We start from the raw sequence: 72,089 nt of genomic DNA on the forward strand, positions 1-72,089 counted from the left end.
GAACTCTACTTTCTCTCGTACTTTCACCCAAGAAAACTTGGTACCCCAGGGCTCCGTGCTGAGTGTTATACTGTTTGCAATTGCCATAAATCCCATTATGGACTGTCTCCTTCCCGATGTCTCAGGCTCCCTCTTTGTGGACGATTTTGCGACCTACTACAGCTCTCAACGGACCAGTCTTCTTGAACGACGTCTTCAAGGATGTCTCGATCGCCTCCACTCTTGAAGCATCGAAACCGGCTTCTCCCAGTAAGACAGTTTGTGTTAATTTTTGGCGTCGTACAGAGTTTCTTCCACCTTCCTTACATATTGGACCTGTCAACCTTCCGTTTTCGGGCTTCGCTAAATTCTTGGGTCTTATTTTTGACAGAAAACTGTGCTGGTCCTCCCACATTTCCTATCTTTCGGCTCGCTGTCTGCGATCCCTCAACACCCTCCATGTCCTGAATGGTACCTCCTGGGGAGCGGACCGAGTGGTCCTTCTCCGCCTATATCGCGCCTTAGTGCGCTCAAAATTGGACTATGCAAGCATAGTTTACTCCTCTGCTCGGCCGTCTATTCTTCGGCGTCTCGACTCTATCCACCACCGTGGATTACATTTAGTGTCTGGAGCTTTTTACACCAGCCCTGTGGAAAGCCTTTATGCTGAGACCGCTGAACCTCCGCTGTCCAATCGGCGAGCAGTCTTTCTGAGTCGTTATGCTAGCCATCTGTCTTCCATGCCTGCTAATCCGGCCCATGACATTTTCTTCGACGCCTCCTTGGATGTAGGGTATGCTGGCCGCCCTTCCTCCCTACTACCACCGGGAGTCCGCTTCCGTCAACTGCTCCATTCTCTCTCCTTCCGCTTTCGTAAAACCTTCTTCACAACTTGGGGTACAGCACCACCTTGGCTCCGTCCCCGGACCTGCCTGCTCCTTGACCTTTGTCAATTTCCCAAGGATGGTAACCCTTCACTTGTTTGTCGTCGGGCGTTTGCTGCTCTATGTGCACAAATGAAGGAAGCCACATTTATTTACACTGATGGCTCGAAAACATCGTTAGGTGTAGGGAGTGCCTATATTGTTGGCGACACCCCAAATCGATTTCGGCTTCCCGACAAGTGTTCGGTTTATACTGCGGAACTTTACGCTGTTCTCCAGACTGTCCAATACATCCGTCGCCATCAGCGGATACAATATGTTATCTGTTCAGATTCTCTCAGCTCTCTCCTCAGTCTCCAATTTCTGTACCCTGTCCACCCTCTGGTCCACCGGATTCAGGACTGCCTCCACTTGCTCCACATGGTTGGCTTCTCTGTGGCGTTCCTCTGGATCCCAGGACACGTTGGTATCTGTGGAAATGAGGCGGCCGATATAGCGGCCAAGGCTGCAGCTCTCTTCATCAGCCAGCTATTCGCACGATTCCCTTCGCCGATCTACGGAGTGTTTTATGTCGTCGTGTTACTCTTTTATGGCACGCACATTGGTCGACACTTCCCAGTAATAAATTGCGGGACGTGAAAGCTCTTCCCTGTGCTTGGTCCTCTTCCTCCCGAACGCGTCGTCGTGAGGAGGTAATTTTAACTAGACCCCGGATAGGGCACTGTCTTTTTAGTCATCGACATCTTTTAAGCGGCGGTCCTCCCCCACTCTGTCCCCACTGCTCTCAGCTGTGGACGGTAAGACACCTTTTACTTGAGTGCTCCTATTTTATCCGTTACGCGGCCGTCTACAGCTGTCGCCTGATATATCTTCCATTTTAGCAGATGACACGCGCTCAGCCGATCGCGTTCTCGAATTTATTAGTGCCAGTGAGATGACGTCAGTCATTTGACGCTCTTTTTGTGGACAATCCCCCCCCCCCTCCTCTTATTTAGTGGTTATTTAAGTTTTCCTTCTATTTTTAGTTTGTCCAATTTTTTGAGTTTCGTTCCCATTTCTGCCTATTCCTAAGTCACAGACTGGGCGCTAATGACCGTACCAGTTTTGCGCCCTAAAACCATAACAAAAAAAAAAACTCTTTACTTGCTTGCCTCAATTAGGTTTTCAGTACTGTGACCCATATCGGTTCGCGATGAGACGGCTATCGATCGGTACTGTTTGGCCTTCCGAGCCCTGGTGGAGGTTTTCACTGTGGCAGTCTGTTGTTTGAAACTATCGTGAATAAATGTGTTTAACCACACCGCTTTTTATTTTGTTTTTAATTGTGATACCTACTGAAAGATTAAAAAAGAAAAAAAAATCGTTCAATGTATATATTCTGGAAAGTCATTGTTTATAAGACTGCTATAATCACGGATCTTATTGCTACTGACAGTAATCCTGTTTAATGTTCTGTAGAAGGAGGTTAGGCGCAGGTGGGCTGAATCAATGCTGAGAGTTCAGTGAGTGTACGCGATCGCTGGCGGGCCGCATTCTGCTTTGAGACAATGCGTCGACGACTGATGGGGTAACTCATTGTTCTCGGGTATTACCGTACAGGCGTCTGAATGCCGCAAGCGCGCTGAGCCGTAATGAAGGGCGAGCCGTTACTCGAGATGAGGGACTGAGACCATAGCCGACCGTGAAAGTTCGTTTAGAGATGGCCTACAAATTTTGTATGATTCTCCTCGAGATTATGAGGCGCTTGAGAAGGAGCACTCTCTGTCTGTTGTAAATTATGTTTTGTTCACAAGGCTCTTAGTGGCTCAATCCATTCTTCTTCTCATTTGAGCATGCATCGTTTCCATAATCCTTGAAGGATATTTGTAATGAAAATGTGACACGTTTTAACGAAAAGTTATTAATCTTCTATACAACCACATATCCGCTACCATTAAGCGCAGATAAAAGTACAGAAGTAATTTACACATAGACATAATTTCTTTTCAGTTTAAGTATCACCCACTCGAACAGCTTGACGCTCAACGCACTTGGTTACGAGAGTGGGAGGTGGACTAGACCCAGATAGAATCCACACGGCCGGCCGGTGTGGCCGACGGTTCTAGGCGCTAGAGTCTGGAACCGCGCGGCCGCTACGGTAGCAGGTTCGAATCCTGCCTCGGGCATGGATGTGTGTGATGTCCTTAGGTTAGTTTGGTTTAAGTAGTTCTAAGTTCTAGGGGACTGATGACCTCAGATGTTAAGTCCCATAGTGCTCAGAGCCACTTGAACCACTTGAAATCCACACGGCGAATTAACGATCATGGGTGGATTCCCGAGGTCAGCTTGAATCTAGTACACGGGTGGGTTCCCACGCTCTAGGCTGGCTCTTAATCTCCCCTAGGGAGACGCGATACACAAATAGTGGAACTCATACATCAGAAATGAAAGGAAAAACCCTCACTGATTGTATAGAAGAAAGTGTTGTACACTCATGTTCAGAAAGAAACAGAACATCCTGAACAACTAGAGATAGGGCGTTCATATTCACAGAACATGTACATTAGTGTGTTCTGTGGAAGTGATTATCTTTTCGGTCACATCGGTTCAGCATGTGTTCTGTTGCCTAGTGGGCACTGCTTCCGTCATGGGCCCTGATAACTCGTTCCATGCGAGATGGCATCGTCGTGAATAAGGCGCGAACGGTATCCTGTGGTAAAGCCATTCATGCTGCAATCACTTGGATCCAAAGTTCATCTGTGGTCGTTGGCACTGGATCACAGCGCTGAATCTGTCGTTTCACCAGATCCCACATATTTTCGATTGGTGACAAGTCTGGCCATCTGGCGGGACAGAGCAAAAGGCTGACATCTTGTGACATCAAGAAGGCACACATTCGTGCAGCAACATGCGTTCGTGCATTGTCCTGCTGAAAAATGGCGTCTAGGATGCTGTGGAGAAAAGGTATGGCTACGGATCGCAGGATGTCATTCACGTAGGCCACTCTGGTCGCACTGCCCTGAACACTCACCAACTGTGATTTGTGGTTGTACCCAACAGCACGCCACAACATAAGGCCTTGAGTTGGCGCTGTACATCTCGTGTGAATGCAGTCACTGTGATGCCGCTCCCCCTGTCTGCGGAAAGCCAAAATGCGGCCATCGTTTTAACACAAATAGAACCTGGATTCGTCCTAAAATCTATCTGATGCCATTCCTGTCCCCAGTGACATCGTTGCACATGCCAGGCAGTCTAGCATGTTTCTGCAGGTTTGTCAAAGATAGGCGAAGAAGTGGACAAGCGGAGGTAACCCATGCCGTAATAAACGGCGAAGGCCTACCACCCCTGATAGTGTACGATGTGTTCCACTGTTGCGCCAGAGATGAGGAGGACGCAGATCTGATGAGGTGTCGATCTTCTAGAGGTGGTATGGGTAGTGCGATCCGACCCATCTCTTCGTGTTCTACGGCCTTCCATAAACTATTCTGCACACTCCCGTTCCAACAAACCAACAGTTCGACCTATTTCAAACTCAGTGATTTGACAGTACGGTTCGCGCATGCGTCTGCGAGGCATTGTGCTCATCTGCTCAAGGCACAATGATCCATCAACTTCGGTTTATAGCAACAAATAGAGCCGCAAGCATATTTTACTGGTAGGAGGTGTTGCGCCACGATATCGATGTTGACTTTGAACCCGCGGGCCGACATGGTTAAAATGCTATGACAATGGTGTGCTCTTGGGAAAAATATTCCGGAAGTAAAACAGTCCCCCTTTCGGATCTCCGGGCAGGGACTGCTCTGGTAGATGTCATCAGGAGAAACAATACTGGCATGCTACGGATCTGATCTTCGGGCTGGGACTCCTCTGAAAGATGTCATCAGGAGAAACAATACTGGCATTTAACGGATCGGAGCACTGAAAATTAAATCCCTTACTCGGGCAGGTAGGTTAGAAAGTTTGAAAGAGAAATGGATAGATTCAAGTTTGATAGAGTGGGAATTAGTGAATTCGGTGGCAATAGGAACAGGAATTCTGGTCAGGTAAATACATGGTTATAAATACAAAGTCAAACAGGTGTAACCCTGGAGTAGATTTAATAATGAATAAGGAAACAGGAATGCAATAAAGCTACTATCGTGAATGCATTTTCATAGCCAAGACAGATACGAGGCCCACGCCTATCACAACAGTACAAGTTTACATGCCAACTAGTTCCGAAGATGATGAGGAGACTAAAGAAACGCATGGTGAAATAAAAGAAATTGTTCAGATAGTTAAAGGAGTCGAAAATTTAATCGCGATGGGGAACTGGAATTCGATAGCAGGAAAAGGAAGAGAATGAAAAATCGTAGGTGAATACAGACCGGCGGGAGGGGGAGGGGGGGGGAGGAATGAAAGAGGAAGCCGCCTGATAGAATTTTGCACATTACGTAATTTAATCATCGCTAACACTTGGTTTAAGAGCCGTAAAAGAAGGTTGTACTCGTGGAAGAGACTTGGTGATACCAGAAGTTTCAGACTGATTACATAATGAACATCTTACTCAGGCAAAGGTCAACATTTTACAAAATGCCTAATATGGTGCTCTATCATAGACAGCAAAGTGTTATGCATTTTGTAAAATTGACTATATATTGGTTAAACAGATGTTTAGGAACCAGATTATAAATTGTAAGATATTTCCAGGGTCAGATGTGGACTATGACCACAATTTCTTAGTTGAGAACTACAGATTAAAACTGAAGAAAGTGAAAAAAGGTACGAAATTGAAGAGATGATACCTGGATAAGTTGAAACAACGAGAGGTTTTGCTGTGCTTAGGGGTAGTATTAGGCAACAACTTAATAGAACAGGGGAAAGGAATACAGTAGAGGACGAATGGGCAGCTTTTAGAGATGTAATGGTGAAGACAGCAGAGGATCAAATAGATAAAAAGGTGAGGCCTCTTAGGAATCCTTGGATAACAAAAGAGATATCGAATTTAATTGAAGAAAGGAGAAAATTAAAAAATGTGGCAGCCGAAAGGGAACACAAACTTTTACAAAATGAGGTTGTTAGAAAGTGCAAAATGGCTGAGAAGGAATGATTAGAGGACATGTGTAAGGAAGTAGAAGCATATTTCACTAGCGGAAAGGTAGCTACTGCCTACAGAAAAATTAAGAAGGCCTTCTGGGAAGAGAGAAGAAGCTGTATGAATATCAAGAGCTCAGATACAGAATCAGTCATAACCAAAGAAGGAAAAGGTGAAATGTGGAAGGAGTATATAGAGGGTCTACACAAGGGACACAAATTTGAATGCAGTATTATAGAAAGGGAAGAGGAGGTAGATGAAGATGAGGTGGAGGATATGATACTGTGAGAATAATTTGACAGAAATCTGAAAGATCTACGTCGAAACAAGGCTCCGGGAGTATATTCCGTCAAAACTACTGGTAGCCCTGGGAGATCCATCCATGACAAAACTCTTCCACCTGGTGTGCAACTTGTATGAGACAGGTGAAATATCCTCAGACTTCAAGAAGAATGTAGTAATGCCATTCCAAAAAAAGCAATTGCCGACAGGTGTAAATATTACTGAACTCTCAGTTCGATGAGTCACGGTTGCGAAATACTGACACGAATTCATTACAGAAGAATGGGAAAACTGGGAAAAGCAGACTTCGGGTAACATCAGTTTGGATTCCGGAGAAGTGTAGGAGCACTCCGGGCAATACTGACCTGGCGACTTATCTAATATTTTTGTGAACGTAGAGAAAGTTTTGACATTGTCTACTGGAATACTCTCTCTCAAATACTGAACGTAGCAGTTGTAAAACACAGGTAGCGTAAGGCTACTTTCAACTTGTGCAGAAACCGGAAAACAGTTACACGAGTCGAGGGGCATGAGAGGAAAACGGTGCTTGAGAAGGGAATGACACAGTATTGTAGCATACCACCTATGTTATTCAATATGTACACTGAACAAGCAATGAAGAAAACCAAAGAGAAATTTGGAGTAGAAATTGAAGTTCAAGGAGAAGAAATAAAAACTTTAAGGTTTGCCGATAACTTTGTAATTCTGTGTGGACAGCAAAGGACTTGGAAGGGCAGATGAACTGAATGGGCAGTGTCTTGAAAGGAGAATATAAGATGAGCATCAACGCAAGCAAAACAAGGACAATGAATGTAGTCGAATTAAATTAGTTGATTCTAAGGTATTTAGATAAGGAAACGAGACAAATTAATAGATGAGTTTTACTGTTTGGCAGCAAGTTAACTATTGATGGCCGAAGTAGAGAGGATATAAATTGTAGACTGGCAGTGGCAAGAAAAGCATTTCAGAGGAAGAGGAATTTGTTAACGCTGAATATACAGTAGATTTAAGTGTTAGGAAGTCTCGTCTGAAGGTATTTGCCTGAGTGTAGCGACGTACAGAAGTGAAACGTGGACGATAAACAGTTTAGATAAAAAGAGAACAGAAGCTTTCGGAATGTGATGCTACAGAAAATGCTAAAGATAAGATGAATCCATCACGTAACTAACGTGGAGCTTCTGAATAGAATTGTGAAGACACGGAATTTGCACCCAAACATGAATAAAAGAAGGGATCGGATAATAGGGAATATTCTGAGACATCAAGTTATATCAGTTTTGTATTTGAGGGAAGTGTGTGTGGTAAAAATCGTAGAGGGAGACCAAGGGATGAACACAACAAGCAGATTCAGGAAGATGTAGGTTGCAGTAGTTATTCGAAGATGAAGAAGCTCGCACAGGACAGAGTAGCTGGAGAGCTGCATGAAACCAGTCTTCGGACTGAACACCATAACAACAACAACAACAGCGACAGCAGGACCGAACAATGCGTCTTAATTATATTTATGATTGGATGCAATTCACACAAATAATACAAACCACAAATGTTCACCGGGATAGCCGTGAGTGCTAAAGCACCATTGCAGTGACGATGAGATGCACCGGCCCCGGACTGAGTCCCCCGTTTTGGATTAATGACGACGGTATAAGTGCAGGAAAATTGGGACCCGAGCTGAGGGAATTCTACAGCTCCTAGCAGCTGAAAAGATAGGTGCAGAAATGGTTTCAGAAGCGAGTAAGTGAAAAACACGCAGGTTGAAACAGTTCAAAGAAGAAACACAGGAAGAAACTACGAAATACATGCAAGAACAAGAGGAGCAATTAACAGAATACGAGGCAAAGAAGATGGGTTCGAAAAAGGACAGAACTGCACAAACTGAAGCCGAAACAAAAGTAAAGTCTTCAAAAATCTAAAAAATCTGTAAAATCAACGAAAGCAAAAATTAGTAGACAGGATTTTGGAATTGGTGTACGATATGACGCCGCAACTCAATAAGAACTTCAGAGCGGCATAGTAGGCTCTGTATTTGATGGAAGTAGGTTTCAAAATTTGTCTTTAAAATGATGAGAGGTGTGTGGGAGTGATAGATGTGGGATAAAGCAGTGAAACTCTTGACCTCTACTATGTAAATAAACTTATAGCTATTGTGTTCATCATCATTCTAAGTTGTATGAAATTATATTGTATATTAGTTGACACTGAAAGTGAACTTGTGTGTGTGTGTGTGTGTGTGTGTGTGTGTTTGTGTGTGTGTTTGACGAGGTGTGATGCTGTAAAACTGCATAACATATGAAGGAAAATCATTGTAAGGCTTCATAGTTTACAGCAAGGTATCACGTTGGAATAAACAAGATATATATATATAAACTGAAAAAAAAGAAATAGTCGGTATGCCCATCGGCCTTGATGTGGTTCAATGCGCTTTCTTACACCCAAAGTTACGCCTCAGTTATACGATTCGCTAACGTATAGAAATTTTTCTTTCACTTTCACATGGCTAACACTACAGGTAATGCTACAGATCAGATAGTGATTGAGCGCTTTTTCCTGGCTCGAACGTCGCCGGTGAGGTTACAAGATCAAACACTCGGCAATGGCCTCACTCAAGTAAATGCAAAGTACTGTGAAATGTTCTCCTGTTTTAGGCGGGTAGTGTCATCCAAAAGGTGCGGCATTTGGGTAAACTGACTTGTTGGCACTTCAAGATGTCATGTTGGCTGTCTTCCTGTGGTCGCAGCCGTCTTTCATCTACTGTCGTCCTCAGACCTATTTTGCACGGACGCAGCTCCGCTACCGACGTAGTTGTGGGAAAGTGTGCTGCCAGGACCCCGTGGCTGCTGTAGTAGAGATGCTCTTATGACATGTGGTCCAATTCTTCAGTAAGCGTGGCGTCAATAGGTCTTGCCAGAGAGCGCCGATGAGATTTGAGGACGCTCGAGGCTGTGTCCGAGGCCTCAGTTTGAAACCAGTGTATTTACTTATTCATCACTAGCTGCTATGCCGGCTTTGCTCTGGACGTTTAATATCTGCCTTGTTGATTGTTACTATAAAAATAACTGTGAAAACGAACTAAAGTATCTTCTGGGGTATATGTCACATGTAACAACGGCAACTAACCATTAAATAAGAGTATGCAATCATGATCCTTCCAACTTCATGAACTTTCGCTGACGTCTAATGGTGTTATATCCAAGACAGTTTTTTCCGCTGTAATTTATTCTCGCGATATGAATTACAGTCAATTTTCCATGATATATTTAGTGTTTCAGACGTTTAATTTTTCATTAATTTTCTTCATTGTTTCGTATGAATGTACAAATTTCACATAAAGAGGCCAAGAACGTTGAAATAAATTGATCAAGTATGTTTTAGAGATGTTTAGTAAGAATGTCCCTCCTTTACATATTTATATATTATGTATATAAATATGTAGCCTATTTCCACCCAAATGCTCATTATGGTACCCTGAGTAAAGCTGAAGTAAATCGGCCAAGAACTTTTAGGGATTTTTCCAGAATGAGATTTTCACTCTGCAGCGGAGCATGTGCTGATATGAAACTTCCTGGCAAATTAAAACTGTGTGCCGGACCGAGACTCGAACTCGGGACCTTTGCCTTTCGCGGGCAAGTGCTCTACCAACTTTTTTTTTTATCTGATTTTGTTCTATACTGTTCGTTGAATTTGTTCGTGGCGGACGTTCGATGACACTCGTTCAGGTTGTTCGTTGACCGGTTTACTCAGTTTTTTTATTACAGAGGGTAGCTAAACCCTCTGACCGAACGTAACGGACGCTTTTTCACAGGTCAGACCAACAGCTACCCAAGCACGACTCACACCCCGTCCTCACAGCTTTGTTTCTGCCAGTACCTCTTCTCCTACTTTCCAAACTTTACAGAAGCTCTACTGCTGACTTGCAGAACTAGAGTACCCTGAGTACAATCAAGAAAAAAAACTTCGACTGTTTTGATACGAAAACTACCGATCGCCGCAGAATATCCTCATTGTTTCGAAATTAAATTGATCATGAAAGTCATCTTGCTCGGCAATTAAGTTTTGTTTTTGTTTTTTCTGTAGTTGGATTAAACTTACCAGGTAGGTGAAATGGGATTCGATGGAGGGAACTTGATGTTTTTTTTCTGGAAACACTATTGAGAAATGGCATCTGAAGCTGACCACAGAGGGACTCTATTGCCCGCAACATACATTTCGCGTAATGACCATGCTATTAAAAACGCGATCGTCACCATGCATGAAAAACGGTCTTGAGTCTAAAGGTATACACAGGAGCCGCTGATATTGTTTTGCTTTCTGGTAGAAATGCTGTCCCCGATTTGGAATCAAGTCTTTTCATTCAACCACTTACTTGTGACGGATCCTGTAGAGACATGGTTCAAATGGCTCTAAGCACTATGGGACTTAACATCTGAGGTCATCTGTCCCCTAGATCTCAGAACTACTTAAACTTAGCCAGTTCCTTCTAAAGCCATCCATTATTGTGGAAATGTTCCCTGTGCAGGGTTTTGTGCACGACCTAGCCTCCCATAAATGTTCGATGGGATTCATGGGGGCGATCTTGATAATCAAATCATTCCCTCGAAGTGTGCAAACTTCAGATCAATTGCGAACAGTTGTGAGATGGCACATTGTCAACGATAAATATTCTGTCATTGTTTGGGAACATGAAATTCACGAATCCAATGGTCTCCAAGAAGCCAGTCAATGATCGCCTCAGCTGGACCAGACGACCCATTACATTTCATGTAAACACAGCCCACACAATATGGATACTCTATTAGCTCTCATAGTGCCATGTTGACTACTTGAGTCTATGGCGTCGGAGGGTCCTGCGCCACGTTCGAACTCTACCATCAGCTCTTATCAACTGAAATCGATACTCAACAGGCCACGGTTTCTCAGTCGTCGAGGGTCCAGCCGATATAGTCAAGAGCCTAGGAGAGGTGCAGCAATCCATGTCGTGCTATTAGCAAAGACACACACGTCGGTCGTCTGCTGTGATACCCCATTAACGTGAAATTTCGCCGCGCTGTCCTGACATGTTCGTCGTCCTCCCACAATGATTTCCACGGTCATTTCGCGCAGTGTTACCTGTCTGTTAGCACTGACAACTCTACGCAATTATCGCTGCTCTCGGTTGTTAAGTGAAGGCCGTCGACCCTTGCGTTGTCCCTGGTGAGGGGTGATGCCTGAAATGCGGTATTCTCGGCACGCTCTTGACGCTGTGACCCTCGGAATATTGAATTCCCAAACGATTTCCTATATGGAATACCCTATGTGTGTAGTTCCAACTACCATTCCGAGTTCAAAATCTGTTGATTCCCGTCGCGCTGCCGTAATCACGCCGGTAAACTTTTCAGATGTATCACCTGAGTGCAAGTGACAGGTCAGCTAATGCACTTATAACTTGTGTACGAAATGCAAACGCCATCTGTGTATGTGCATATTGCTGTCCAATGACTTTTGTCATCTCAGTGTATTTACATGTAATTTAGTATCTTACAATTAAGATGGGTCGCAAGGGACATTCTAACAACGAAAAGCGCGATTTCCCCCCCCCCCCCTCCCGCCACCTCACCCCTTGCAGGTTCGAGTCCTCCCTCGGGCATGGATGTGTGTGTCGTCATTAGCTTAAGTTAGTTTAAGTTAGATTAAGTAGTGTGTAACCTTAGGGACCGATGACCTCAGCAAAAAAAAAAAAAGATGGTTCAAATGGCTCTAAGCAGTATGGGACTTAACATCAGAGGTCATTAGTCGCCTAGACTTAGAATTATTAAACCTAACAATCTAAGGGCATCACACACATCCATGCCCGAGGCAGGATTCGAACCTGCGACCGTAGCAGCAGGGCGGTTCCGGACTGAAGCGCCTACAAGCGCTCGGCCACAGCGGCCGGATGACCTCAGCAGTTTGGTCCCATAAGACCTTACCACAAATTTCCAAATTTCCAAACAAAGACTCAAAATTTATAAAATAAAATATCCAGATCACCAAAGGCCCGACAGAGCTGTCACTGTCAGTGACTCGCCAACTCCATCGGAGCAGCGTCAAGCATTGATATGGACAGACAGAAGCTAGCAACAAGTGAGAGACTCTTTCAGAATAATCAGACGTCAGGAAACCCAAAAAATCAAACGACTGGAAAGAACCCTTTTTAAATGTAGAATGTAATTTCTAGAATTTCTTGCCCTTCTCGAGGAACTTAATGGTCATGCTACTTTGTACATCGAAAGTAGCCTGAGGTAGAAAATTGATATATTTAAAGAGAAAACACTTCAACTAAAGCTGTTTTTAGGTGTGGGGAGTGGAGCGGTGGGGAAGGGGCCCTTGTGGAACTTGGTCCAATGTAATTGGAGCAAAGTTAGAATTTCAAGTAATTTTCTGATAAGCACTTTTGACCAGTTTCGTTACACATCCGGTCATATCATATGGAGTCATACAAACTTTTTGTCATTATTTTAGTGGAAGACGCCTTCCTCCAAGAGACTTCACTGGGCGAAAACTTGCAAGATGGTAGTGAAACACTGGGTCGCATTTGATAAGGGATATCAACCACAAGATTTGTCTCACAACCTGTGAATGTGGTGATAAAACATTGGTAGCCATTGTCGGTAAAATAAGTGGGAAATGTCATGATTTGCGCATATTCATGTATAAGAAGAATTGGGAGACCAACGAAATCACTAACATATTTCGTGATATATTCACGAAAAGTACGTTATTGGTGATCTGCAGGCTTATGATACTGATTAGAATTTATATTTCGTGGGAAGTTGCAATTTTTTTCCTATCTAGATGATTCAACTATGTTTTTATGATACTTGGTTTTACCCCTTCAAAAAAACGGCTACATCCCGCTCTCCATCGATTCCGAAAAGCGTCAGCATACTAGCCGGGGGCGCACTTGTAAGTAATTCCTGTGAAAGAAGTTAGACTATTGCGCTACCGTATAGGAAAAAAACGATATCAAAGATTACGATGGATCAGATTTTGACTCAGATGAATCGCTAGAACCCTAAAAAATTATACTTATCAAGTCTGCAGCCAAATTCTTTTCCAAAAATCGAATAGCTGATGACTCCGACCTGTCGCAGACGTACTAGAGGAGGACTTCTGCTGCCACTGTTCGACGACCAAATGGAATAAGGCCTACGTTCAGATCACAGTAAGAATCAGTGAGCGTTGGGCGAACTGGCACGCCTTGCATTATCTTTTACTTTTTATCAAGAAAATGGCTCCATTCAAAATAAAATGCCTGTTAACAAGGGGGAGTGTGTGTTGCCAAGAACTTGATACTACATGCAGATTATTAGTCTCTCTCTGTTTTCAACATGTGAGTGCCGCTCCAGTTAGCAGCAATATGCTCCGCGCTTTCTTATCCTCATTGTGAAAGATTACGTAACTGTAAGTTGCTGCAACAACAGATAACATACGCTGCTACACTGAGGATGATGATCGTCGTACGTGTCATTTACCGGTTATGGCTAAACCATTGCAGAATACGATATTTGCCTTTTCCCGTGTGCATAATAAGACTCAGTTTCAGTGTTGACGTTGACTTCACCCCTCGCAGTCATTAATCTTATGCTGATGTCAATGAAGTGTCAATACGACGCATGGATTAACTAACGAAGGACGCAGTTTCTAAATGCTGCGTCGAACTACAGAATCACAGCGAGAGGATTGCACTAGCGAGCTAAAGCATTATAAAATGTCAACGGGAGTTCACTACCCCGCTCCTCAAACCACTGCACTACTGTCGTGGCTTTGTGGCTCGGACAGTTGAGGATGTCATTGCGGTGGGAGTAAATATCAATAGTGTAGTTATACAGTCCTGGAAATGGAAAAAAGAACACATTGACACCGGTGTGTCAGACCCACCATACTTGCTCCGGACACTGCGAGAGGGCTGTACAAGCAATGATCACACGCACGGCACAGCGGACACACCAGGAACCGCGGTGTTGGCCGTCGAATGGCGCTAGCTGCGCAGCGTTTGTGCACCGCCGCCGTCAGTGTCAGCCAGTTTGCCGTGGCATACGGAGCTCCATGGCAGTCTTTAACACTGGTAGCATGCCGCGACAGCCTGGACGTGAACCGTATGTGCAGTTGACGGACTTTGAGCGAGGGCGTATAGTGGGCATGCGGGAGGCCGGGTGGACGTACCGCCGAATTGCTCAACACGTGGGGCGTGAGGTCTCCACAGTACATCGATGTTGTCGCCAGTAGTCGGCGGAAGGTGCACGTGCCCGTCGACCTGGGACCGGACCGCAGCGACGCACGGATGCACGCCAAGACCGTAGGATCCTACGCAGTGCCGTAGGGGACCGCACCGCCACTTCCCAGCAAATTAGGGACACTGTTGCTCCTGGGGTATCGGCGAGGACCATTCGCAACCGTCTCCATGAAGCTGGGCTACGGTCCCGCACACCGTTAGGCCGTCTTCCGCTCACGCCCCAACATCGTGCAGCCCGCCTCCGGTGGTGTCGCGACAGGCGTGAATGGAGGGACGAATGGAGACGTGTCGTCTTCAGCGATGAGAGTCGCTTCTGCCTTGGTGCCAATGATGGTCGTATGCGTGTTTGGCGCCGTGCAGGTGAGCGCCACAATCAGGACTGCATACGACCGAGGCACACAGGGCCAACACCCGGCATCATGGTGTGGGGAGTGATCTCCTACACTGGCCGTACACCACTGGTGATCGTCGAGGGGACACTGAATAGTGCACGGTACATCCAAACCGTCATCGAACCCATCGTTCTACCATTCCTAGACCGGCAAGGGAACTTGCTGTTCCAACAGGACAATGCACGTCCGCATGTATCCCGTGCCACCCAACGTGCTCTAGAAGGTGTAAGTCAACTACACTGACCAGCAAGATCTCCGGATATTTCCCCCATTGAGCATGTTTGGGACTGGATGAAGCCTCGTCTCACGCGGTCTGCACGTCCAACACGAACGCTGGTCCAACTGAGGCGCCAGGTGGAAATGGCATGGCAAGCCGTTCCACAGGACTACATCCAGCATCTCTACGATCGTCTCCATGGGAGAATAGCAGCCTGCATTGCTGCGAAAGGTGGATATACACTGTACTAGTGCCGACATTGTGCATGCTCTGTTGCCTGTGTCTATGTGCCTGTGGCTCTGTCAGTGTGATCATGTGATGTATCTGACCCCAGGAATGTGTCAATAAAGTTTCCCCTTCCAGGGACAATGAATTCACGGTGTTCTTATTTCAATTTCCAGGAGTGTAGATAGTCGGCAATAATGTTCCAGATAACTATCATGATGTATTCGATTGCTATCACAAGGCCCGTGGAAGCAGGGGCGTCACCTGGAAGCCTATCTAGCGTATGACGCGACTTCTTCAGCCTATAAGAAGGTAATGCAAAATAAGAAAATAACGCCAGTAATATTATAAGTAATTTTGTCGAGTCTGATAATATTTTATGACAAATGTTGTAAATGTTTTCCGTTAATATCAGAGAAAGAATAGTACATTTCAATACGTTCCATGAAAGCAAGGAAACTCAAGTCTATTACATATACACAAGAACCATGTTGCTCGCCCCGGTTTGTTCTCTGTTTTTCGCCTGTTTCTTCTTTCTCACCTTTAGGTCCATGCATGTATAACTCGCTGTCTGTACTTTAAGGTTACAATGTATTGTTAATTGAAAGTACCTTATGTTTCCTTTTAAAAACACTTCTCCCTCCAGGTGAAATTTATTTAATGATAATAATAATCTTGCTGTCGATTGCCCATCTGGCTTCTACTATTTCGGTCGCGCTGAGTCCGCCATTACGTGTACTACAAAATATTACAGTGTTTGTGAGCTTCACTCTCAAAGGAAGGTAATTCTAAGTGCTTTTATGAATTTCTACAGTCAGTTTCCAACATTAAAGTTACTTAATAATTTTGATTACATAACTTATTCAGAGATTTAACACCGCAAGGCATAGGTGACGCTTAACCTCTGGTTTAAAATATTTTCAGTTAATTCAAATGACTAAAAGTCAACTCAGTTCTTAAAGAGATAAAGTTAAAGAAATTCTTTGCAATCATTTTAATATACGCAGGTTTTTATACCATTCTTTCTTTCTGTGTAACATAAGATTAATTTGCTGGGAAAAGAAAACATTTCATGCTCTATATTATCGCTGGGTTAGTTGCAGGTTACGTTACGTTGTTATTCATTGAAAGAGACCGTTATATTTCCATTAATAATAAATATCTTTTCACCTGCCTATTGAGGTTGTCACGCTACGTATATATAAGATGCATTTACTCGTGGTCAAAATATATGTAGCGTTCCAAAAACAGTATTCAGAATTTAAACTGCTACGTTTCGTTATCATTGCTGTAGGTTGTGACTGACGCCTGCGCGCGTATTTCAGACCTCACGTAGCAGTCTGCACTGACTTGTACGGAATAACTAAATTAATTCAACACCACAACAATGACACAGAAAGGAGGTTGTAGTACATAGCCTACCTGAATGTCTCTATATTATAATACCACCCTCAACGACTTGCGTCAGTGGAACAGTGCATGTTTCGAACAGAAGTTGACCTGGATGACGGGGTGTTCGGATAGGATCATCGGGCTATGATAACAAGAAACGTGATTCATCTGAACATGCGACAAGTTTACACTAATAAAAATTCTATTCTCAATGATCCTGTGTCCAATGAAGTCGCAACTGACGACGTCATTACGTCATCATGGAAACACGGAGCCCCATGTCCAACAAACTGCCCTGACCGGAGTGCTACGAAACACTTTGTCCAGCGCCAGTAATGGCATTGTACTATTTCCGCATGTGGCACAGACAGCGACATATATTGTTCAGAGAGCTGTTCAGGATGAGGCATGGACGTCCAACACCTTTGTGACCGTGTGGACCTACTGACGGTATCTTTGTCCTTCAATGAACTTCCATACATACTTATGACAGCAGTACACCAAATTCCGACCAGTTTCACTGTTTCAAAGATGCTACCCTTTCTAAAAGTTCCTTGTTTCTGTTCTGGCCCTCAGCATGAAGACTGGTTTCATGCAGCTCTCCATGTTACTCTATCCTGGACAGGCCTCTTCATCTCCGAATAAGTACTACAATGTACGAGGGTTGTCCAGAAAGTGAGTACCGATCGGTCGCGAAATGGAAACCACAGTGAAAACCAGAAACGTTTTATTTGCAACAGTTAGGTGCACCTTCCACCTACTTCTTTACATATTCGCTGCTCCAGCTTCGTGTTTTGTTGTAGTGTTGTATCAACTTTCCAATGTCCTCGTCATAGAAATCAGCCGTCTGTGCTTTCGACCAGTTATCTGCACTGGTCTGCAGCTCGTCGTCTGTGGGAAAAAATTGTTTTCATATCCAGCGGTTCTTGTGAGCAGAGATGAGACTCAGGGGGAGCCAATTACGGACTGTATTGTGGGTGATCAAACACTTCTCATCGGAAACGCTGCAGGAGCGTCTTTATTGCTCCTGTAGTGTGCGGTCGAGAATTGGCATCAAGAAGGGACTGCTCGTCAGTTGTGTTATGTGGACTGCATGACACAGGCGAAATCTCAAACCAGGCCCTCATACTTGGCGGGAGACGTTATACCCTATGCATCTTTACATGATCAACGTTCACTCAAATCTGGAAAGAGCGACTCGACACTATCTACAGGCATACTAGAGACACTGCCCAACATATTTGTGCGAAGCCTTACCGGAATTCCCGAGTGGATTCCATTTCGCGACCGATCGGAACTTACTTTCTGGACAACCCCCGTATACCCTTTTGAATCTGTTTACGTTATTCATCTCTTGGTCTCCCTCTAGAAGTTTTACCCCGAACACTTCAGTGCTAAACTGGTGATCCCTTAATGTCACAGAATGTGTCTTATCAACTGATCCCTTCATCTAGTCAAGTTGTGACACTAATTCCTTCTCTGCGCATTTCTGTTCAGTATCACCTCATTAGTTACGTGATCTGCCTATCTCATCCTTAACATTATTTTGTAGCAACAAATTTTAAAGACTTCTATTTTCCTCTCTTACAAACTGTGTGTCATCCATGTTTCACTTCCATACAAGCCCACACTCCATACAAATACTTTCAGAAAAAGCTTCCTAACACTTAAATCTGTATTTGATGTTAACAAATTCGTTTTCATCAGAAACACTTTTGTTGCCACTGCCAGTCTACATTTTACATCCTGTATACTTCAACCATCATCACTTACCCTGATGCTCAAATAACAAAGGTCATCTACTACTTCAAGCGCCTCGTTTCGTAATTTATTTCTCTCGACAGTTGTGTTATGTGGGCTGCATGATACAGGCGAAATCTCAAACCAGGCCCTTATACTTGGCGGGAGACGTTATTCCCTATGCATCCTTACATTCTCAATGTTCACTCAAATTTAATTTGACTACATTCCCTTATACTTGCGTTGCTTTGGGGAAGTCGTTTATGGCAGTGGAGTTGCTGCCTGTATCGTCATTAGGGCGATTCCCCATTCGTTTCTGCTTCTCTTACATGCTTCCCTTAAAGCATCACTATAGATCTAAATATGCCTCTATATCGTTTACGAAGCGAGCCTGACACCAAACGTCAGATTGTGCTATGATGCATGGACGTCCAACAACTTGTCACCGACCCGTGGTCAATCGACGAAGTTCTACACGTACTTAAAAAAAAAAGTTCAAATGGCTCTGAGCACTATGGGACTCAACATCTGAGGTGATCAGTCACCTAGAACGTAGAACTATTTAAACGTAACTAACCTAAGGACATCACACACAACAATTCCCGAGGCAGGATTCGAGCCTGCGATAGCAGCAGTCGCGCGGTTCCACACTGAAGCGCCTAGAACCACTCGGTCACAACGCCCTGGCACACGTACTTCAATAGTACACCAACAACCAACCTGTTTCGCCGTATTCTACACGCTGGCTCCCAGGTTAACTCCTAGCTCATACTAAAGAGCGTGTATAGTAGCCCAACGTAGGCAAGCGAACTATGGCCAATGATTTCGGCCGAACGTTGCTCGCCAAAGCACTTGCTTTCGGGCTGTCATCCTCCCCAAACAGGAGGTTGAGACAAGGGGATTCGGCGATTTGGAATCCCTGTAGCATCTGATAACTTGTCGAGGTTGCTCTCATTTTGTTGTTGTTATAAAGTAGCGTTTTATTAACAGTTTTACCGGCCGATATTATGAGGGAAGAAGAGAATTTAGCAGTCCTCGCATGTGCAACATTTACTGTATTGCAAGAAGTTGATAATCGGAAAAAGAAGAAGAAATACCGCTGGTGGACAATGCTTCTTTTGAAAAGTAGGGAACAGTGTAGTGAAACAAAATTAATGTCCAACTTTATAGCTAAATTGTAATATGGGTAAATTTTTTTTTTTTTTTTTTTTTTTTTTTTTTTTTGCGAACGATGCCTACAGATTTCGGTTTGATGCTGCATCACGTAGCCCCCAAAATTTCCAAAGACGACAACTCGTTTACGAAGGCTTTACCTAGAGTAAAAAAATACCCTAAAGATTCAATTTTCTTTTTCACATCGTGCACATTATCTTCTAAAAGCTCACTTGCGTCTCTCTAAGCGCCTAATATTTTCAATTTTTTCTACAGTCGCAGTTCATTAAGTCCCATAGACATTCCCATTCACGATAAAACTATGAATTTAATGTTGTCTCCGTATTCCACTCAGTACTCCAATATTTGTAACACAATAAATACATAATCGTTCAGTAGATACAGGAAATCGCTACTGAACTAGAGAACATTCGGTCTGGCGTCCGCACTAGCAGGGGTGTCCAAATTCCAACTCACCACCAACGCTTTGCCGTCACCACTGGCAGTCCGAAACGCAACCAAGGCTAACCGCTTCGTTGGTCCTCATTTGCCGCCCGTACACTCAAAGCACATTTATTCAATTAAGTGACTGATCGTCGTTCGTTGGCCTTCGTTGGTCTAGTGTGTACCCGTCATTAGGGGACGATGGGTCCATCTCATTTTCAAAAGAATCATCACGTCAATTTTTAGATGTCCATCTTATTGCATGGACGAAGGTCTTCAGCTGATGATATGTATGAGGAAAAGTACCAGGGTGGCCAAGCAGTTCTAGGCGCTACAGTCTGGAACGGCGTGACCGCTACGGTCGCAGGTTTGAATCCTGCCTTGGGCATGGATGTGTGTGATGTCCTTAGGTTAGTTAGGTTAGTTAGGCTCACGTCGTTTGCTTTAAGCGTTGTAGGGAAACATGAAGAACCTAAATCTGTGTCATTAGAAGGGAATTTGAACCATCGCCCTGAATAAGTCCACTGTTTACCTCTGCGCTGCCTCACCTTGTAAGAGGTCCATGATTAAGGAATTTGTTGCTAGCGCACTCGAGCAGATGTAATTTCGATGGATTGCTCACGCGCTGCCTGCTGTATGTAATGTATAAGAGAATCTCAGATCAGAGAGCAGTGTTGTCAGGAGTAGGAACTGTGTGGTAGTAGGAGTAAGTAGTAGCTAGCTGTCTGGTGTATGAAGTTGGCTGGGCCAGTCGTGGAGAGCGATGGCGGTGCTTGAGAGTTGTATTATAAGGTAAAAGCAGCCTCAAGCATATATACTACTGTTGTATCAAGTCTCATGTAAATTTAAAAAAAAAATCTCCTGATAATAATCTTTCTTATAAAAATTAACTTTTGACAATCATTTATCTCAATTTAAAGTATTTACTAATTTCTCCAATCCATGGTCATCCTGATTATTTTAAAGAAAAATCAGTTGTTTCTTTTTATACATGACAAATCTATCGGCCAGCATTGCACTGGGCTGAGCCAGAAAAATTTCTTATAGGAGCAGATATATACGCATTATCCGGCGACCTTATTGAGGTAAGAAGTTCCAATTTATTGTGGCTGTGAAATCTTATGGGACTTAACTGCTAAGGTCATCAGTCCCTAAGCTTACACACTACTTAACCTAAATTATCCTAAGGCCTAACACACACATCCATGCCCAAGGGAGGACTCGAACCTCCGCCGGGACCAGCAGCACAGTCCATGACTGCAGCGCCTTACACCGCTCGGCTAATCACGTGCGGCTCCTATTTATTTAGAATGAATTTTCAGGGCCATGGCGCAGCACTGCTGACGTCCAAAATTTACCAGTTTAAATTCACAGTCAATTATTGAAAGGTTATAAGTGAGTCACAATTTTAATTAGGAGGTTAGTCACATTTTTATTATTGGTAGGTTACGGAATTTATCTGTTGGGGAGTTACACTGAATGTGAATTATATAATTATATTTTTTATTGTTGGGAGGTTGTTATATTTTTTATCTTTGAGGAGGTTACAACCTGGTATCAGAAACTGGTTCTTTCCGAATATGAGTCCGCACCTTCGCTTTCGTAGAAGGGGTGCTGTTCGCATGTGCTGCAAATCTGTGCCCCCTGTTTTTTTTTTTTTTTACGTCGAGTTTGTTGAGAGGGTAAAAATGTACGCGAGTACCGTGCGGTAACGAGAAGGCGCTCATAACGTGAGTTTTGACTGCTGACGTAACGGCCAGCCACCTGCCGTCCGCCCGGGCCGTGGCCGCTGGTCCATCACGGCGTGTCGATGGCGGGGCGGAGAACGGGACCTGCCGGTCGATGGCGCGGCCGACCGTAAATTAAAACCGCCTTTATTACCGGCAGGTGCGCCGGCCGCCGGCACGGCCGGGCAGCGAGGCCGGCGATTTACGACTTGCCGCGCCGCTGCCGTGGCTGGCCGGCTATTGTGAGCCAACGCCGCCTCCTGACCTGCGACCTCGTGCGTGCAGGAAGCTGGCGCCGCACCCGGGCCCCACACACTGCGGCGGCCGGCGGACAGCGCCGCGCTCCCGTGTCTCCCACCACTGCTCGCAGCCCTGAGGAAACACTCAGCTACGACAGCGAACGGTCTACGCACTCTTCTCTGTATAAGAGAGTCAACTTCAACTGCGAACGACAAATTCACGCCGATACTCTTCTTCCTGAAGGTCATCGCCTCGACCAGGAAATTCTAAACTGAAGCGCCAAAGAAACTAGCATGGGCCTGCGTATTTAAATACAGAAATATGTAAACAGTCAGAATACGGCACTGCGGCCGGCAACGTTTGTGTAAGACAAGAAGTCCCTGCCGCATTTGTCAGATCGGTTACAGCTGCTACAATGGCCGGATATCTAGATTGAGTTAGCTCGTGGCTTATAGTCGGGGCACGATGGATGCAGCACAGCATCTCCGAGGCACCGATGAAATAGGCATTTTCAACTAGCCCCATTACACGGGTGTACCGTGAATATCAAAACTATACTAAACTCCTCCCACACAGGCCATGAAGGCCCAAAGGTACCCACTGGCCGCCTGCAGGTGTCACTGGATGCGGAGATGGAGGGGTATGGGGCACCGCTCTCCCGGCCGTATGTCAGTTTCGGAGACCGGAGTCGCTACTACTCAGTCAAGTAGCTCCTCAATTTCCCTCACAGGGGCTGAGTGCACACCGCTTGCCAACAGCACTCGGCAGACACCGTGAATATCAGGAATTTCCGACATCGCTGGGGCCGGAAAAAGATCCTGCAAGAACAGGACCAACGATGAATGAGGAGGATCGTTCAACGTGACAGGATAGCAATCCTTCCGCAAATTGCTGCGGATTTCAGTGCTGGGCCACCAACAAGTGCCAGCGTGTAAACCATTCAACGAAACGTCATCGATATGGGCTTTCGGAGCCGAAGACCAACTCGAGTACCCTTGATGACTTACCACGCGAAGCTTGATTGGACTGTTGGACTGTTGATGATTGAAAACATGTTGCCTGGTGGGACGGGTTTCGTTTCAAATTGTATCGAGCAGATGGACGTGTATGGGTATAGAGACCACCTCACGAATCTATGGACCCTGCATGTCCGCAGGGGGCTGTTCAAGCTGGTGGAGGCTCTGTAATGGTGTGGGGCATTTGCTGTTGGCGTGATATGGGACCGCTGATACGTTTAGATACGACTCTGACAGGTGACACGTACGTAATAATCCTGTCTGATCACCTGCGCCCATTCTAGTCCATTGGGCATTCCGACGGACTTGGGCAATTCCAGCAAGACAACGCGAACCCCTCCCCCCACTTCCAGAATGCTACAGAGTAGCTCCAGGAACATATATTATTGATCATATCTGGGATGCCTTGCAATGTGCTGTTCAGAAGAAAACTCCACCCCCTCGTACTCTTACGGATTTATGGACAGCCCTGCAAGATTCATGGTGTCAGTTCCCTCCAGCACTGTTTCAGACAGTCGAGTCCATGCCATGTCGTTTTGCGGCACGTCTGCGTTCTCGTGGGCGCCCTACACGATATTTGGTAGGTATACCAGTTTCTTTGATTCTTCAGTGTATTTCAACAGTGTAAGAGAAACATAAACCAATACTGTTGTCCGTGGAGGTCACTGGCGTGACCAAGATATTCTATTTCAACGGCATATGACAAAAGAACACTTCTGATCTTCACTCTAAACGTCACCACCACTGTCACCCAACTACCGTGGAGCGCCGGTGACCCAATGTCAGCCAGCAGCACAATTCGAACGGCCACAGCTCCATACCAACCTCATCAGGCCCACCAAGTCAGCGTGATGACCAGCAGAGTGCGGGTCCGGTGGCTGAGCCAAAATCTCTATCGCCGCGTGCAGCTAGCATCGGCATGCGCCGATCGAGACTGTGTTTTTTCGGTGGCCCAGCCGAGCAGCCTATCAGGAAGTCCACACATCGAGAATTTAAGCTCGCGCCAGAGCATCAAATGTCAGTGAAATCGCCAGCCTGGAACCGCCGCCACTTTCGAAGTCTAGTCCACTGCCTGCTAGCGCTCTTCAACCGAGACGCCAGGGGACCAGACTCTGCCAGCTCAGCACATCTGGACTTCGTCATCGCCGTCCCCTCTGGCCGGGTGGCTCTAGGCGCTTCAGTCTGGAAACTCGGTCGCAGGTCACAGGTTCGAATCCTGCTTCGGGCATGGATGTTTATGATGTTCTTAGGTTAGTTAGGTTTACGTAGTTCTAGTCTAGGGGACTAATGACCTCAGATGTTAAGTCCCGTAGGGCTTAGAGCCGTTTGAACTTCGTCATCCTTTTGTGACTGTAGTTAGGAACGTTAACCTTTTTATGAATCGACTGGTGGAGGATGACACAGTTTTCGGTCGACAGTGATGGGCCCACCAGCGCCTGTGGACGGAGTAAAAGTTTCGCGTCGATTGGCTGGAACAGTGTCATCAGATTGTAGCACTCTTTGTTTAGTGTGCTGTTATTTTACTAAATTATGACTGTGAATTACTTAAACTAAAAGGAAAGTGCTCATATCCGAAACACACCACACTCAGTACACCGAAACATGCAGAATTTGTAACATTTTTCTTGCAAGGTAATGGGACCATCGCCAGTCCAAATCAGACTTATATCCTTTATACATGGTTTACAGTGTGCCACATTGGTGTACTGAAAGTCGAGACCAACAATTGGGCCCCAAATTGGCTACAAAAACCATCCAAGGTACAGCGCGTGAGCGCCGTGCGTGATTCCGCTACTCTCTTCATACAGACTATTAATCCTAGAGGAAAAGCAGCTACCGCGAAGACAAACTGTGTGTGGGAAGGCATTAGCTGGTTGATATATAAACAAAAGTTAACTTGACATGAAGGGCAAGAAAACAGGTCGTAGAATATCGACGACATATTGCTGTGCTGTACGAGTGTGGCGGATGACAACCAAAGGAATCCTGCTACCAAAAGGAAAGGCACCCCATGCCATCACTCCTGGATGTCGGGCTATCTGGTGGGCGTCTGTCGGTTTGATATCCAGCTTTTGTCCGTGCTTGTCAAACACTGTCTAGGCCACCATCGTCGCAGTATCTCTTCCCAATTGAGAACCTCTCGGCATTATGGGCAAGGTCATCCAACCGTCTCGGGATTTTAACGATGTAACGCCTCAGTTTGATAGAATTTGGCACGACATCCCTCAGGAGGACGTCCAACAACTATGTCAATCAATACCAAGCCAAATAACAGCTTGCATAAGGGCCGAAGGTGGACCCACGCGTTATTGACTTCCTGAATTTGTGAAGCTCTTTCTCTTGAATAATTCATCCAATTTTTCTGACACTGTAATCATTTGTTGGTCAGTACATTGTAAACTATCCTTATACATAAAAACGTATCAGCTTTTCTCATAACGATGACAGTACTACTGTTTACATGTCAGTGCTTGTAGTTATATGAAGTGAGAAATATACTCAATTTAAAAATTTGAACTCTGGTACTTATCTAGTTGGTGCACTAATCTGCTTTTGCTGTCTCCAGGTGTTTCAAAAGTTGGGCGGCGTATCGTTTCATTATTATACTGGACGCAAGATGTTTTCCATCTGTTTATTTCCAAAAGCCATGTCTTCTCCAAATTCCTGCTGTACATCAATCACAATTTATAAAAACACAATTCGTTATGCAACGTTGCCTAGCGTCAAAGCATAACAAGCTACTAGGTTCCACCACTAACGTCTCTATCTGACCAACTGACTAGGCACTTCCCCTTTCTTTGTCCACAAAAACAATGGCTTTTCGATATATGGGTAATGCCATACTCAATTCAACAAATTTGATTCTTGATAATATACGAGTGTTTGGTTAGTTGTGTTTAGCTTTTATAATAAAGCAGACAACGGAAAACATAAGAAGAATGTACATTTTATGTCCTTAATTAAGCTAGTGAGATTTTGACATTAATCGGTCTTTGACTCCATGTGTAATAAACGTGGTATAGAAGTATACATACAGCTGTGGAAAAATTCGTTTGGTTTGCGTGGACTAATAAACATTTAATTAAAATCATAACTCATTATACTGTTTCTCTGAACATAAATGTGAAAATCGCAGCAGAAATATTGTACAGAGGTATGGCATTTTTCTATTATGTAATAATGTTAGTTTAATTACGATGAGGATTATATCTCCTTGCACTAAGAAGTCGTTAGTGTTTGTTTGTGTACCAGACTTGATGTAAGTTTAGAAATGTAGTCGTAATAGTAAGAAAATGGTGTCGTACTGATTTCTTCATCAGTGCTAAAAGAAGGTGTTCTAAGGCTTGTGTCATTATAATATGTACAGCACATCTACCGCTCTGCGTCCCATTAGAATGATTCCTTCGTGTGCATCTTTTTTTTTGTCTTGTAGTGTACATTAAAAGCTTACCTGACAACTAATCATCAAGTATAAACAATGACCAACTCCACAACGGATACGTTATGGACCATTATGTATTTTTTCTTTTTACGCGCTCCAACTCCATAATTCAGGATTTCAGTTATTTGTCGTAAAACACAAATGCCTCAAAGGCATTACCCAATGAAGGCCTCGTAACCCCTGAAATATTCATCATAAAATACGCAGTACGCCCTGAATAATGCTAACCCGAAAGGTTGTAAAAAAAAAAAATTAAAAATGTCACAGTTCACCCCTAGCAACTATTAATAAATACTTCTGTACTTCAACCAGTTTGTTGTCAGACCATCATCGGGTAACTCAATACACTGTAAACAGCTCACATGGCGACATAAAACATGTGGCGTCAAATAGCGTAAAATAAAGTCACAAATTGGAGACCATTGACCATTCTAGTAAATACGTGTAGATCTGTAGCTGAGGTGGCATAAAATGCCATGCAGCAGATTGATCACAAAGTATCCCTGACACGTGTCAGAATTATTTCTGTCCTCAGAAATACAAGTCAAAGGTAGCAACAGGGACAAGAGCGTTATGTGTTGTGTACAGAACATGAGATGACAGCCTAAGATAAATTGTAAACGACTGAAAGTAAAAGTGCGACATAGAAAGTAATGAGACTGACAGAATTCATGCATATAACGGAATACTTTGCTTTGTTACAGGGTTACCAGTCAAGCAGTAAAATACATTATATTTTTAATAATAAAATAAACCAAAAATTGCCTTTAATGTAGGGAAAGATAGATTGCTACTTACTGCAAAGAGTACACGTCAAATTGCAGACAGGCAAGATCAGTAAAGAGGACACACACACGTGGTGTGTGAATGTTGAGTATGTGTCCTGTTTACTGGCGAGGGCTGTAGCCGAAAGAAAAACATGAGTGCCTTTATTATTAAAAATATAATGTATTTCACTGCTTGACAGGTAACCCTGTAACAAAGCAAAGTATTCCGTTACTAACTTACTTACTTACTTACTTACTCACTGGTTATACCGGACTCGAGAGTCCATTACCGCAGCAACGTATTTTCGCCATCTGTCCCTGTCTTGGTCTATTTCCTTCCAATCACCTTCAATACCTAGGCTCCTCAAATCAGCCTTCACATTGTCCTCCCGTCTACGCCTCGGTCTCCCCACAGGACGTTTCCCTCTAGTTGCCCTGCCAGTACTCTGCGCGCTGCCCTGCCCTCATCCATTCGGGCTACGTGATCCGCCCATCGCAGCCTACGTGATTTAATAAAACTGTTTATGTCAGGGCTTGAATAGAGTTTGTGAACCTCTTCGTTATGCATTTTTCGCCACTCTCCGCTAATGTCATCCATTTCTACTCCGAAAATTTTCCTCAAAATTTTGTTTTCAAATACTCGAAACGGCTTTTTATTTTGCACAGTGAGAGACCAAGTCTCACACCCATACAGCATAACCGGTAGAATAATAGTTTTGTATATTCTAATCTTCAAATTCCTAGACAATATCCGTGATGAAAGTAATCTATTCAGTGAGAAGTAGCACGCATTTCCAGCCCGTAAACTCTTCTTTAGTTCGGATTCAATCTCATTTCTCGAAGTGATGTCCACGCCTAGATACTTAAACGTGTTCACTTTTTCAAACTGCATGTCTCCAACTCTTAACATTTCCTGTTCTACTGCTGTTGGCATTCTAGTAGTAACTAGGTATTTAGTTTTGTCTTCACTTATCCTTAGACCTACATTTTCACTAGCCTCCATTAACGCATTCGCATTTGCTGTTAAAGATTCTTTCATATCGCTAATGATGTTTAGATCATCTGCATACCCTAATATTTTAATATTTCCATTTAAATCCACACCCTTTGAATTATCTGCTGCCATTCGTACAATATATTCTAGGACTAAATTAAAAAGTAGCAGAGACACGGCATCTCCCTGCTTAAGTTCGTTCTTTATTACAAATTGTTATGACTCCAATTTCCCCACGCGTACTCTACCTTTTGTGTTTTTCAAACGCGCTTCTATGAGTCTAACATACTTCTTTGGTATTTCAAGGTCCAAAAGAATTCTGTACAATTTTGACTGCAATAATGAATCATATGCTTTTGTAAAATCTATGAAAAGATTATGAACTGGTTTATTGTATTCCCATTTCTTTTCCAAAATTTGGAGCAGGGTGAATATTTAGTTTATAGTTGATCTGTTCCTCCGAAAGCCGACTTGGTAATCCCCCACAAATTCATCTGGATATGGTGTAAACCTGCTTACCAGAATATTCGAGAAAATTTTGGAACATACTGGTAATAGCGATATCACTCTAGAATTACTACAATCCATTTTGTCACCTTTCTTAAAAATTGGGGTCAGAATCGACTCCTGCCACTCTTCAGGTATCATCTCTGAGTTCCATACTTTAGTTATCACTTTGTGAACTACTTCCACCAATTTCTGTCCCCCATTTTTAACTAAATCTGCAGTTGTGTAATCTGATCCTGGTGCTTTATGGTTTTTCAATTTGTTGATTGCATCTCTTACTTCCCTTAACGTTGGCTCAGATATGAGGGGCCGTTACATGTATGAATTCTGTCAGTCTCATTACTTTATACGTCGCACTTTTACTTTCAGTCATTTACAATTTATCTTCGGCTGTCATCTCATGTTCCGTACACAACAGGTAACGCTCTTGTCCTTGTGCTACCTTTGACTTGTATTTCTGATGACGGAAAAAGGACACACACTCAACATTAACACACCGTGTGTGTGTGTCCTCTTTACTGACAAATGCTGTGGCCGAAAGCTATATGTGAGTTTCTTCTGATCGTGTCTGTCTGCAATTTCACGTGTCTTCTTTACGGTAAATAACGATCTATCTTTCCAAACGTTGTTGATATTCCTATCCGGCGTTTTCATTGTTCAAAAACTACTTTCGTTTAATAGATCCAGCGCAGTTGTTAAATTTCATGTGGAGGCACACGACGTACTGGAGACTACACAGTTAAGTAATAAGTACAACTAGAATGAGGGATGATACAAGGTGTCTAGATATATCGCTGTTTAGACTACAATTCCAGTAAGCCTGACGATTATACACGTATTTATCACATCTAACTATGGGAATTTGTAACAGTCATTAACGTTGTATGTAATGGTAGATTATGAGTATTGTAAAAATATTAGCGTTGAAAATAATGAAGTGCCAATGATTAGCTGCTTATATTCTACGAGAAACGACCTACATTTTATGAGTAGGACCTCGTGGTCTACTGGTAAAGCTCTTGCTTGGAGAACTAGTGACCTCGGGGTCTAATTAAAGTCTTCTCATTGATTTCCTTCTGTCAGCCTTTGCCCTAGCCTTCACCTCTCAACGATGTGCAGACTCGTCAGGAACGACACTTGGTTCACAGTCCACGTTCATCTGTAGATTCCCTTTCTCCGATGGGATAACCAGGGTAGGGTAGGGACACACAAGTCACTAAAGTAGCGTCCAATTGAAAGACCTGCACCAGGTAGTTGAGCTATACGAAATTATTGTTGAGATTTGTACACACATTGTTTTTCTTTCACAGCGACGTTTGAGGCATATTGTACACCTTAGTTTTAACATGTGTGGAGTACAAAAAAGTACTTTTCTATATATTGTGTGTTATGGGATTAACGTAATATGTACCTACATTAATTCCTTGAGGGAAGTATTTAGCGTGGAACCTGTAATATGTAGCCTGACAAATAGTAGGACTAGAGCTGCATATATAGTATGTTATTAATGGTGGGAGACACGAACAGTGGAAATTACTATACTAAGAGATGGCTGAAACCGTATGAAATACTAGCCTTTCTTTCAGAAGTGCTAGTTCTGCAAGGTTCGCAGGAGAGCTTCTGTAAAGTTTGGAAGGTAGGAGACGAGGTACTGGCAGAAGTAAAGCTGTGAGTACCGGGCGTGAGTCGTGCTTCGGTAGCTCAGTTGGTAGAGCACTTGCCCGCGAAAGGCAAAGGTCCCGAGTTCGAGTCTCGGTCGGGCACACAGTTTTAATCTGCCAGGAAGTTTCATATCAGCGCACACTCCGCTGCAGAGTGAAAATCTCATTCTGGAAACATCCCCCAGGCTGTGGCTAAGCCATGTCTCCACAATATCCTTTCTTTCAGGACTGCTAGTTCTGCAAGGTTCGCAGGAGAGCTTCTGTAAAGTTTGGATGGTAGGAGACGTGGTACTGGCAGAAGTAAAGCTGTGAGTACCGGGCGTGAGTCGTGCTTCGGTAGCTCAGTTGGCAGAGCACTTGCCCGCGAAAGGCAAAGGTCCCGAGTTCGAGTCTCGGTCGGGCACACAGTTTTAATCTGCCAGGAAGTTTCAAATACTAGCTGTTTGTAACATTTTGTAACCACGGAGAGCTGCTATTGTGTCGGTGTCATAATCGACAAAAGTACCTTAGAACGGAAACTTTAATCTGTTAAATACGATGCCTGACCAGCTATCACTGGAATACGGTTGTTTCACTATGTTTGAGTGAGAGATGTACCAGCAGCCAGTATACTTAACGAACATTCGAATGAGTATCTCTTCGGCGGCAAATATGCTATGAGAATAACTCAGAATTAAAAAAATTTCGTCTCTAACTAGTATGTTGTCAAGTCTTAAGTCTTCGTTTGTTGTTATCAGGCAACCCTAAGTTCTCAAGTTCGTACTTAACCACTCATACATATACAGATACAAAACTAACACTATAATGGTGTTTATATATTTAGATAAGTAAAATGGATAACCTCTGGATTCAGGCGAAGTTACCAAGTATTAATTTCGCAGATTTCACAAATTTTCATGTGTAAAGCTATAAATGTTTGACCTGTTGTGGAAGTTGAAGCTTTATTAAACAGTATGTTCATAATTAGTTGCAACTGAACTCAAATAGTGTTGTGAAATATATGTAACAAAGTTCCTGTCGCTGTGTGCGTAGTCACACGATCAGTTTTTCATTAAATTCAGCAACGTACTATCGCAACTGAATAAGTCTGCAAATAAATTTATGTTATCAACGAAACCTAAATCCACTAACCTATAATATAAGACTTCGTCTTCACGTAGTACAAGTATTTACGATTCGATTTGTATTCGGTAATGGAAAGGAACGGATTGCGGGTAATATGTTCATTTAGTCATTAGAACAGGGTATATTTAGTTTTATTGAAAGGTTTCGGAAGAATTATCACTGTTCTAATGTAGTTTGCGGTTGACTATGTTGAACTAATGTAAACAACGAGTTAGTAAGTTCATACTCAGATGTTTGTTGTTATGAAAACGGCTTTCCAAGGCCGTAGCTCATTCCTCTCATCTGAGATGTCAGCTGTTGCAGCAGGAAGACCTGTAGTGTGGAAGATGTTTCTCTGGACAAAAGGACGCTAAAATATGGTGGTGATCAGTTTCTGAAATGAGCTAATTAGCTAAAATTGCTAGTGACTGGAACTACGGCTCTGTTACATTGTCCCGCCGTTTAAACGCGTTGGATGGGATGTTTAGTTAACACAGACTCTTTCGTAATCACAACAATGGACATATTCACAATATTTTTATGTGGCGTGGCCTCAATTCATTTAAACTTTCGCTTCCACACTGAATGAGCATTTGGCTCTCATATTGACATGAAAATTCCAATTACTCGTTCAACAATGCTACCATGATGAGCCTTTGGAAGTTTCTTCATTACTCTTGTGATGATTTCCAGAGCACTGTTTCAGTCTACTTGCTTCATGAAATTGTCTTTCTTTCTAGTTTCACACCTGTGGCAGATATCCAAATTTTTGTTTGAAATAAATTTATTCGTACCGAAATGCGCGAACGAGTACTTCCGAAATCGCGACTCCGACCAAACACACAACTCTCACTCCGAGTTCCAACTTTCAGCTGTACCTCTCCTGCTTCTTTAGTTCCAAAGATAAAAATTTACCCCACCAGGCCATAAAACTCAATATTTAGAGTTAATATTACATAGATTACATGCACATCTGAGTGTATAAGGAAGATAATAAAATACGTAACGGAGAATAGTGTCGTCACAACCTTCTTGCTTATGACTCACAGCTAGGGTTGCCATCCTTCCCGATATAACGGGACAGTCACCAATTTGGACCTTCTTTTCAAAACAGCCCGACAAGACGTAATTTTGTCCCGATTTTGCAAATTACTGTTACGAGCTCAGATCAAGTACTCAAGTAAAACCAAGTAATGCAAATATTCTCGCACGCAACGCCACAGTGGAGAGAGTATTTTCACTGATGTCGGCCCAGTGGACTGATGAAAGAAATCGGCTGCTGCCGTGGACTGTGGAATCAATCTTACAGCGCCAGTTTAATTGCAAGCTGACTTGCATGGTGTTTTATAGATGCATAAAAGAGAAAAAAGACTTACTGATGAAGGTGAAATCTTCTGAAAAATATGATGTACGGACGACTTTTACCGCGACGCGTTCCATGTAATTGTGTTATAGATAAAAAGTAATTATATTACATAAACTTTTTACTTCATTTTTACACCTCCATCTCAGAGCATCCCGACGAGGTCCCAGCAAGATATAGCAACCCTACTCACAGCAAATTTTCCAGCATAGTCTAGAAGAATGTTCCTGTTGTGATATTGTCTAACAGGACTGAATAAGAGAAATATTTATCCACAAAAATGGTAGAACTTACGTGCTACCTTGGTATACTAAACGTTTAGTTGATTGACAAACTAAATATTGCCTTCTGTCTCGGTTTCTTCTGCCGACGTTAGTCTGATGATTTTACTGACGTTTCGCCAGCACGGGTGGCTGGCATTGTCAAAGGTTCACTCTCCATCGCTGGTGGTGAACGTGAATCGAGCTCGCAGCCGCGGACTATATGTACCTGGCACACCAACGTCCGAGGGCTTCTCCGCGGTCATTTCCGGTTCTGTCCTCCTCTTTCTACCTGCGACGGCCGTTCGGTGCATCACGGGAAGCCAGGATCCTTTTACCTTACGGCTTTCTTCTTTCTTGTTAAAGCTATTCCCGTGTATTTGTATTTCTGTAGTCTCTCTGAACAAGAGGATGTGATATTGCATATCTACAGCCAGAACTTCCGTGACGGTGAATTTTACTCCGTGGTCGGTCTCACACAGTGCGTGCTCTACCACGGCCGATTTGTCTACCTGGCCCAACTAGCAATGTCGCTTATGTTCTTTGATCATTGTGTTGATTGATCGTCCAGAGATTCTGACTGTATAGTAAAGTGCAAGGCTTCCGCAAATTGCTGCAGATTTCAGTGCCGGGCCATCAACAAATGTCGGTGTGTGAACCACTCAGCAGAACATCATCGGCTTTCGGAGCCGTAGGCCCACTCGTGTACCCTTGATGACTGCACGAGACGAAGCTTTCAGAGCTTTGCGCCACGCCTGGGCCGGTCAACACAGACATAGGTCTGTTGATGACTGGTCGGACAAGTCTCGTTTCAAATTGTATCCAGTGGATGGACGGGTATGGAGACAACCTCATGAATCCATGGACGCTGCATGTCGGCAGAACACAATCAGCCGAATCTCGAATCTTGTGTGGAGACTGGCAATGAATGCTATCTACACCATATTATGAATGCGAAAGCAACTGTGCCTCTTACGCTTTCACGAGTAAACCGCTGAACCTAATCTGCTGTAATTTGGAATGGAGATGTGTTGAAATCCGAGAGAAAAACGTAGGCTACTTTAGAAAGCAAGATATTTATTGACTGGAAGGATGTAACACGAAATATAGAACAATAATTACTCTTAGGAAAAGCTATTTACTCTTTGACTTTTTAATTTGTGAAAATGCTTTTATTGATTGATATGTTCGTCTTAATACGATCCTATGTAGCGAATACAATGTTTATATAATCCTGGACATGTTTAATCAATGCTTTCATGCTAATAAAAACCAGAAGGCCGCTGCAGTTTAATTGCTGAGCGTCACGCGTCTTTATAGTTTCTGAGACTCTTGAAAGACTCAGAACAACTTCGTCGTTTAAATGCTGTACAACAATCGCATAAATGTCGTGCACTTACATGTATAAATTGGGAGGCTGCATCTGAATATGATATGATAGTGCAACGACGTGTAATAGGCAGACACGTGAGGACAGCTCACGTTACTGCGTGTACAAATATTACAAAATTTGCGCTGCACCAAACTATAAAATATTTGTTTTCTTCCCTCGTCAATGTAACGTTATTTAATAATTTTGGAAAGTCTACGTTTTATTTTAGTACCGTCAATATCACCCACGGTAATAACACTACTGATTCGTCTCAACAGATCGAACAGGTTAACGTTGCTCATTGTCGATCACGGCGTTGCAGGTTCGATTCCTGACTGGATCAGATATACTCCGCCAGGGACTGGGAACATGTGTTGTCCTCATCATCATTTTATCATCGTCGACGGGGAAGTCCCCATAATGGTATCAAATAAAAAGACTCTTTCAATCACTAGGACGGCAAAATTTCGGTCCTCTGACTGATACACTCTGATACTGTCCTCTCCTCTCTGTGTTCTACAGACGAGTACGGCGAACTCCCAGCCACAAGGACGGAGTTCAGATGATGTCTCAACGTAAGTATAGGCAGAAAACGTGCTCTCAAGTACTGAACGCTGTGTATTCAACGACGACTTCCAACCTGGAGGTGAAGTCCAGAATCGTACAGGTTCGCAACAGTACAGTACCTAACTGTTGTAACTATAAACTCTCCTGAGAGCAAAGACAGCAAGTCCGTCTGTACCAACAAAGCTGATACCGAGCGACCGTCATACACGGGCGCTCACAACGGAAGACCTCGTTTCCCCACCGCTGCTTCCCAGCAAGGCACTGCTCCCCACCCTCGTGATTCCGAAAACGATTCATATTTCCGAAACCACGGAATATTCTCCCTCTCTACAGATTCTTCCGAACGCCGACCAACTATATCTTAGTCTTTTGTCGTCCAACGTGGAAAGTTTGCGAGGAGAAACCTATTCTACTACGGTACGCTTCTGAGTAATACCCTTGGAAGTAACTCAGCCTGCGTGGTTTCCGAGCCCCTTCTTCGTTCCTCTCACCTGCGTCCAAGATTTGCCGAGTCTCCGGTTATCCCTCCGGTCCTGCTACGATAGCACCCTATTGTGCTCCAGGGTTCAGGTGCCACGACGTCCGCCTAGCTACTTCCTGTTTCTAAGCAGGACCAACACCTGTTTCAGTCTTCCACGCAGAGCTTAAATTCTGCCGTTTCATCTCCACTGGCGTTCCAACCTCTACTAGTATAAGCAATCATTCATTACGTCGTTCTGTTGATAAAGACACACCATCACCTTTCATGCAATAAGCGTTAGCAGTTATTTATAAGGCATACGTGACAATGTCAGTCTCCTTTAAATATTCATATATAAGATGTACAACCGATCAAATGATACCTAATTGTGGTTGCAGTTAATGGCAAAGTATGTGGATGAGTACTTGTAAGGTGCGAAATTATAGCCACCTTACAAAGCGAATTAGCTTATAATCGTAAGTTTAATGTCTTGTTTAAACTTTTTACATAAGTGCAGAAGACATTACTTGAAGAAAACGTTTTGTTGTACGACTATTTTTCGTGCTAATTACATTATAGATGGCGCTTACATATAAAAATGCCTCTTTTACAAAGAGTTCTTATTTCTGCATTACCAAATACTAGAGGATTGAGTAATAAGGTAAATGAGCCTCTTGCCTGCTTGCAAAATTTACTGGGAAAGATAGACATGTTGTGTCACTCTGGACACCACACAACCACTGGGTTAGATAAGTTACATTTAAACTACAGTCTAGCAGCTTACTCACGCAGAAATAATATCTAAAAAGTAGCAGTTGTTGCATATATTAATACAGAACCCTAGTTCAAAAGCATTGACACAAGCAGATTTTGTAGTGATTAGCACATAGAACTGTGTGCTTGTGAAGTAATGCCAAAAACAGTTCACTTTTAATTGCAATAGTGTATAGATCCAAACTGGGAAAATTTGAATTATTTATGAAGTACCTGGATTCCTTAGTGTCTGTCTGTCAGACATCAGCAAGCAGTTAAATGTCTTCAATGTAGATTTTGTAAAGGATTGTGAAGGAAATATGATCTGAAAACCTTATTTGGATCCTACAATTTTCTCTTAGAAGTTAAGTTTCATTCATGGATGGATAAAGACAGTAGATCCTTAATTGATAATGTTTTCTTTGATGAGATACAAAGCTGGAAAATAACGGTTTGCCATGTAACAAATTCTCTCACAGTTAGGAGAAAAGACGTAGTGCCTTACAGTGTGGATACACATCAGTGGAAGTCAGTTAGAATCATTAGTGACTACAGGCCAAATGTTTTTAAGCGTAGTTTACAAGAAACAACCAGGTATGAAATTTATAAATAACCAACTGCCAGTAAAAATTTAATCTATTCCATGATAAATTCATATCAGTATTTGAAAATAGCTTTCTGCACAAGCTAATCAGAAGGGACACTAAACAGCCATGTAAATATCCATGGATCACTAAGGGGATTAATGTATCTTGTGAAACGAAAAGGGAAATTATCTTTTGGCAAGAACAAGTAGAGACCCTGCAGTACTTGTGAACTACAAAAACTACTCAATATTACTAAGAAAGGTTATTAAAAAATCAAGAAACATGCAGATGTCTGACAACAGGGTTAAGGCAATATGGATATAGTGAAGCAAGAGACAGGACAACAAACAACAGAGGATTTTTTTTTTTTTTTTGGCCATCTGTCTACTGACTGGTTTGATGCGGCCCGCCACGAATTCCTTTCCTGTGCTAACCTCTTCAGCTCAGAGTAGCACTTGCAACCTACGTCCTCAATTATTTGCTTGACGTATTCCAATCTCTGTCTTCCTCTACAGTTTTTGCCCTCTACAGCTCCCTCTAGTACCATGGAAGTCATTCCCTCATGTCTTAGCAGATGTCCTATCATCCTGTCCCTTCTCCTTATCAGTGTTTTCCACATATTCCTTTCCTCTCCGATTCTGAGTAGAACCTCCTCATTCCTTACCTTATCAGTCCACCTAATTTTCAACATTCGTCTATAGCCCCACTTCTCAAATGCTTCGATTCTCTTCTGTTCCGGTTTTCCCACAGTCCATGTTTCACTACCATACAATGCTGTACTCCAGACGTACATCCTCAGAAATTTCTTCCTCAAATTAAGGCAGGTATTTGATATTAGTAGACTTCTCTTGGCCAGAAATGCCTTTTTTGCCATAGCGAGTCTGCTTTTGATGTCCTCCTTGCTCCGTCCGTCATTGGTTATTTTACTGCCTAGGTAGCAGAATTCCTTAACTTCATTGACTTCGTGACCGTCAATCCCGATGTTAAGTTTTTCGCTGTTCTCATTTCTACTACTTCTCATTACCTTCGTCTTTCTCCGATTTACTCTCAACCCATACTGTGTACTCATTAGACTGTTCATTCCGTTAAGCAGATCATTTAATTCATCTTCACTTTCACTCAGGAATGCAATGTCATCAGCGAATAGTATCATTGATATCCTTTCCCCTTGTATTTTAATTCCACTCCTGAACCTTTCTTTTATTTCCATCATTGCTTCCTCGATGTACAGATTTACGAGTAGGGGCGAAAGGCTACAGCCTTGTCTTACACCCTTCTTAATACGAGCACTTCGTTCTTGAGCGTCCACCCTTATTATTCCTTCTTGGTTGTTGTACATATTGTATATGACCCGTCTCTACCTATAGCTTACCCCTACTTTTTTCAGAATCTCGAACAGCTTGCACCATTTTATATTGTCGAACGCTTTTTCCAGATCGACAAATCCTATGAAAGTGCCTTGATTTTTCTTTAGCCTTGCTTCCATTATGAGCCGTAACGTCAGAATTGCCTCTCTCGTCCCTTTACTTTTCCTAAAGCCAAACTGATCGTCACCTAGCGCATTCTCAATTTTCTTTTCCATTCTTCTGTATATTATTCTTGTAAGCAGCTTCGATGCATGAGCTGTTAAGCTGATTGTGAGATAATTCTCGCACTTGTCAGCTCTTGCCGTCTTCGGAATTGTGTGGATGATGCTTTTCCGAAAGTCAGATGGTATATCGCCAGACTCATATATTCTACACACCAACGAGAATAGTCGTTTTGTTGCCACTTACCCCAATGATTTTAGAAATTCTGATGGAATGTTATCTATCCCTTCTGCCTTATTTGACCGTAAGTCCTTCAAAGCTCTTTTAAATTCCGATTCTAATACTGGATCCCCTATCTCTTCTAAATCGACTCATGTTTCTTCTTCTATCACATCAGACAAATCTTCACCCTCATAGAGGCTTTCAATGTATTCTTTCCACCTATCTGCTCTCTCCTCTGCATTTAACAGTGGAATTCCCGTTGCACTCTTAATGTTACCACCGTTGCTTTTAATGTCACCAAAGGTTGTTTTGACTTTCCTGTATGCTGAGTCTGTTCTTCCGACAATCATATATTTTTCGATGTCTTCACATTTTTCCTGCAGCCATTTCGTCTTAGCTTCCCTGCACTTTCTATTTATTTCATTTCTCAGCGACTTGTATTTCTGTATTCCTAATTTTCCCGGAACATGTTTGTACTTCCTCCTTTCATAAGGAGTATAACATTACTATTGCATTGAATGGAATTGTTGTAAATGACCAGTCACAGATAGCAAATGTATTTGATAATCATTTACTAAACATAGTATAGAGCATAGGGACCAACAGTTCAAGACAAAGATCAGAGCAATATGTTGAAGAAGTAACTCTCATAAAATTACATCATATGAAAGTACCACCAACTTCTACTTCTGAAATTAAGAGGGCCATACGTTCTCTCAAGAATAAAAGATCTTCTGGTTTGGATGGTGTTTGCAATAGAGCACTAAAGATTTGTTCCCATTTAATAAGTCCAGTATTGTCCGAAATACGTAATGCATCACAAACTCATGGCATTTTTCCAGAGAGCCTAAAATATGCCATCGTTAAACCTCTCTTCCACCCTATGAACCATGGACATTGCCGTTGGTGGGGAGGCTTGCGTGCCTCAACGATACAGATAGCCGTACCAAGGTGCAACCACAACGGAGTGGTATCTGTTGAGAGGCCAGACAAACGTGTGGTTCGTGATGAGGGGCTGCAGCCTTTTCAGTAGTTGTAGGGGCAACAGTCTGGATGATTGACTGATCTGGGCTTGTAACACTAACCAAAACGGCCTTCCTGTTGTGATACTGCGAACGGCTGAAAGCAAGGGGAAACTACAGCCGTAATTTTTCCCGAGGACATGGAGCTTTACTGTATGGTTAAATGATGATGGCGTCCTCTTGGGTAAAATATTCCGGAGATAAAATAGTCCCCCATTCCGATCTCCGGGCGGGGACTACTCAAGAGGACGTCGTTATCAGGAGAAAGAAAATTTGCATTCTACGGATCGGAGCGTGGAATGTCAGATCACTCAATCGGGCAGGTAGGTTAGAAAATTTAAAAAGGGAAATGGATAGGTTAAAGTTAGATATAGTGGGAATTAGTGAAGTTCGGTGGCAGGAGGAACAAGACTACTGGTCAGGTGAATACAGGGTTACAAATACAAAATCAAATAGGGGTAATGCAGGAGTAGGTTTCATAATGAATAAAAAAAATAGAAGTGTGGGTAAGCTACTACAAACAGCATAGTGAACGCATTATAGTGGCCAAGATAGACACGAAGCCCACGCCTACTACAGTAGTACAAGTTTATAAGCCAAATAGCTCTGCAGATGACGAAGAAATTGATGAAATATATGATGAGATAAAAGAAATTTTCAGGTAGTGAAGGGAGACGAAAATTTAATAGTCATAGGTGACTGGAATTCGCCAGTAGGAAGTGGGAGAGAAGGAAACATAGTAGGTGAATATGGATTGGGGATAAGAAATGAAAGAGGAAGCCGTCTGGTAGAATTTTGCACAGAGCATAACTTAATCATAGCTAACACTTGGTTCAAGAATCATAAAAGAAGGTTGTATACATGGAAAAATCCTGGAGATAATAAAGGGATCAGATAGATTATATAATGGTAAGACAGATATTTAGGAACCAGGTTTTAAATTGTAGGACATTTCCAGGGGCAGATGTGGACTCTGACCACAATCTATTGGTTATGAACTGTAGATTAAAACTGAAGAAGTTGCAAAATGGTGGGAATTTAAGGAGATGGGACCTGGATAAACTGACTGAACCAGAGGTTGTACAGAGTTTCAGGGACAGCATAAGGGAACAATTGACAGGAATGAGGGAAAGAAATACAGTAGAAGAAGAATGGGTAGCTCTGAGGAATGAAATAGTGAAGGCAGCAGAGGATCAAGTAAGTAAAAGGACGAGGGCTAGTAGAAATCCTTGGGTAACAGAAGAAATATTGAATTTAATTGGTGAAAGGAGAAAATATAAAAACGCAGTAAATGAAGCAGGCAAAAAGGAATACAAACGTCTCAAAAATGAGATCGACATGAAGTACAAAATGGCTAAGCAAACATGGTTAGAGGATAAATGTAAGAATGTAGAGGCTTATCTCACTAGGAGTAAGATAGATACTGCCTACAGGAAAATTAAAGAGACCTTTGGAGGAAAGAGAACCACTTGTATGAATATCAAGAGCTCAGATGGAAACCCAGTTCTAAGCAAAGAGGGGAAAGCAGAAAGGTGGAAGGAGTATATAGAGGGTCCATACAAGGGCGATGTACTTGAGGACAATATTATGGAAATGGAAGAGGATGTAGATGAAGATGAAATTGGAGATATGATACTGCGTGAAGAGTTTGACAGAGCACTGAAAGACCTGAGTCGAAACAAGGCCTCGGGAGTAGACAACATTCAATTAGAACTACTGACGGCCTTGGGAGAGCCAGTCCTGACAAAACTCTACCATCTGGTGAGCAAGATGTACGAGACAGGCTAAATAACCTCAGACTTCAAGAAGAATATAATAATTCCAATCCCAAAGAAGGCAGGTGTTGACAGATGTGAAAATTACCGAACTATCAGTTTAATAAGTCACAGCTGCAAAATACTAACGCGAATTATTTACAGACGAATGGAAAAACAAGTAGAAGCCGACCTCGAGGAAGATCAGTTTGGATTTCGTAGAAAAGTTGGAACACGTGAGGCAATACTGACCTTACGACCTATCTTAGAAGGAAGATTAAGGAAAGGCAAACCTACGTTTCTAGCATTTGTAGACTTAGAGAAAGCTTTTGACAATGTTGACTGGAATACTCTCTTTCAAATTCTAAAGGTGGCAGGGGTAAAATACAGGGAACGAAAGGCTATTTACAATTTGTACAGAAAACAGATGGCAGTTATGAGAGTCGAGATGCATGATAGGGAAGCAGTGGTTGGGAAGGGAGTGAGACAGGGTTATTGCCTCTCCCCAATGTTATTCAATCTGTATATTGAGCGAGCAGTAAAGGAAACAAAAAAAAATTAGGAGTAGGTATTAAAATCTAGGGAGAAGAAATAAATACTTTGAGGTTCGCCGATGACATTGTAATTCTGTCAGAGACAGCAAAGGACTTGGAAGAGCAGTTGAATGGAATGTACAGTGTCTTCAAAGGAGGATATAAGATGAACATCAACAAAAGCAAAACGAGGATAATGGAATGTAGTCGAATTAAGTCAGGTGATGCTGAGGGAATTAGATTAGGAAATGAGACACTTAAAGTAGTAAAGGAGTTTTGTTATTTGGGGAGCAAAATAACTGATTATGGTCGGAGTAGAGAGGATATAAAATGTAGACTGGCAATGGCAAGCAAAGCGTTTCTGAAGAAGAGAAATTTGTTAACACCGAGTGTAGATTTAAGTGTCAGGAAATCGTTTCTGAAAGTATTTGTATGGAGTGTAGCCATGTATGTCTGTGAAACATGGACGATAAATAGTTTGGACAAGAAGAGAATGGAAGCTTTCGAAATGTGGTGCTACAGAAGAATGTTGAAGTTTAGGTGGGTAGATCACGTAACTAATGAGGAGGTTTTGAATAGGATTGGGGAGAAGAGAAGTTTGTGGCACAACTTGACTAGAAGAAGGGATCGGTTGGTAGGACATGTCCTGAGGCATCAAGGGATCACAAATTTAGCATTGGAGGACAGCGTGGAGGGTAAAAATCGTAGAGGGAGACCAAGAGACGAATACACTAAGCAGATTCAGAAGGATGTAGGTTGCAGTAGGTACTGGGAGATGAAGAAGCTTGCGTGGGATAGGTTGGCATGGAGAGCTGCATCAAACCAGTATCAGGACTGAAGACCACAACAACAACAAACCTCTCTTTAAGGAAGGTGATAAGAGAGATGGCAGTAACTACCAACCTGTTTCACTGCTGACATAATTTTCCAAAATTTTTTGGAAACTGATATATTCTAGAATAATATCTCACCTTGGCAACAATAGTACCCTCAGCAAATCATTCTCTACTCACAATGCCTCTTACATGTTCACACACCTGGTATTACAACCAACAAATAATAAAATACCACTGTTAGGTATTTTCTGTGACCCATCCAAGGCATTTAGTGTGTGAATCATAGTATAGTCCTAGATAAATTGAATTTTTATGGGATTGGTGGTGTAGCCAACCAATGGATCATATCATTTCTAACTAAAAGAATGCAAAAAGTTGTACGCAGTAGTATTTCAACCAACAGAATCCAGGGACATAATTCTGAGAGGGGAGAAATCACACATGGTGTTCCCCAAGGCTCAGTCTTAGGTCCACTACTGTTTCTCATATATGTAAATGATCTACCATTTAATGTACAATAAACAGAATTAGTTCTTTTTGTGGGTGGCACCTGAAGTGTAATCACTCGCAGTATACATACAGAAAAGCATCATTGACTGGTTACCTGCAAGTGGTCTCACCCTGAATTTTATGAAGATACATCATATTCAGTTCTGTGCCTATAAGGGTACTGCACCAGTTATAAGTGAAATACATGATGATGAAATGATATGTAGGGTGGAAACTTCAAAATTATTATGTGTCCATACTGATGAGAATTTAAATAGAAAAAATTGCTGTTTGAAACTCCTAAAACAAATTAGTTCAACCACATTAGCACTCACAACCATAGCAAATTTTGGGGAGAGAGAAATTAGTATGCTGACATATTTTGTGTATTTTCATACATTAATGTCATATGTAATAAGGTTCTGGGGTAGCTCATCTTTAAGAAAGAAGGTCTTCATTGCCTAAAGGTATGCTGTAATAATAATATGTGGTGCTCACCAGTGACCATCTTGTAGACATCTGTTTAAGGAGTTGGCCATTCTGTCTACTGCTTCACAGTATATTTATTCCCTCATGAAGTTTGTTGTAAATAATCCATTCAGTTCAAAAGGAACAATGAGGCATGTGACTACAATACTTGACGAAAAAATGACATTCATTACTCAAATTTTAGGTTATCTTTAACACAGAAAGGGGTGCACAACGGTATAACAAAAATTTTTGACCATTTACCCAGTGATATAAAATTGTAATGGACACCAAGGTAAAGTTTGAAAATAAATTGAAAAAGTCTCTACTTGATGACTTCTTCTATTTCACCGAAGAATTTCTATGTTTCTAATGAAATGGTGGTGGGTAGGAATTGTTAACTCAATCAGTATATTTTGTTTTCATTTCAGAAAAAAAGAATTATGTGATGATGTTTTGAGTAGAAATAGATGTACAAATTAATTTTCAATATGAACGTAAAATGATTCCTTCCATATCATTTTGAAATCCTTTGCATTTATTGTGCAAAATGATCCATAGAACATCAAAGTAACTAACTAACAAAAATATGAAGTGTCCATTTAACAGTCAAGTACTTGTACTGCTGTATACATCTAATGCTTTGTTTATATAATGTTTAATGTTCTTTATTTATCATGCAGATGATATTACCTGTAGCAAAATATTACAAAAGAATTATTTACCTTTTGGATCTGCAGCTTTTGTCTCTCTTTCCATGTCTGCATTTATATTAAGGGATACAGGTTCCACCGTTTTGCAAAAACACGTTAATGAAACAGCAGCTATACTCAAGGGCATAACAGCACCAAAGTACTTATGTTTAACAAATAATTTTATTCTAAACTTGAAGGGCTGCCAATGGGATCTCTAATTAGTGGTCTCCTAACTAATATATTCATGAACAACTTAGAGAAAAGGATCTTCACACACATAATAAGACCAAAAAAATACAAAGTCATGTTTTGGTACCATTACATTGATGACATAATGTGACTAACTGATGAACTACACAAACACACACACACACACATACACACACACACAAACACACAGATCAGCTACACAATGAAACCAACTTACAACCAAAAAATCACTTCATGTTAGAAACAGTAACAGACAACACACTAAATTTCCTGGACCTCACCATACAAATAGCTAACCATGCTCATGACTTCACAGTATTCAGGAAACCTACAACCACCATTCACAATTTGTCGAACTACCCCTGTGGTACACAATTAAACTAGCTTGTCATTAATGCACACAGATTGAACAGAACCCCCAAGTACAAACAGAATTATGTATAAAAGCGACACATAATATAACAAATAGCAGAGGAAAATGGTTAAAAGCCTCACATGACAGGGAAATTAAACCAACAAGTTTGTAAACAGGAAAGAAACGAATGCACAAAACACACACAAAGCACTGATCAACACAACATAGAAACAATGACCACATGCAAAACACAACAGTACAACAACACACACACAAAACAAAATGCCACATAATCACTTACAATAACAAAATTGTCCGCAGAATAGACAACATACGGAAGAAAGATGGACTGCAAATAGTACACAGGACAGACAACACAACACAGGAAAAACTCGAAACATGGGAGAAATTCACAGATAAATTCAACAGACCAGGAATATGTGAAATCACATGCAAAAGTTGTCAATTTGTATACATAGGGCAGACATGTAGGAACTTTTAATCAAGATACTCAGGATACCTCAGAGCCCTAAAAAGGAACACCAACCACATCACATTTGTCGACCACCAAATAGAACCTAACTACCAACCAATTAAAATAGCTACAGATTTAAAAATACTGAAGTCCAACAACAGCCTATACCACAGACTGGCAATAGAAGACACATAAAGAAGGCGGTATCAGAAGTCAAACAAGTTTCAAACAAATACATTCTGCAAAGGCACAATATTGAACACAGTAAAGGAACTTTACAGAAAAATGCAACACAAACAGCTAAAGGAGCCAAGACACACACACACACACACACACACACACACACACACACACACACACGCACGCACACACACACAAAGAGAGCGGAAAACCTAAAAAATATTTCAAATTCGGTACCAAACTGTCTCAGGAAAAAATGAACAACGTGGGGTTAGGAAACATTACAACATAGTATTAACTGCGTTTTGCGAAGTCAAATGGCGTTCATAAGAAACGAAACTACACAAAGTACATTAATATGAGTGCAGTGCACTGAGAACACGAAAGAAGAGGAATCAGTGACAACAAAATGTGAGTAATAAAGACTATATACACAAAACATTTTGACGTGCCAAAAATCACGTATTTTAAAAATCAAGGGATGCATTAACTCGCCAATGATATTCAAATTTACATCGTTTGGCATGCATATGAGAAGCAATTGGCGAAGGACACCATACAGATAGTCCTGCAAAACTGTATAATGTAAAGTCACATTAAGAAGCAAAATTAACAAAAATTGCCTTTAGGCCTCTTTGTTAGTCAGTGCTCTCTGTGGACTGATGTAGTACATAAAACACATTCCTAAATGTGACATATGAAATATAGATGTTTAATGTCGCTAAGAACTTTAAAAGAAATTTAAAACGTTTAAAAATATCTTCTCCTCCTTCTGTTTGGAGGTTTTAGAGCCAGCAGCACTCAAAAGTGTCATCTGTGTACTGAAATAATTCATACATAAAAAGATACCTAACTCTAACTCACAAAACAGAAATGAGGGGTTTAATATGATTAGAGACTTTAAAGGAAACCTTAGAATGCTCTAAAAATCCCATTCTTCCACCAGTTTGGAATGATATTGAATAGCCTCATTTACACTATTTATCTTATATAAATTTTTATGTACGAATTATTTCAGTCCATAGAGGGCACTTCCATGTGCTACTTTTAGAGTCATGAAATAGGAAGGGTCAGATGATATTTTTGGAATGTTTTAAAGCTCTTCTGCAGTTTTTAGTAAGACTAAACTCCTGATATATGTTTCACATATTGAATACGAATATCTTTATGTATCATATCAATCTATGAAGGACATTTTTGAGTACTACAGACTTTGCACCAGTTAGGATGATTATAGAAAGAATTTAATTTTTTGTGTTTCATAAAGTTCTTTAAAATATTTTAATGCTATTGAAGTCCACATAGGTGTTTCGTATGCTATACATAGGGACATTTTATGAATTACATTAATCCTCTCTTTACAGACAAAGGGCACATAACTGCACTGTAGGTGATGTACAAATCATGTTTGTTAAAAGATATTCATAGAGATGCAGCAGGCTGGTGTATGGTTTGTTATGACAGTTAGCTTTTAGTTTCGTATTCGATGGGTTATTGTGTAATTGTAAGAAATGGCCTGTTGCACAGCTGTTGTATTATTATTAATAACTCAAGAAATTATGACCTTTTGAACCATAGATCTGAATCATTTGTACTTTGAACTAAATGTAATCTAAAATTGTTGTATAAGATTTGAAGTTGGGCAACTGAACTGAAACCCATCACATAGAAATAAAATACAGTGATCTAGGGACTGAATCTGAACATCATTATACATATAATGATCATGTACACTACCTGACAAGTAGAATTGTTTTCAAAGATAGGTGTTAGTAATATCTGATGGGAATGGATAATCTGATTTAGCATGAATGACGAACGATTACGAATTAGAAAGCCAAAACATCAGCTATTTTAATTCGCTGAGTAGCAATATCAGCAAGTATGCTCATCTGAGAGAATATAAACATGGAAATATCGGTCATCAGCACTATCTTTAGTCATAAAACGCCACAGCACACAGAATCATTGTAAAGTTGTTAAAAGATTGTAAACCTATATACAAAACAGTGTGTCTGTTGTAATGCAGATATTCTGTATAACAACTTGGATTTCTGAATATGACCAAGCGAAATGATGCAGTGGTTAGAACACTAGACTCGCATTCGGGAGGATGATGGTTCAAACCGGCATCCACCCATCCTCATTTATGCTTTATGTAGTTTTTCTAAATGGCTTCAGGCAAATGCTGAGGTAGTTCCTTTGAAGAGTACGCGCTCATACAATATATAAATATTGACTTACCTTTAACTTAACTGGAAGCAAATGTTGGAATATGATTTCTCAACAAATCAGTTTATTCGTGTTGCTGTTTACTTCTTACTTGTTTTTGTCATGTATTACCATGTTGGGTTATTACCTTCTATTCTGGAACTGTCTGGTCTGAATGTACTTGTACAAATCTGCTTTAATTGTTAGAGGTACCTCGAATGTAATTTGGCACTAGCTGCTTGTTAAATAGATAATAATAAAAAAGTAGTTTCCAAAGGGAGTTTGAGTACTCCAGCTACGAAACCAACACACATGTGAGTGTATAATGACATTAACTAGCTTATAATTCTGATTGCTAATCTGTGCGTTCAGCAAAATTGGATTCATTGTAAAAATTTAGTGCAAAATTGATGTGCCAAGAGCAGATATGGATAAATTTAGTTTGAAGAATGTGGAATGGAAGTAAATGTTTTCAAATAAAATGCATTCATATCATTGACAACAAATTTTTACTATGTAATGTTATCTGTTACCAAGTAAAAGTGGATGTCAGGTCCCAATGGGACAAGGAGTGGAAAAAAAGGGTAAATAAATGAACACGTTATGGATGGATTCAATCTGTAGTCCTCATCTGCTTTGTTCAATAATATATCAGTATACTGCAGAGTTATCATTTGGATAAGGTCGTTCAAAACAGGTTTCCTTCAAATACGCAACACTTCAGATATTGGAGATAATAATCATTTCATCTTTACTTGTGCCAAGTTCCAGCAACTCAGAAAACAGTTCATCCAGTTAAATTCCCTATAAGCATTACTGCTCTTTTAATAAAGAATGATAAGGTAGTTTGAAAATGTCACAAGACTCTATTTAGCAATTTTAGAAACAGATTACAAAGTACATAGAAGTGTAATCACCATCTTTAAGAAGTTAATTATTTAACTGTTCCAATTTGAAAGAATACTGACTATACAAACATGTATGTTATACTCTGTGTAAAGGCTGGACAATAATTTATGTGTTCAGAAATTGAGAAGCTTTTCCTCACTTTGCTGAAAGTAACAAAATATTTATAGAGGCTTTAATGTAATATAACCATTTATTTTTCTTACTTGAGACAGTGTAGTTATTGAATGCTAAACAGTGTGAGTATTGAAGGCTAAATAGTATATTATCACTGATGACCAAAAACATTTAAACAGTATGAAAAACTGTGGCTGTTATATATCCAGTACTGTAACATGGCATTTCAAGTACTAAATTGCACAGTTAATAATGGATTAAGCTTAAAATGCAGAAATTAAAAACAATAGACTTATCAGTCTCTTCAAAATGGATGAGATATTCTTTAAATTATCTACAGCCTTATTGGAAAAAAGTTAAATTTCAGTGAATTAAATGTACAGGTTTAATTAAAACATAGAACAAAGGAATAAATTGCTACACTTCTTAAAATTAAAAACTTTCCTTTTAATTTTTATAATTGTCTACATTGTGTGAATTACGAAGTATTATAGTGCAATGACTAGTTTCAGTTGACTAAGCAACCATCTTCAGATCTGAGAGCAAGCAAAGAACAGAAAATTGCTTTGAGTTATAATTTACAAACTAAAATTAAAAAAGTTTGAAAGTGAGGAAATATATAAAAATAACAGCACGTCACTCATGATGGAACACATGCCTACATACACTATGTTATCGAAAGTATCTGGACAACTAGCTCAAAATGACCTACAAGTTCATGGCTCCCTCCATCGGTAATGGTGGCATTAAGTATGGTGTTGGCCCACCCTTAGCATTGATGACAGCTTCCACTCCCGCACGCATACGTTGTATCAGGTGCTGGAAGGTTTCTTTGGGAATGACAGACCATCCTTCATGGAGTGCTGCACTGAGAAGAGGTATCGATGTTGGCGCTCCACAACATCCAAAAGGTGTTCTGTAGGATTCAGGTCAGGACTCTGTGCAGGCCACTCCATTACAGGGATGTTACTGTTGTGTAACCACTCTGCCAAAGGCCATGCATTATGAACAACTACTCGACTGTGTTGAAAGATGCAATGGCCATCCCCGAATTGTTCTTCAACAGTGGGAAGTAAGAAGGTGCTTAAAACATCAATGTAGGCCTGTGCTGTGATTTTTTTTTTTTTGTTCATCATTCTACTGACTGGTTTGATGCGGCCCGCCACGAATACTCCTGTCGTTGATCATTGCTGATTCTTCCGCCTCTAGGGGCAATTTCCCACCCCTAGGACAAGAGAGTGCACTGAACCTCTATCCGCTCCTCCGCCCTCTTTGACAAGGCCGTTGCCAGAATGAGGCTGACTTCTTATGCCGGAAGTTTTCGGCCGCCAATGCCGGTTATTTATCAAAATTTTGGCAGTGACGGGCATCGAACTCGGGACAGAAGACGTTTTGATTATGAATCAAAGACGCTACGCCTTTTTTTTACCCCTAGACCACTTTTTTTTAGACGCTACCCCCTTTTTTTGGGCCAAGTAGTAAACAGAATTTTTTATTTTTTTAAGGTGCACAAAGGACTATCTCTTCATAGGTGAAGGAAAGTTGCTCCGCTGCTCTGCGAGAGAAGGGAAATGTGAAAACGAAATGGGAAAGAAAAAAAAATACCTTCTGCATTGGTGAGCATCTGAATAGCATCGTAAATTCTGACAAGAACTGAAGTCCCAGGAAGCAAATAGGATTCATAGATGCAGGTCACTGGCAACCTCTGCTATCCGAAATATTGTATTTGAAGCATTTAACCGTTAATTATGATTTTCAGCAATTTCCAAATATCCTCCTGTACTCACATTGTTGGCTCATTTTAAAGTGTTCAATTTCTATGTAAGAATAATAGTCGAGGAAAGTAGCATGCCTATTCTGCATAATAAACGATGCTGTGTGGCCCATGATCCACGTTGCAGCGTTGTGTTTTGCTCGTGGATATCTCAGTTTTTGTGGCTGAATGATCTCTAAAAGGTCTACACCACAGGGCATCGTACGGTCTATTACCGACAATCGTTGACGAAGAAATGTAGTAATTTCTCCTGCATGTGAACCTATGAATAAGCGTATCCACTCTTCCGCATGCGTCACAGTTGGGCGTTGGATGAAGGCCTATTTCATGTAGCTTTTCATTCGTTGCTACTTTATCGTTGACTGTTAGATACCAGTCGGCTATGACGCGTGACGGTAACACGTCGCTGTGCACATTCCGCCATACTATACTCCAATGTGTGTGGATGTTTCTCTTCGAGACGATTCCTGTGGTTTGTTGTCATGAGAAGGCCATAAAGCTTCCTGTTCGTCAGGCTTCCGGTATCGACGATGATGTGTCGAATGTAGCTCATTTCCATGTAGTACAGTCGCACATGTCGGTAAGAGAGTGGAATGCCGGCGATATTAACGGGTGGGTCAAGGCAATGAGGCTTCCACCGCTGAATGAGGTTTGTGATGATACTGGTCCACCGGGTACGAAACTCCTTCCTGATGCGATTTAGGAGCAGGGTGACACATTTTTTGTGTATTTTAATGAGGTTAAGGCCACCTTTGAACGAAGGTAAGGTTAAGGTATCGAATTGAACTTTGAAAATGTGGCCTCTAAAAAGAAACCAACATTACGCTTGTTGTATACTCTTGGTTTTTTCATTGCAATAACCTTGCTGTGTTTGTGCTGCATAGACGTCACCCCAGTTTCGTCAACATTGAAGACCCAATGTGGGTTATGGTTCACTTTAGATAGCACAGATTCGTAAATATCAAAAAATCTCCCCACATTTTCCGGAGTGAAAGCTTTCACTGTTGCTGCTGCAAGACCCTGAGGAGTTCTCATTGATAAAAATTGATGTCTCTTAAGGAAAGCTCTGAGCCATTTCTTTCCTGCTGAAGCCTTTTCTGAATTGAAGGTATTCTTGAACCTATTCCTGACAGCTAACTGTAAGGCCATGCTTCGTATGTCCTTACATTTAGGAGCATAAAATCGATCTTCCATTGCAAGGCAGTATTTCACTAGTTCATATTCCAGTTGAGATGAGAGAACTGGCCTTCTGCCAAGATTAACACCAACCAGCTTCTCGGGTGTACGAGTTTTATCCTTCACATACCTTTCCAAACTACGTTTTGGTACAGTAAAAACTTATGAGCCTTTTAAATACCCCATCTCGCCATTTCTCACACATGTAATGGCACGAACCATGGCGTCTTTATCCCACGTTTTCCTTTTAGGTGCCAATGCCATCTACAGAGAATAAATACAATAATCAGACATACTTCTTAAAGGACTTCAACTTCTATGATTTTATTTGATAGATTATTTTTATAAGTACAGTGAACGGAGTAACATTGATCAACTTCTGAACAAAATACTGCCTTGAAAGAAAGTTCCAGAAAACATTCCAATTTCTGATCATAAGACTTGTCAAAGCAATCCCTGTTTATGATAATTTAATCGAACTGAAATAAACGCAGTTGCCAAAATTTTACTACAATAAATGATAAAATATTGTTACCTCATGATAGTATTGCGTAAATTACATATAACAAATCGTGAGAGAACGAGTTCCCCCAATATTCGATAGGTATCGTAATATGCGACACTGTCGCGTATTTGGATCCCCATACTGTAGCATATTAGGAATTTCACCATCTTACACAAAGAATCACGCACCTGCTAACAACGTTAGTTGGAAAATGAAGTTAATTGTCAATAATTATAGGTAATGCCGTCACAAATAACAACAACAAAAGGGTACAGTAATATTCACTCACCTTTAAGATGAATAATTGTCTTAACACCGGTGCCGCAAAAACTCCAAACACAAAAAATTTTGTATCAACCTCTACATACTGCGTCCGGCTCAACTATGGTGTCCTACTCGCTGTGCCGTCGTCTGGCACGAAATAGACGTATTTACGAAACTCTCCACCAGAGTGCAACCCCTAACATGAGCACAGTTTTGGTGTCTCATATTAGGGAACTATCGCATAATAGGCACATTTCCTCTATTCCTGCGACTCAAGCATCAAAACATGCATGAACCTACAGAAGGCGTTATATCGAGGAGTTGATAACAGACGATTGATGATAATGATAACTGACAACAGTTCAAACTTAATTATCGCCAGGTAAAAATATGTTGCTGTAGTTGTAATACTGAGAATTAGGAATATCAGATTTCTCCTGTAGTGGTTTCAGCATGAAAAAGAGACGGAAGAAGAGAGATTTTTCTCTGAAAACTTTTGAAAGCCATATATTTCCAAACTGTCAAATTTTACTCTGGTACATAGGTATTCAGTTCAGTAGTGGACAGAGTTATTCCAAAAGGTGGAGGTGCAGTTGAGAGCCGAGCAGTCCCATTACAAAGAAGTCACACTGTGCAGAATTCAGGTTAACCCAATTCCGAGAGGACTTCGGCGCTGCCACGCCAGAGGTTATTAGGGGTGAGTTCTTTCTGGGTCACAAGCCGCTCCGCGAAACGAGCAATTCCCGACGAAGAAGAATTGGATTGTCGGATGAGGTCTCGGCTTCGCCGGCGGCAAAGCAGACTCGGAGCAGGTAGACATCAAGTAAGGCCGGGCGAAACCAGGGAGATTTATGGGAAGACGAGAGGTCGGCAATGTAGAAGTTGAACGCGTTTCACAGGCAATCTTGGCTCCTTGGCAAACGCTTTCCTGTGTGCGAACAGTATTGAGGAATTTATCACTGAACTTCCTCTGTGACCCAACCGTACATTTCAGGCATTCTTAAACATCAACAGTGCAATGAGTACAATGAGGCCACTACTTGTGTACGATTATCACTTACGTCTCAAAGAAGAAGTAAACCTTTTCTTTATGCTGCACAACACTTTCATGTCAAGGCACATGTGCATCGTCTAGCGAAATAGCAAATGTGACTTAATCTGCTTATAGTTTTGTGACAGATAATTCCATAATTATGAAAATCGAGCCACGGCATTCTAAAGTGCATGATAAAGACTTAGCTGATATGTGTTCAAATTTCAGAAATATGAAACTATAGCTATTGAAGACCATTGAGGACAAGTTAGATAACGATCAGGATGGCTTTACGAAACGTGAAGGTGCCAGAGAGGCAATTCTGTCATTGCACTTGATACTGGAAGCGGACGTTAAGAAAAACCAAAATATCTTCATTACGTTTGAATCATCTGGAACAATATAAAATGTTCCAAGAACGATGTTCTTCGGGTAGAAAGGGTGTAAGACAAGAATATAATCTTTCACCCATACTCTTCAATCTGTACATCAACAAATAACAACGGAAATAAAACAAAGGTTCAGGACTGGGACTTAAAATCGGATCGAAAGGTTATCAAGGGAAACGTTCGTTGATTACTTCGCTCTCCCCAGTGAAAAAGGAAGAGCATGACTAGTCCCACTGTCTCTTAAGAGTTAATCGAAGATAGACGAAACTACTAAGGAATGTAAGAATTGACTTTAGCGATAAACTTAACACCGAAACCCAGGATCACGAAGTAGACGAAGTGAAGAAGTTCTGCTACCTTGTCAGCAAAATAAGTAATGATGGACGAACAGAAGGAGAACATAAAAAACAGACCAACACAGGGGAAGAGGACATTCCTGAGAATCGAAGCGTTTGAAATGTGGTGTTATTATAAGATAAGGAACCAGGTGTTTTTCCGCTGAATCAGTGAAGAAACGAAGATGAGGAAAACACTGACAATAAAAAGGGACTGGACGATAGGAATGTGTCAAGACATTAAGAAATAACTTCCATTGTATTTGCGCGAGTAAAGAGAGTAAAATCTGCAGAGGATCACAGAAACTGGCACATATATATCGCACAAATAAATGGGGAAGAGGGGTGTAAATGATCCTCTGAAAAGAATAAGAACTAATCGTGGTGGACATTATAGAATCAGTCAGAACACTGAAGAGAGAAAACAAAAAAGAAAATGAACGCTGTAAGACTATTACGATCAGAATTATACGCGGAAAAAGGAACAATTTCAGTACTAGCTACGATGGTTATAATAATGTCATTAACATAGTATTTAACTATTGCGGAACACAAAGAAAAACAAGAAAAAAAACATAAAAAAATATCGAAAAATCTATCCAGATCATTTGAAGAGTTCAGAGAAAAGCCAGATTGTTTTCAGGAGACAAAATTTAAAGTTTCACCACTCACAATATTGAATTTCGCAACTTATATTCTTTATTTTTGTTTAAGGTTGTGCTATATATTACAGAGAAACATTACAAACTGCAGGTAACTTCTAGATTACAAAGACTAACCACTTATTTAAATTTCCGTTGCAGTAAGTTATATAATATAATTGCGTAACAGTACATTATGAAGTATTATTCTGTTCTTTTCCACTGATGTGACTAACGCAGATAAAAATATACTGGCACTTCAGTATGGTAAAATCTTTCCAAGTCTTGAAATGTCTGTATTTCTCAGTATATATTTCACCATCATCTGCAAAGTAATCAGAATTACTTAATTAAAATAATAATGGAATCTGAAGAAATGAATTAAAATTTGAGCCATGATCAGAACTTTAACCCAAGTCTCGTTGTTTACCTGGTTACCTGGTGGGAATGGTGACCATTACAACACCGCAGCGTTAGGGCTAACGCTGCTGCATGGATTACCCAAGAAGAATGCTCTCCCCAACTCAGTCTTCAATTTATATCTTCCGTTTGTGTTAGCAGGGACATTGAACTTCAGTTTGTGTTGGCGAGGCCATTGCACTTGTGTAATCCATGCAGCAAAACTAGCAATAATGATGTGGTGGTGTAATACACTCCTGGAAATTGAAATAAGAACACCGTGAATTCATTGTCCCAGGAAGGGGAAACTTTATTGACACATTCCTGGGGTCAGATACATCACATGATCACACTGACAGAACCACAGGCACATAGACACAGGCAACAGAGCATGCACAATGTCGGCACTAGTACAGTATATATCCACCTTTCGCAGCAATGCAGGCTGCTATTCTCCCATGGAGACGATCGTAAAGATGCTGGATGTAGTCCTGTGGAACGGCTTCCCATGCCATTTCCACCTGGCGCCTCAGTTGGACCAGCGTTCGTGCTGGACGTGCAGACCGCGTGAGACGACGCTTCATCCAGTCCCAAACATGCTCAATGGAGGACAGATCCGGAGATCTTGCTGGCCAGGGTAGTTGACTTACACCTTCTAGAGCATGTTGGGTGGCACGGGATACATGTGGACGTGCATTGTCCTGTTGGGACAGCAAGTTCCCTTGCCGGTCTAGGAATGGTAGAACGATGGGTCCGATGACGGTTTGGATGTACCGTGCACTATTCAGTGTCCCCTCGACGATCACCAGTGGTGTACGGCCAGTGTAGGAGATCGCTCCCCACACCATGATGCCGGGTGTTGGCCCTGTGTGCCTCGGTCGTATGCAGTCCTGATTGTGGCGCTCACCTGCACGGCGCCAAACACGCATACGACCATCATTGGCACCAAGGCAGAAGCGACTCTCATCGCTGAAGACGACACATCTCCATTCGTCCCTCCATTCACGCCTGTCGCGACACCACTGGCGGCGGGCTGCACGATGTTGGGGCGTGAGCGGAAGACGGCCTAACGGTGTGCGGGACCGTAGCCCAGCTTCATGGAGACGGTTGAGAATGGTCCTCGCCGATACCCCAGGAGCAACAGTGTCCCTAATTTGCTGGGAAGTGGCGGTGCGGTCCCCTACGGCACTGCGTAGGATCCTACGGTCTTGGCGTGCATCCATGCGTCGCTGCGGTCCGGTCCCAGGTCGACGGGCACGTGCACCTTCCGCCGACCACTGGCAACAACATCGATGTACTGTGGAGACCTCACGCCCCACGTGTTGAGCAATTCGGCGGTACGTCCACCCGGCCTCCCGCATGCTCACTATACGCCCTCGCTCAAAGTCCGTCAACTGCACATACGGTTCACGTCCACGCTGTCGCGGCATGCTACCAGTGTTAAAGACTGCGATGGAGCTCCGTATGCCACGGCACACTGGCTGACACTGACGGCGGCGGTGCACAAATGCTGCGCATCTAGCGCCATTCGACGGCCAACACCGCGGTTCCTGGTGTGTCCGCTGTGCCGTGCGTGTGATCATTGCTTGTACAGCCCTCTCGCAGTGTCCGGAGCAAGTATGGTGGGTCTGACACACCGCTGTCAATGTGTTCTTTTTTCCATTTCCAGGAGTGTAGTTAGCTTTCCTACCTTATAATCAAGGAGATCTGGGTACCAGTAGTGGCACAAATTTTAATTCATTTCTACAGATTCCACCATTATCTCAGATAAAGTTTGGAGGAAAATCTAATTAAAAGACCTTTAATTCAAATAATTATTACACTAGAAAAAACGAAAACTCACTCTACGAAAGGAAAAAAAAAGAAAACACATGTTGTTTTAAATGAACTTCTGTGCCTTCATGTCAAGGAGAAGTGAGGTTGAATTCACGCCCTCTGAAGTTGGTAACTCAAGTTTTCCTTACAGGAAGAAGTAGTAAAGCCTGCTCGTAAGCTCCAGTGTGGTTGCTTATATACTGAACTAGTGCTGCACTATATCCTGTGACTTCCAGTTATTTTATTGGCTGGATTGCAAAGGGAGTTTCTTGTTATATCCTGTATTATCAAAATGCGTTTCCTATACTCTGGCCACATCTGCCTGCTCTTCAACTTCAGTGAGAACGAATGGTGAATTGGTGTGTGCGTGAATTTCGGAAAACTTGACATCACCCCTTCGGCACTTGACAATCCTGAGCTGGCCATTCATACCAATATTTGTGTCACATTTGAGGTACGAATGATATCCTATATGAAATGTCACCAATCGTTTTTCTGTATGGACTAGATAGTAAAGAAATCTGGCCTTCACAGGAGTCATAACTGATCTCCAGATGTCTGACTTCTGGACTTAGAAAACTTCTTCCAAAATTATGAAGGAACGATTAAATTTCGTCCGTTAGAAAACTGCTGCGAAAATTATGAAGGAACGATAAAATTTCGTCCGTTTCTTTTCGGCCTGCGATCTTTGGATACATATAAAAACAGCTATCCCCTGTTGCCAAATCATGAAGATTGGAAATAGATACAGACAACTGTCGTTTATAATAAACTTCATTCGTCTTCATGTTTGGACAATGGAAGCTTTTACTGTAGTCCATGGTTACTGAAACCATAGATGGATTATTTTGACATTCCTTTGCTTTTTTCTTTCTGTCAAAGAACACCTTTTGCTTTCTAAGATGCAATTCATGGGCTCTTTCATTGGAATATGTCAGAATGTAATGTAGTCCATGATGGCTGCGCACTCACGCTCAGTACAGGGCTGCATCCGCTTCACCCCCTCGTAGCGGTGGGTCATCTCACGGCCGTCATGGACAACATTACTGCCGTATAGAGGCAAAAACAGTAGCGCAGGCGCAACGTTCCCATTTGCTTGGTGTGATCTGTAATTGAAACATACTGTCAGAGATCCTTTATCTCAATCTTCAAGTGAATGTATCTTCCTTAGAACGCGTCTCTGACTTTATGTCCGACTGATGCTTTTTGCTCTTTATTCTCTCAAGGATTGCTTCCTACAGTTTGTCACCATTTAGCAAAATCGTCAACTGTATACAAGGTGTCCCTCCCAAGAGTCGTTAAGCGCATTTTCTCTAGTGAAACCTTCCCGTCTCCTCTATATCTCGTTAGTTACGCAACCTTCCATTCCACAATAAACCAATGAAACCTTCCCTTAGGATTTCTGTCTCTTGCTTAATAATATCAAATGAAATCGTCCCTTTGAAATTAATTCTCTTTCTCAATCTTCGCATACAAATTTAAATGCTGCTTATTAAAAGTGATTTTCTGATTATTTCGACGAAACATAGAATGTGTCGTCGTCGTGGCCCTCAGTCGTTACCTGCAATAACCCAAAACTGTTCCTTACCTTTTTTACTGTTACTGGATCGCCATCTGACTGCTACAACGAACTGCGACATGAATATACTTACTCTGTTTTACTATACTCTATTAGCTGGTGGTGGGCGTCATAATAAGTGACCGTATTTATTACCAAAGCTGACGTTATTCTTTAATAGCAAAGCTGATGTTATTCTTTAATTAATTTGACTGAAGTTACGTAATTCATAGTTAAACTTTCTCTTAACAACAATAAAATTTTGCAAAGTTTCAAGTTGATGGTTTTTGGGTTGGATTATAATCAGTAATGCAATATTGCTGGCAAAATTATTTATATTCTGAATGAAATGATTTTACAAACGTTCAAATGGGACTTGCTTTTTACAATAATCTTACAACTAGCACTGCGCAAACATACCTTCAGTAGCCCACAGTTTCTCAAAAACATAATTCAGTAATATTAGTTCCTCTGATGATAATAGTTAACTGATGTCTCTGTACATCCATTCATAATCTCTTGTAAATCATAGCTGGTGGCTGGGAATGCCGGACATTTGCCACACCGGACATCTGCCACGTCGGACATTTGCCACACTTGCCCCTTCGCCAGGTAGCTTGAGTAGCGATACCTCAGGTAAGGGACGCCCTTCCTCGCACTACCTATGTCCGCTTTTAAACCGCCGTATCCACATCTTACTCGATACAACCAGTACGTAAGGGACCTTCTTCTTCGACATCTTGGCCAAATACAGAGCTTCTTTCCCGAAATCGAAATATTTATAACTTTTGGGAAACGAAAGCTATACCGACGATTATGTCAGTATGTAATCAGTTCTGCCAAGTATAAATACAGGTTCCTCTGTCTGTACGGTAGCATCCTTTCACGCTTACTGACTGCGATGGCAACAGTCCAACGGCATGGGAGCAACAAGAAAGGAACAATGAAACGAGAATGCAAATGTACGCTAATCATTTATTTTTTTATCACTGCATTTGTGCCTACTTTAATTACTACAACTGCATACTCAAAAGACAATAGGGAAAGAATAAATGGGTTTGTGAATGTTTGAAAAGAAGAACGAAATACTCCATATTAATTTACTCTCTAAAAACATTAGTTAATAAAGTGTAGCGGGACAATGTTCAAAACATAACTGAAAACACGTTCACTAAATAAAGATAAGAACAGCTATGATTGACATGTCATCTAAAGTCGACTTACAATTTTAAAATGTTAGAATTAAGGAAATGAAGTAATACAGAATGCTATGCTTGTAACGTACGTCATTGTTCAACATTGTTTAGCTCTGGTATTTGCAGGGTCACAGAGAAAGCATCTTAAGTTCTGAAGGGAAAAACCGTAATTTTAATTATCTGCACTACAACAGAAACAAGGACAACTTAAGGGCAAATAATGTAAGCTCACTATCGACTCTGAAGCAGATAGTTCCTGTGACTTAGTATGGGCAGAGGTTATATTCAACAACAGGAATAAATTAATAACTGGCTCCTTTTACCGACCCCGTGTCTCAGATGAAACAGTTGCTGAACAGTTCAAAGAAAAGAAAACTTGAGTCTCATCACAAATAGGTACCCTACTCATACAATTATATTTGGCAGTTACTTCAATCTACCTTCCGCATGTAGACAAAAATACGTTTTCACACCGTACTGCAAAAAGGAAACAACTTCCGTAATTGTTCTAAATGTTTTTTAAAATTAATTTTAACAATTAGTTGACGAGGCCATTCAAATTGTAAACGGTTACGAAAACACACTTGACCTCTTAGCCACAAATAATTCTGCTCATCACGACGGATACAAAGATTAGTGAACACGCAGTCGTAGAGAGGCTCACTTCCGTAACAAAGAAATTCACCAAAACTAAACGCGAAATATATCTACACTCCTGGAAATGGAAATAAGAACACCGTGAATTCATTGTCCCAGGAAGGGGAAACTTTATTGACACATTCCTGGGGTCAGATACATCACATGATCACACTGACAGAACCACAGGCACATAGACACAGGCAACAGAGCATGCACAATGTCGGCACTAGTACAGTGTATATCCACCTTTCGCAGCAATGCAGGCTGCTATTCTCCCATGGAGACGATCGTAGAGATGCTGGATGTAGTCCTGTGGAACGGCTTGCCATGCCATTTCCACCTGGCGCCTCAGTTGGACCAGCGTTCGTGCTCGACGTGCAGACCGCGTGAGACGACGCTTCATCCAGTCCCAAACATGCTCAATGGGGGACAGATCCGAAGATCTTGCTGGCCAGGGTAGTTGACTTACACCTTCTAGAGCACGTTGGGTGGCACGGGATACATGCAGACGTGCATTGTCCTGTTGGAACAGCAAGTTCCCTTGCCGGTCTAGGAATGGTAGAACGATGGGTTCGATGACGGTTTGGATGTACCGTGCACTATTCAGTGTCCCCTCGACGATCACCAGTGGTGTACGGCCAGTGTAGGAGATCGCTCCCCACACCATGATGCCGGGTGTTGGCCCTGTGTGCCTCGGTCGTATGCAGTCCTGATTGTGGCGCTCACCTGCACGGCGCCAAACACGCATACGACCATCATTGGCACCAAGGCAGAAGCGACTTTCATCGCTGAAGACGACACGTCTCTATTCGTCCCTCCATTCACGCCTGTCGCGACACCACTGGAGGCGGGCTGCACGATGTTGGGGCGTGAGCGGAAGACGGCCTAACGGTGTGCGGGACCGTAGCCCAGCTTCATGGAGACGGTTGTGAATGGTCCTCGCCGATACCCCAGGAGCAACAGTGTCCCTAATTTGCTGGGAAGTGGCGGTGCGGTTGAGCAATTCGGCAGTACGTCCACGCGGCCTCCCGCATGCCCACTATACGCCCTCGTTCAAAGTCCGTCAACTGCACATACCGTTCACGCCCACGCTGTCGCGGCATGCTACCAGTGTTAAAGAATGCGATGGAGCTCCGTATGCCACGGCAAACTGGCTGACACTGACGGCGGCGGTGCACAAATGCTGCGCAGCTAGCGCCATTCGACGGCCAACACCGCGGTTCCTGGTGTGTCCGCTGTGCCGTGCGTGTGATCATTGCTTGTACAGCCCTCTCGCAGTGTCCTGAGCAAGTATGGTGGGTCTGACACACCGGTGTCAATGTGTTCTTTTTTCCATTTCCAGGAGTGTATTTATAAAAGCAGCTAAAAATTCTGGTGACGTCTTTCTAAGAGATAGTTTCCAATCCTTCCAAACTATGTAAATGAAGACCATATGTGGCTTAAGTTCAAAGAAATAGTATCAACAGCACTCGAGAGATTCATACCAAATAAATTAATAAGAGACGGAACTGATCCCCCATGGTACACAAAACACAACAGCTGTTGCTGGAGCATCGCAAAAGGCACGTATAATTTAGACGAACGCAAAATCTCCAAGATTTGTGAAGATTTACTGAGGCTCGTAATTTGGTGCGGATTTCAATGCGAGATGCATTTAATAGTTTCCGCAACGAAACTCACTCTAGAAATGTGACGGAAAATCCAAAGAGATACTGGTCCCATGTTAAGTAAATCAGCGGAAAGGCTCAGTAGGTACCTTTACTGCGCGACAGCGACGGTAATGTTACTGATGACAGTGCCACTAAAGTGGAGTTAGTAAATACATTTTCCGAAATTTCTCCACCAAAGAAGATGAAGTAAATACTCCACAATTCGAAATGAGAACAACTGCAAACATAATTTAGAAGTTGCAAAGCAACTGAAATTACACTTTCAGTGAGAGAGGAAATGCCCAAATATCTTTTCAAAAAGTCTCTAATGTATAGGAAAAGTAGGTCTAATACATTTGTTTCTGATGGTCTTTAGTAACAATTAATTTTCAGTAGTAAGCTCCTTGCTTTTACCGACCTGTTTAAAGATAATCAACAATTTAGTTAGAAATTTTAATTTTTAAAGGTCTATAACTAAATGTACTTCAGTAGATTTGCGTCTACTATAAATGTTTGCAGCTGAACTTAAATAAAAAATATTTGAGGTGCCAAAATTGTCAACCTTAGCATGAGATCAGTTTTGGGATGTCAATGTTAGGTGCAATTCGAAAGTTCAGCTCCCATTTTCTTTTACGAAAGCGTATATTATCAGTTTAACAAACCTTGATATTTTAGGTTATAGTTGCGATTCTGAAGCTTTAAAAAATTATTTTAGAAATCACAATTATTTAATAGTACCGCCGTAATATTGGAAGGTAGAAAAAAATTATCTTAACGTGACAACAATAGGGATACTTTTGTGAGGCTTGAAACACTTTTTAATTTTAACATTAAAGGCTGATTCACATCACACTTTGCACAGCCTTTGGAGCGTGAAAATGATAAATGACCATCTACCATTCTGGCGTGTGTAAAATCAGCCTAAACACGCTGAAGTAATGTACACTCTATTCACAATTACAACTTAATATTAGCTCCAATAATTCTGCTTCAATCTTTTAATAATTTTATCTCAGTAACCTGCGAGGACTCAGTGGTCTTCATAGTTTTTAATACATTATTTTTAACGTATTTTAGTCCAGTTTCTAAATATGGGCAATGGCTTTCAAGCAAGGCCTAATGTTGCCAGTCCCTTCATAATTCTTTACGATTCTCTCTATCCTGTCGTCCAGCTTCAAGTACTTCTTCTTCCTCTTATTACCTTCAAGATTCATTTCCAATTTCATGTACATGCAGTTTGTGAGTTCTGCTTCCTGTTTCAAGCACTCCACCAAATAGTTGATTTTAGGGTGAGGGTTTCCAATAACACTATTTATTTTGTTGCGCCACTCTTCAACAGCATTCATCGTTCTTTGCCTTTTTCCGTAACAGTCCCACATTTCTATTGCGATATCATCATTTTCTAGCCAGTTATCCACAAAGTAGTCAAAAAATTGAGAGAACCTTCCGTTATAAGGAGCTTCTGCATGAATCTCAATCCATCCATTGGTTGAGTCCTCCAGTTTTACGACCGACAGCGCTGCACACACGCTGATGTGAAGTCTTAAATCCTCGTTCTAGCGGTACTCCTCAGTGAGACCGACAACTTGAGTTCTTCTACATAAACTCTTCTTCATATGGAAACAGAATCCATTTATTTCAGTTGTGGGAAAAACTTGATGAATGGCCGATATCGCAGCTGCCTCAAAGTCCACCTTTACTTGTTTAGGACACCACTCAGACTCTGCCTGTTTTATCAGACAAAACAAACGAACATATGTGTCTCTCTTCTTAGTATGGAGCAGTGCAAATACAGTAGGAAGAATGTTTGTTTCTTTAATCGGGCCTCCTAAGTCTACGTGTATGGTGTAGATCTGTGTAAACTGCTTGCTGCATCTCTTAAATGTTCCATCCATAAAAAATGGGAACATGTTTTTAAACATTCTTTTCCTTTGCTTCCACTAAAAATCATTATTCTCACCTCTAATCTATCGTCTTCCAGAAGAAAACTACTGCCATATCCCATTTTTAATAGATCATCATGAAGATCAATTTCATAAGAGTTCTTAGGCTCTTGGTTCCTCCACTCTTGACTCCATCGACGACGCATGGTTCTCTTCATAGATTCTGAATTAGGCATCACTGTAACAAAGTAATATACTTTATTATGTAGATTTCCCATTTCACCCGCGTATATCTCCGATAACTGTGTAGTATTTTCTCGAGACCTTCTCTTTGCTCTTTCCACTTGCTGCATCGTCAGGTGGTCCACAGAGATGTTCTAATACGCTCAACACTTCTCCGTTCCTCGAAAGCAGCTTTCCCTTGCAATGATCCGCTTTTCGGCGTAAGCACATCCATGTAACAACACCTTCTTTAGATTCCCTCTGTTTAAGATACGCGAAACCCTTCTAAAGAGCAGGAGGCCTGCCCTTGTTCGTTGTAATAGCTTCCATACTGATGGTCACGTTAGGAACTTCGAAAGCAAACTGGGTGGGAGTGTGAGGAGGAGGAGGAGGAGGGGGGTGGGGGGGACAAGGGACGAAACCCTTCGGAGCAGGTAAAACCGTGCCAAAAGTCCGGCGTGGCAAATGTCCGGTGTGGCAAATGTCCGGACACCGTTGGCTGGCAAGCGCACTGCTCCTCTCAACCTTTACCAACTCGCTTCACATCTCTCTTACTACTGACTTCCTACGGACGCTAAAGTGTGGTCTCTCCCGCCAACAATGCTTTCTGGTGCAGACAATCCCTGCTCTATTCTTGAAATGTATCCATACGCGGTCTCTCCTGCCCTTTTTAAAAGTATATCAATGTGCGGTCTCTCCTGCCAACAATACTTTGGTGCAGACATTCCCTGCTTCCACAATCATTTCCAACATGACAAATATTAATTATTCCTACTTAATCCTATTAATAAAATATAAACATCTTTCATAAATTGTGGTTTGACAATGGAAATATCCACGTCTTACACTAGTGTTTTGGCAGATTTTTATAATTTCGTTTTTGCAACATTTAGCTGGGGTCAAAAATGTCTTTCTAGTGACACCCATCATCGGTAAAAATTTCGTTTTGTCTTCCATTGCCAACAAAATAATTTGAAAGCGTAATTTTACGCGCCCATTCGTTAGACCGTTACCAGATTCCTCTATTGTGATATTTATTTTATCGGTGTGTATTAACAGCGGTAATAAGCCACGATGAATAACAGTACTCCAACAACGATTGAGCAACTGCATGGTGATAGCAGTCAGAGCGGGTCATGGCTGCTGGCGTACTGGTTATTCTTCGTGTTTTACTGTTCCTAGCAAAGCATGCCAATAAAACGAATATCGGGAAAGGTGATCCGGGAGCGGCCTATCGAATGGGCAAATAAATTTCCGCTTCGAAATTATTTTGTTCGAAACAAGAAATAAACCGGCGGTTTCTGTTGAGATGGGGCGTCGCGTGAAAGACGTTAAGAGCGTTAATTGTTATGCTGACTCCAGCTACACGTTGAAAAAATTAAATTGCAAATATCTGCTGAAGCACCAGAGAAAATGCGACTAGCGATTCCTAGTGGGGACACGCGGAACAGATGGATGTTTGAGAAATCTTATTACATGCTTTTCAGGGTAGTAGAGAAGACTTAGTAGATGATATTTAGATAATGGTCCCATGTCCGGAAACGTACCGCTTGGATGTGAGAACTCCCACTGCAAGACACGCACACAGCGGAGACAATGAGTACCACCCTGTGTGCTCTACACAGGCCAATGAAATGGGAAGTGTTTCGAGTATTGTTCTAAATGACGAATGACGCCCTCCTAATCGCGAAGGTGCCAATCTCTCGCAAGCCGTTGTTGTAGTCGGAAGAGAATGGTATGTCACGTAACAATAACTACTAGTGGGTCTGACGACGGCTCCGTCTTCTTAGTTTGTCTACCTAGAGTTTATAAAGACATTTGAAAGTGATCCACCGTTTACTAATAAATAGGAATGGCACATCTGTACGTTCTTCCAACTCTGTGGCGCGCTATTTTACGTCGCCCCACTAAATTAAAAACTTGCATGCCACTCGTGGAAAGGGAAAAATTACGATGTATGCATCAATTTTATGTCGCCAGCTTCTAGTTAGTTATATTACAGTTCTGTCCTGTCGCTGTTCACTATGTTCCTTTACCACCCGTAATGTATTTCTAATGCCTTTCGTGTAGCTTTTCCGACCGAGGTGGTGCAGTGGTTAGCATATTGGACTCGCATTCAGGAGGACAATGGTTCAAACCAGCTTCCGGCCATCCTGATTTAGGTTTTCCGTGATTTCCCTAATCGCTTCAACCAAACGCCAGGCTGGTTCCTTTGCAACGGCACGGCTTACTTCTTTCCCTACCCGATGGGACCGATGACCTAGCTGTCTGGTCCCCTGCCCAAGATCAACTAATCAACCACGTAATATTGTATGTACCGGTTATTTTTTTTCATTTTGAATGTAAATCCCTAATTTAAATTGTGAACGGCCGAGATAGCTAATGGTTGAAATGGCTCTAAGCACAATGGGACTTAACATCTGAGGTTATCAGTCCCCTAGACTTAGAACTACTTAAACCTGACTAACCTAAAGAAATCATTCACATCCATGCCCGAGGCAGTATCGAACCTGCGAACGTAGCAGCAGTGAAGTTCCAGACGGAAGCGCCTAGAACCGCTCGGCTACACCGGCCGGCCCGTGCTAGCTGTTCCCGGGCTGTTCTTCTCGTCGACAGATGGCAGTACTTTTGCCTCTCTGGTATAAAAGTTTGCTTCCCCCTTCCTGTATGCTACTACGTGCTCTGCGCTCGCTGGTGGTACATCGCGTCCTGTACTCGTCCACCGTGGTGTAAGTGTCCTGGTGTTTACTGCATATTTCTCTACCGAGGTAGTCGTCCGGAGTATCGTCTCGTGTCACTTTGCCACAGCCTTAGACTATACCGCACCTAGACCGAACACCGTTCTCTAAAATGTTATGTGGAACTTCTTTTCTGCTTTTTCATCTGCACTACTGCGTGTAAAAACTACTATTAGCTCCGGTCTCTTGTTTGGTTTCAGTATAAAACCAGAAGATGGGCATGTAAGAACCCGAAACTGGTCATGTTTTAACTACCGGAAAATAATGAGAACCTTACAACTGAAGCGGTATTTTAACGTCTGCTTTACTAAGTTTGTATCCGACCAGTACATTTCTGGACATAGATTTCTCATCAAAATTTAAGCTGCTTCAACAATCTCCAGATGCCTACACCAGAAAATGTGATGTGGCTGCAGCTGCACTGTGAGACAGACCGTTTGGGCGGCCTGGCACCATCAGTCATGCCCTCGTTGTTCAGCTTGTCGTGTACAAGGTTCCCATCTCGTCTGCGATAAATACGACCTTATTTGCTGTCAGTGTCTAAATAAGTGGAAGCGAGGGTTCGTTGGCATTATGAGAAAAGGTGCGTAAGTTTCCCGGAGGCCTTGATTGATCTCCACGCTACACCAGTGTTCTGCGGAACACAGTTTCAGAAATGACACCTAGACAATACGCATATGCTGCCTGTGTCGGGAGTTTCTTCTGCTGTCTCTGATGCAGTAATATAGCGCTTGTTTCCAGCGCGGTCGTTAACTTCTTTGCATCCACGTAAAGGAATACCTCTGTGCGGAATCCGCGACCAGATGTTAACACTCACGGTATTAAATGAGACTTGTTTCTCTTATCTCGCCACTCCCGAAATCTCTGTTGCGCGTGTAATTTTCTTCCTGTGTCCGTCCCACTTTCCTCTTCGGTGCATCGCACGGCGCAGACTCGCATCCTAGGCCAGAGACACAGCGATACTTGCGGCTTTAATTAAAATTTTAATTTGCCACGCCGCGACGCGAATTTATGTCCACACGGCGCGGTGCTGGATAAAGGCAGGTCGGACGCAACTACTGTGCGCTGCGCGACGCCGGGGGCCGATGCGTCGCCGTGGTTGCGTGGCGTCCTCCAGAGACCCGCGAGGCAGTGCCGGCACGGGGGCGGCAAACAGAAAAAGGAAACACGCCGAATGTGCTGGCAGAAAAGGAAACAGGCGGCCAAAGTGGCGCGTCCGCTAGCACCTGACACAGTTTTTCCATCAGGCGGCCGCCGTCAAAATGTAATCCCAGCGTCGCGGCCCCCTCGGTATTTGGCCTCATCTCACCCCGCCGCGCCTACGCCGCCCACACCTTCCGCGGTCCCCTTTAAGCCGGCGGCGCTTTGTTCTCCCGAGGCACAGCCTTCCGCCCCCTCTGCCGACTACCTGCCCGAGACATACTTGACGCGCGGACAGCGTGCGCTATGTCGTGCCCGCGGGTCTTATCCCCTACCTGCGACTTTCCACACACAGGCTGGAACGACATGCTGTTCTATTGCCTTCTAATGTACTGCCAAAACGAGGTCAAGGTCACAAATCTGCTTCATCGGGAACATTTCCAGAGTCAAATGGCTTGGAGAAGGATGGTGTCACTGGTGTCTCCCCTGCAGAATTGTCCGCCCCAACCGTACATACACAGGGATCTATATTTATACTTGGCAGAACTAATTACATACTGACATAATCGTCGGTATTGCTTTCCTTTTTCAAAAGCTATAAATATTTCGATTTCGGAAAAGAAGCTCTGTATTTGGCCAAGATGTCGAAGAAGAAAATCCCTTACGTACTGGTTGTATCGAGTAAGATGTGCAGTCGGTGGTTTGAAAGCGCACAGAAGTAGTACGAGGAAGGGCGTCCCTTAACTGAGGGATCGCTACTCAAGCTACCTGGCGAAGAGGCAAGTGTGGCAAATGTCCAGCGTGGTAAATGTCCGGCATTCAGCTGACTGTAATACCGGGATTTTGCCACGCTGGACGTTTGCCACGCCGGACATTTGCCACGCCGGACATTTGCCACACTTGCCCTTCGCCAGGTAGCGATACCTCAGGTAAGGGACTCCCTTCCTCGTACTTCTTCGGTCCACTTTCAAACTGCCATCTTACTCGATACAACCAGTACGTAAGGGACCTTCTTCTTCGACATCTTGGCCAAATACAGAGCTTCTTTTCCGAAATCGAAATATTTATATCTTTTGGGAAACGAAAGCAATTCCGATGATTATGTCAGTATGTAATTAGTTCTGCCAAGTATAAATATAAATAGCTCTGTCTGTACGGTAGCTTCCTTTCACGCCTAGTGATTGCGATAGAAACAGTCCATTGCCATGGGAACAACAAGAAAGGAATGCTGTAAACAGAATGCGAATGTACACAAATCATTTCTTTTTGATCGCTGCATGTGTGCCTACTTTAATTACTGCAACTGCATGCCCAAAAGACAATAAGGGAGGAAGAAATGGGTATGTGAATGTTTGAAAAGAAGGACGACATACTCCATATTAGTTTACTCAAAATCCGATATCCCTTGCGGTGAAACGTTAGTTAATAAAGTGTAGCTGGACAATGTTCAAAACATGAATGAAAGTTCGTTCATGAACAGAGATAAGAACATCTATAACTGACATGTCATCTAAAGTTGACATACAATTTTAAAATGTTAGAAATAAGGAAATGAAGTAATACAGAATGCCATGCTTGTACTGTACGTTGTTGTTCTACATTGTTTAGCTCTGGTATTTACAGGGTCACAGAGAAACCGTCCTATGTTTTGGAGGGAAATTACGTAATTGTAATGATCTCCACTACAACAGAAACAAGAAGCACAACTTAAGGAAAAATAATGTAATGTGTGTTCCAGCTCACAAGCGACAATGAAACAGGTAGTTCCTGTGACGTAGTATGGACAGAGGTTATATTCGACAACCGGAATAAATTAATAACTGGCTCCTTTTACCAACCCCCGGTCTCAGATGAAACAGTTGCTGAAAATTTCAAAAAAACTCGAGTCTCATCGCAAATAGGTACCCTACTCATATAATTATAGTTGGCAGTGACTTCAACCTACCTTCCATGTGGTGACAAAAATACATTTTCAGACCATACTGTAGATAGAAAACTACTTCCATAATTGTTCTAAAAGCTTTTTATAAAATTATTTTGAACAATTAGTTCATGAGGCCATTCAAATTGTAAATGGTTACGAAAACACACTTGACCTCTTAGCCACAAATAATCCTGAGCATCACGATGGGTACAGGAATTAGTGAACACACAGTCATAGTGAGGCTTAATTCCGTAACAAAGAAATTCACCAAAAGTAAACACGAAATATATATATTTTTAAAGGCAACTAAAAATTCAGGTGACGTCTTTCTAAGAGACAGTCTCCAGTCTTTCCAAACTATGTAAGTGAAGACCATATGTGGCTTAAGTTCAAAGAAATAGTATCAACAGCACTCGAGAGATACATACCAAATAAATTAATATCAGGCAGAACTGATACCCCATGGTACACAAAACACGACAGAAAGCTGCTGCAGGAGCATCGAAAAAGCCACATATAATTTAGACGAGCACAAAATCTCCAAGATTGGCTCGAAACTGATGCGGATTTCAATGCGAGATGCATTTAATAGTTTCCACAACGAAACTCTCTCTAGAAATGTGGCGAAAAATCCATAGAGATTCTGGTCCGATGTTAAGAAAACCAGTGGAAAGGCTCTGTAAGTACCTTTACTGCGGGTCGGGCGGCAAGTGAGGAGGAGGAGGAGGAGGAGCAGGAGGAGGGGGAGACAATGGACCCAACCCTTCGGGCCAGGAAAAATCGTGGCAAATGCCCACCGTGGCAAATGTCCGGCGTGGCAAATGTCTGCACACCAGCTGAGTGGTCAGCGCTACAGAATGTCATGCAAAAGGGCCCGGTTTCGATTCCCGGCTGAGTCGGAGATTTTCTCCGCTCAGGGACTGGGCATTGTGTTCTACTAATCATCGTCTCATCCTCATCGACACGCAAGTCGCCGAAGTGGCGTCAACTCGAAAGACTTGCACCAGGCGAACGGTCTACCCGACGGTAGGCCCTAACCACACGACATTTACTGCAGAAGTGCAGTTGAACCCAGTTTATACATAACTCTCTACTGGTATTTCTCATTTATACGCAAACTTCTGTCATTCTCAGTACAATATTATTTCAAAACATGTTAAAAAGCCTTTCACAGGGTGAACATTCAAGAAACCGACGAACTGCTGGAACACATTCCTGGCTGGAAATGAGGGTAAAAGGTCCTATCAACATGTGTCTGGTAAAGGACGGTGTGCGTGCAATGACAACAAATCGTCCCGGAACACAATACAGACCTGCGTCGCATCCACGTCACAACAGATGTTCAAAGTGGCAGCCATTGGATGGCAGGTGATGGGGTTATGTGGTGTGCGTACTGTAAGACCTTTGGTACACACACCTTCAGATTATTTGACTTGTCGCCCTAACGAAGTGGTCTTATCGTGGCGTGCTTATCTTCTGCCATTAGGTCAGATGATAGAAATGCCACTTACACGCTTAGAGTAGCAGATTGATGGTGACTAACTTTAAACAGAACTTGATTAATTTTCATACACATTTATTAAAATAATAACAAGCATAAAAATTACTTAACTTGATTCTGGATGCTATTTACAATTGACAATCTGAAGTTCCTTTGGTGTTGTTACGTTAATCTTATTCTCACATATATCTCTGATACTTGACAAAAGTGTCTATACATTTATCTTCATCGCTATGTACAGGAATACAGTAATCTTATTAGGCGCAGACTGAAACTTTACTATAGACTAGTACAGACGAATGTAGAACTCGTACAGACTGGTACAGACAAATGCAGACTGACTAATCGGAAGTCTGTGCACTCGTTATAATACCTTGTGTGTTCATGTATCACTCCTCGTGTGTTCATGTAGCACTGCGTGAGTGTGTTCCGCGAGGAGAAAAGGTTTTACATAAGCAGCAATCTCATAGGCTGC

This window comes from Schistocerca serialis, chromosome 5 (assembly GCF_023864345.2).
Source record: "Schistocerca serialis cubense isolate TAMUIC-IGC-003099 chromosome 5, iqSchSeri2.2, whole genome shotgun sequence".
NCBI lineage: Eukaryota > Metazoa > Arthropoda > Insecta > Orthoptera > Acrididae > Schistocerca > Schistocerca serialis.